The sequence below is a fragment of the Rhipicephalus microplus genome, chromosome 7 (assembly GCF_043290135.1).
Source record: "Rhipicephalus microplus isolate Deutch F79 chromosome 7, USDA_Rmic, whole genome shotgun sequence".
Taxonomy (NCBI): Eukaryota; Metazoa; Arthropoda; class Arachnida; order Ixodida; family Ixodidae; genus Rhipicephalus; species Rhipicephalus microplus.
Window position 1 is genome coordinate 139,841,870 of NC_134706.1, and position 59,288 is coordinate 139,901,157.

At 41.0% G+C, this 59,288-nt stretch overlaps 1 protein-coding gene, 1 long non-coding RNA gene and 1 other non-coding gene across 4 annotated transcripts in view; all 3 read left to right on the forward strand.

The window, feature by feature from the left end:
- Positions 1-7,434, forward strand: part of LOC119179004 (uncharacterized) — a 10,820-nt gene extending 3,386 nt beyond the window's left edge. Inside the window, exon 3 of one of the 2 annotated variants that reach the window (XR_012885071.1) lies at positions 5,832-7,434. This is a non-coding gene — a transcript (uncharacterized LOC119179004). The remainder of the gene's footprint in view (positions 1-5,831) is intronic. The other variant, XR_012885072.1, reaches the window with a different exon arrangement.
- Positions 7,435-20,061: 12,627 nt separating this feature from the next.
- Positions 20,062-25,333, forward strand: LOC142767649 (uncharacterized). The gene is made up of 2 exons (XR_012885073.1): positions 20,062-20,600; positions 22,045-25,333. It is a non-coding gene; the product is annotated as an uncharacterized LOC142767649 (long non-coding RNA).
- An 11,721-nt stretch (positions 25,334-37,054) lies between these two features.
- Positions 37,055-50,925, forward strand: LOC142767650 (uncharacterized). The gene is made up of 3 exons (XM_075869788.1): positions 37,055-38,496; positions 40,582-40,987; positions 46,307-50,925. Exons 1-2 carry the CDS (start codon positions 38,388-38,390, stop codon positions 40,977-40,979), a joined length of 507 nt encoding a protein of 168 aa, XP_075725903.1. The 5' UTR covers positions 37,055-38,387; the 3' UTR covers positions 40,980-40,987; positions 46,307-50,925.
- Positions 50,926-59,288: the final 8,363 nt, after the last annotated feature.

The following is a 59,288-nucleotide window of genomic DNA, read 5'->3' on the forward strand; positions in this document are numbered from 1 at the left end:
TAAATGTCTTTTTAGACAATTTTTCACACTCAGATTTGTACCACAATGTACAAAGTGTACGCACATATGCCGTGAGGTTAACAGATGTATGCAATGAAAAAAAAAATTCTCTGTAGAAAGGGATATAGAAAATGCATCTTAATACAAGTACACAATGTTTTGACCAACACAAATAGATACAGAAAGTGCCTTGAAACAGTTATATCACAGAAGGCATATTAATTTTTTTATGTGTCCTGCTCTGTTTTTATTTTATTTTTTTTTTTGTTCGAAATAAATTGGCTATTTGTAGCAGGTCCTAATAACAGTATGTGGATATGGGACACATACATGTCCCACATTGGCCCCACATTTTGTATGATTTTAACAAGTGTGGAAGAATCTGGGTGTTGATGACCGAAGGCATAGAAAGCATTGATTTGCAGAAGGTCCACAAGACAGTAAAAGGTATGATTTGCAAACCTCTTGTAAGAGCATTGTACTTTGTAACTATGTACATGTGATATTCTAACAATTTCATGTTGTTTGAAAATAGGTGCAGCATGCACTAGGAAGGAAGCATTTATATGCGCTGGTGTTGTGCAACAGCTTTTCCTAGTCCTCACCCCTCAGTGCACTGCTAAAATCTAGATTAATCTGTACCAACTTGCTGAAGTTTCGATTCTCTTGAAGCATTTGTAATTGCTCACTTTATTTTTCTGTAACAAGCTCAGTTATGAATAATAGTTGCTTTACTTTCATTCTATACCAGCATTTATACAGCCGGCCCAGGAATTGGTGCTGTCTGTGTGTTTCTCGTTACTACAGTGGTGCAGTCATCGAAAGGCTTTGGTGAACCCCAGCTCTGACAGTCTTCTTGAGGGCCGTTGTGCCACTTCCTCGCTGCCGGAGCCCACCAGCCAGCCATCCTGGCAAGTATCGATCCCACAAGCAGCGGTCAGCGACCAGGCCTTCGTTGTGCTGTCGCGAAACTTGTTCGGTGACACTATTTCACGCAAACCATGCACACGGGCTCTTCATGCCTACGGACAGTGAACATGCCTCCTCGATACTTGGCAACCTGTCGGCGCCTCAAGCACCATTCGTGAACGACGTCCAGGCCTCCTCCGCGGCTCAACACCGCTTCATTGACGCCACAGTGCCAGTTCACGACACATCACATGGGTTCCGCTTGTCTGGGAAGATTGTTGGCATTTCCAATGGTATGAATCTCATGTCCACGATTCTGACCAATGCTTCGTTTTCAAGGGATGTCATGCATGTGTACTTGGTCATTAATTCTACCACCATGAAGACCATAGTCGCTGTATCCTATGCAGATGCTGGCCCTGTCTCTCTAACCAGATCATGGGACAGCGCCGCAGAGCTGCAGCACACCATAGCTTATCTCTGCATCACGACTAATGCTTTAATAGCATCGAGTTCGAAACTGTCATTAGCTGCCTTGCCAATATTGTACGCACTCAGTGCCATGTTGGCTGCGTTCTTGAGGCCAGCCCACCCAAGAACTGCAGAAAGCTCTGGCGTTCTCTCACGGGGCTCTCAGACCAGCTTAGCTGCTTGCCGTCGACACACTCTGGGTTCTCGCCTGCATCTTCTTGATCGTCAACTGTCTGGGTAGTGCTGACGTTTGACAGCTTCCAGGAGGACGTCTTTGGTTGGATAGAATATGTCAACTTGCTCGGCATCCTCCACGCCTGGCCGGAGCATCGCAAATGGCTCATTGCCATCAATCACCTCCATGATGCTGCCAAAGCATGGCATGCCTACGAATGCATCACACAATGATCCTGCAAAGAATGGTGTGCAAAACCGACAAGTGTTTTTCGACCTCTTCTTAATGCTTGCAACCACTTTCTTGCCGTCCAAGTGTCTACCACTTACGAAAGCTGTGAGGCAGACAATTTTAATGGTGCAGCCCTTGAAGGCACCGATGTGCCCTCAAGCCCACGTGAATACTCTACAAGACAGCTCGCGGAAGCGCGGGCTGCACTTCGCTGCCAGTCTCCGCCTCTGCACCTTCCTCACGTAATCACATCACAAAGCAAAGTCAATGCCACTACTCATCCAGCGCAGTCGGAGGAGCAAGCTCCTGATTTGCCTTCGCAGGAACGCGTGCAGTTGCCGGCTCCAGTCGTGCATGGAAAGTCTCCAGTGCAGGCACCGGAAAAACCTATTGCTTCCATTGCCAAGCTCCTCGACCCGCTGGAGTGCATCATCTCCAATGTGCCACTGTTTAGCAAAAAGGTTCTCGGAGACCAGTGCACTAATATTGCGACAACGCTAATCGAGGGGTGTGTTGATGAGCCATCTTTTTCAAAAATGCCTAGTTGGGCCTCTCACTCAATGCACCCAGTGTGACCCAAGGAGTGCCTCCACATCTTTTGGACAACAATGAAGAAAAATACGATCTCTGTGATTAGCGTCAAGAATGTGCGTGAAAAAAAAATTTTTGTCAGTTTCCCTAGAGCCACAGAAGATTTTTTTCGATGAAAGACCTGACTGTCCTGATAGCAACAATGATCCGGATGCAAACAGCTTTCAGGAATACTTGGGACAGACACACCGAGAAAACATGCCAACCAAGTTGACTGTTCAGATGTGGATCCGGCACTTTCCTCTTGGCATGTTACTTAGCCGATGCCTGCAGCCTGATCAGTGGTCGACAGATGGTGTAATGTTGCTGAGTGGCCGAGATCGAGGGCTTTCACACAGCCAATATCCCGCCACAGAATGTCTGGCAGCTAGGCAAAGCGAGTCATGGCCTCCACTGGACCAACCATCGGGATACAGTAAGTTCGGCTCGCCAGAAACAACATTGGCGCCTCATCCAACCAAGTCGCTGCGCGACCGCGACAGACCGGCATATCAAAGTCAACACTACCCTTCAGAGGTGATTTTGCAGCTGGCCTTTTCATGTCACAGCGCGGCCAAGTGTAAGGAAGCAAAAGCGGCGCTCCAGCAGTTGCGCGAGTTTGGCTACCGAGAAGAGGAGAAATAGGACGTCAGATGAACAGCCGGCCGGCAGGAAAGCATTGTCTCTTTGTCTCATTTTTTTACTACAGTAGACTCTCTATAATTCAAACTCCGATAATTCATACTTCTAGTTCATTCAGACAAAAGTAAATTTTTTGGTTGGCACTTACTCTTTCAGTGTATTTAAAAGCTTCTTAGTTCAAACTCCTTCATTAAGTCAATTCATACTTTCTGCAGCTTCACACAAGAAAAAATCTGCTTTCCCACTAGTGTTTAAAAAAATTGTGTGCCTAAGTAATCCTAACAGTCTAAAAATGGCAGGTCGCGGGATCAAATTCCGGCTGCGGCGGCTGCATTTCTGATAGAGGCGGAAATGTTGAAGGCCCGTGTGCTCGGATTTGGGTGCGCATTGATGAACTCCAGGTGGTCGAAATTTCCGGAGCCCTCCACTACGGCGTGTCTCATAATCATATGATGGTTTTGGGACGTTAAACCCCACATATCAATCAATCAAATCTGTCTAAATTTGAAAAATAAGCACCTGAGGCCTTCAATGAAAAAGGCTTTGCAAGTAAACAAATGTTTGAAACGATGCACACACGTTGTAAACCGTGATGCTTATCAACTCGTATGGAGAGCTTTTGCTGAAGGCACATGCCTATAGCAGTGAAAGAGTTGGCAATTTACGATTTCTTTAAAAAGTCTGATCAGCAGATGGCCAATAAATTGTGGACTTTACACATTGCTTTCTGTTTACTGTATGCACTTAGAAACTTAGAACACTTAAGAATTTTTTAAATGTGATAAAATTATGCCTAGTGATAAAATCTGTGGTGTCACCTCACCCAGATTCTGATGGAGGCGGAAATGTTGTAGGCCCGCGTGTTCAGATTTGGGTGCACGTTAAAGAACCACAGGTGGTCGAAATTTCCGGAGCCCTCCACTACGGTGTCTCTCATAATCATATGGCAGTTTTAGGACGTTAAACCCCACATATCAATCAACCTCACCCAGAGTCATCTATCAGAGAAATTCCGATAATTCAAACTAAATTCAGAGGTCCCTTCATGTTTGAATTAAGTCGGCTATATATATACATACATACATAAATACATACATATGTGTGTGTGCATGCACGCACGTGTGTGTTGTCTGGTGTCTTCTCAGAAATAAGAGAAAAATATTACAATGCTGCCTTTATAATTGCTTTGCCTGTTGCAGCAGACGTCTTGAGCTGAGTAGAGGCACCACTCATCATAGGAATTCAGTTAACTACACGGGGCTAAACTCGGGGACAAGTTCCTGTGGCATGAAGGGAAATCTACGGGGGCGGAGCTGCTGCACATGTACTCCTCTGCGAAGTAGTCCGGCTAGACCCGCTTTCCCAATGACAGTCGTGTTCTAATACCACAGCGTAGAACTTGCTGCGTCTGGTAACACAGCCATTTCTGAATGGAATTCAACACAATCCCCTTGTGCGAGGCGTCGGAATAGCTGGAGAGAGTCGCGCACTCACCTAAAGACGAAGACACCGTTTTGACTATGAGGAGAGAGAAAGTTTTATTTTGATTTTGACTATGAGGCGCACGGAAAATGTACTACGTTTTCGGACTTGCAAAATGCGAAATTAAACTTTGTAATGCAAAAGAAATATTATCTCCTTGGTTATATCAGGGTCTCTTTATAAACAGCATCCTGTAGAAAAATAATGTTGTTCTTTATGTTTTTTGCATGCAAAACATAGACGCATTTGTGGAACTATATTCGTCAGCGGTGGCACACACCCACTTTGGTTCCGTAGCCTTCATTGCCACAAAAAGTTATCCGATTATAGGAAACATTGCAACTGTAATTTCTGTTAGACAGGCACCGCTGCCACAACTGATGTTAATCAACCGTACATGTAATACATTTATTTATGATTTGTATTGCATGGCTGCTGGCTAAGGCCCATTGCTTCACATTTTATAATGTTTGTCTGCTACATTAATATTGCCAGCTGTAACTAACGGTATGTCTTGCTATGGGTGAACCCAGGCAAAGTTTCTCATAAAGTTATGAAAATCTATTTCACTGTTGATGAATCGATGTAGACTGCGAATCATCTGTGGTGCATGCTCACACACCATGGGCTATGGTATGCAGATATGCATGACACATTACTGTGGGAATGTGTTTATGGCATACATTACAGCATTTCATGTTATTTGCAGTGATTCGAGGTTTTTCACCTGTTTGCAAAGTGCTTAGTTGGGTTTTCGACAAGTTGCTGCACATTATATTTGGTCAGGTAATTGAATAAACAAATATGCAATGCTCCTAGTCCTACAGTTAGAGATTCTGGCAATGCATGAAGTTCAAAGCTGCGATTCTGAGCATTCAATGCTGGACATACTTCATAACGCAGTTCAAGGTGCAGATCTATGACATGTCTGGCTGGTGGCACTTAGTGGGGCCAATTGGCAAAAAATAACGAATAAAATTAAAATTAACCTTTTCTGATTACTTCTGCCAAATTGTTCATATTCATGGCTGATAAGACATATGTAATGGAATTTTCGAGCTGTAATATTTCTTAGATCTGGTTTAAAACTTATGTGTTCCAAAATTTCGAATAGCTTCAGTGCTTTTCAGGTCAAGGCAAATATCAAACTATACGAATTCAATGTTTAAAGTATCGAATATTTGCTCGCCCCTAGTATTTACTTAAGAAATAATCACTAGGCTACTAAGAAATGTAGTTTATTACAGGTAAATTGTTTTGCGAGTCTGGTTGATACACAGGGGCAAAAGCTTTTGTGGGTGGGCTGTGTGCATTCGGGCCATCTTTAACAGCATTCTCTCTGCTTTTGCAGATGTGTATCCGTTCCTTCTATCCATTCCTTCTATGGAGCATCGTAGAAGTCGCATGCTTCCGAGATTTGCACAAGGCCGACACACCAGCCTCTTCACAAATATCGCACATTTGTTAACTGTTATGCAGCTCTTAGATCTGTTGTGTGCTTGAGATTGTGACAGTGATGTGATCATGTTTACTGGCTGCTGCCTTTGATGCCTCTGGTGTTAAGCTGAGAAAAATGTTTTGGGCACAGTACCGCGGCACTTTGTAAGGGTGAATAGCTATTAGCACTGCACCTTGCTTATTGCACTGCAATATAATGTATATTAATGGGTCATTTACAGTTTGCATATGTTAATGTGTAACTCACAGCAGGAAGATTGTGTTAGCTTTTTCTTGGTGCGTCTAGCTTTCGTTTGTTTTTTGTTCTTATGTCATGCTTTCAGATTAATGTGATCTGAAAAGAAACACCAGCCTACCTACTTGAATCTATTTTTCTTTCCTCTGTTGCTCTAACCAAGGAATATGATTGCTCCTATATGCAGCTGTATTCTCTACCACCATGAAACATTGGAGCATTTTCACATTGATGACCATTTTTTTGTGAGATCTTTTTTGTATGTTAGAATAATTTGGTTGTGTTCTTACATTTCAATATCAGTTGGTGCTTTTGGTATGCTTATCACAAGAATATTTATATACTTAATTTGCATGGATTTGTGCGTTTTCCAGTGGGAGAGATTGAATGAGCTTTGATTATTTAAAGGGGCCCTGCAACACTCTCTGAGCATAGTCAGAAAATGCTGCCGATGGGTGGTAGAGGTACCAAGAGGCAATTATTTTCGTGAGGCAATAAGTTATTTTAGTGAATTATCGATAATATAATCCATTCATTATCGATGCGCCATACCTCGATCTATATACGAGTTTCTCCATTGCTGCGCCACTACACAACTGGCATTCATCTAACGTCAATGTGCACTTAAACTTATGGCAATGCAAGGAAAAATGCTCACCTTCTGATCTCTTTTTTTAAATCACAGAGAGAGTACATGCACGCCGAAGTTCAGTGAATGCACAGTTGTGCCGGGACCAAAACGATGAAAGACATTTAATGATTGAGGCATGACATATTGACAATGGCGGTAGTGCATGTGTGAGTAAACCATCAATTGACTTGTACAGTAAACCCAGATTATATGGAACCTAAGAAGGACTAGTAAAATATGTTCCACTTAACAGGAGCCCCGTTTCGTATACTTAGAGACGAGCAGGGTTGTAAAATACAAGGGCGAAACCAATCACATTGGGGCAGTCATTTCATTTAAGCATCAGTTCCGTTTACCAGATTTTCATTTACTGAGAGTTCAGTGTATGAATCCAAAACTAAATGCCTTAACAGTTATATGTAACATAACCCCCCCCCCCCCCCCCCCAACATGTGCCAGAATAATAGGTTCGTCTATTCCCTAGACATGCACAGACAAGTCTTCATGCCTTCTTTTTCCGTCAATGTGCAACTTTGTAGTTGCTAGTTGATCTTCGTGGTGTCTTGCTTTCATTCTTACATACGTGCTTGCATGCCCTGTCTTCAAGAATAAATATTTGCCACTAGCTCAGCTCTTTTGTTATTCAGTGCTTGTTTTAAAGTATGCCGTTCTTGGATTGGCATCACAAAGCTCTAACCATTGGGAAATTGTGCCACTTTTCTCTACAATTAGCGAGAGACAATCAACAAACTTGTTCTTTTACAAATCACTGCGAATTATTTTGCATGAAAACATTCTGTAAGATTGTCTTGCTTCTTGTACACCAACACGTTCATCAAGCCAAATAAGCAGATCCTGCACGTTCCATTGCACCATAATGGCAATGTGTGATGTTGATTGCTGATGCAAGCTCCGAAAAGCATTGCAATGTTGTTTTGCATCAATTTTGGTGTCTTCATGACTGTTCTTCACTGCTCCAATTTCATGCCACCAATGACATCAAGCATGATCTTGACATAAGTGCACCAAAAACATCTGCACTGTCATCAGCATCAGTGAAGTTGTTTGCTATACTGCCATACCAGATTGCACTTGGGGTCACTGTTAATTAAAAATTCATTGAGGCACCACTGTCCCCAGTCATGATGCAGGCTAGATCGTCACCTGGCATCAAAGCTTGTTTCATGAAAATCATTCGTAATGTCGTTTGTGGAGGGGGCCTCCATGTCATTTGATGCACCAGTGTTTATCTCTGTTTATTTTCATTGGTCCGAGGAGGTTAGTTGTCAAATCAGTAGCTATGTGGGATGTGCTCAAGCTGATACTACTTAGTACTGCAAGAAAGACAAGTAAGCTATGGATAAACATCCTTTGGCCTTTTGGTGATCGCACTTGTGGCCTTATTGTAGACAATACTGCTTTTGTCCGGCAAGCAAAGGAAAGAATCTGTCACATGCAGCTAAAGAAAGCATGGCCTTGGAGGTCTGTCCTTGTTAACTGATATGCTGTTATGAGGCAGTAGATGTTGAAGGCTATGTATGGGGGCCTGAAAGTCATTGTGGCGGAACAACCATATGTGTGGGCTCATTGCCTTTCTTTTCAAGCAGTACTTATGTGCAAAGAGCTGGGAACATGTGCAAAACATTTGTTGGTGCAGGTGTGCTTGTTCCACTTGAGTAGGATATGGTTAGTGTAGGCTAAAGTCGTTGTAAAGTGCAGCAACATTTTTTGATTTTCTGGTGCTTCTATTCAGTTCCCCCTGAGTGTGCCACACTATTCCTATTGTTTTCTTGTTCTGCTTGTGTCATTGCAGGTTCCTTGCCTTTGGAGTCTTCTGAAATATACGATTCACTCGTTACCGTAAAAGATGGACTGCATTCTTGCCGCCTGTGCACCTTTACGAGCAGGATAAGACGAGTAATGAGAGTGCACCTTCGCAAACACACAGGCGAGCAACCCCCTTCTCACCCGTGCCACTTGTGTCCTGCTATATTCAGTCACGACTGCAACCTCAAGCGGCACTTGCGCTCTCACATAGGGGAACGTCCCTTTTCCTGTACGCACTGCACCTCTTCCTTTACACAGAGATGCCACCTGAAAGAGCACATGCGTATCCACACAGGAGAGCGTCCCTACTCCTGTGTCTACTGCCCTGCATCCTTCAAGTCCAAGTACAGCCTCACGACACATTCGCGCAGCCACACAGGAGAGCGTCCTTACTCGTGTGTGTATTGCCCTGCAACCTTCAAGTCAAGAAACTGCCTCACGATGCACTTGCGTATCCATACAGGAGAGCGTCCCCATTCCTGTGTCTACTGCCCTGCAACCTTCAAGTCGAAGTACAGCCTTACGATGCATTTGCGCAGCCACACAGGGGAGCGTCCCTTTTCCTGTGCGCAGTGTGGTTCAACCTTTAAAAAAAAACACAACCTGAAGAAACACATCCTTCGTTGTCCTGCAACGAAGAAATCCTAAAGATCAATGGTGCACAACTATATTTGCGGGGGGAAGAGAAGAATTGATTGATTACACTAATTATTATGGAAGGAGGCAACCTTCCATTACATAAAACTGTTTTTAAATGCCTTTGAAATATAGCTTCTCACAGTGTATTCATAGTTAATAAAGGTTTCTTGAGAAGGTCTTGAACCACCTGTCATATGTGAAAGCTCTTTGAAACGCTTATGACATCCCGCTAAGACACACACTTGAACAAATTTGTCAAAAAATGTAAGAACAAAATTATTGGGGCTACTACATTACTGCTTCCTATTCTTTTCTCTCAGCATGACTCTTTCCTACAAAAAAAGAAGGCTTTGAAAGGGCAGCACTCTTAGAGGCACCCTCCCACAGTGGTGTGTCACTCGGCTTTAATGTTGTGTTATTTTCTTTCTGTGCAACTTCACAGTATTGATTGGCTATGTTGGCAGCTCGCACTTCTGGTTGTCTTCCTCTCCCTGTGAGGGCAGTATGGCTGTTAGGCAGGCATTTTACTACCTTAGCTTCTGTTCCTATTCATTCATTGCATGGTTACAGTCTTGGAGACATGTACACTTATGTAACTAGACATGTGTGTCATGCTTCATGCATTCTTTTACGTTCTGTGTGAGGCTTACCTGTTCTCAGTCATGCACATGCATCAGCAGCAGAGTACTTCAATTCGGGGCATGGCCTGATAAGGGCGTTTCAACGCCCACAGTGACACAACACGAAGGTGTACGATAATGAAGGAATCAGATTTTATTATTACAGTTTAGAATCTGTTCAAGTTAAATCTGGGCCCTGCTACTGTTTCGAATGGTAACAGCATGCAGCGGATGCGAGGTGCTTCTGCTGTCTTTCTTGTTTTTTTTTCTTCTTGGATGTTAGATAGAAACACTGTAGTCAAGAAGGCATAATATTGAGGAGACTTGATGGAATGATAGAAAGACTTGGTGGGTTTTATCTCGTTAGCATTGTACCAATTAACCATGAGGCACCACTATATTCCCAATGGTCTGAATGCTGTAGTGTCAACCTTTTAAAGCCATAGTGTTAAAGAACTCATTCTCCAGGAATTCAGGGGTCATTATTGTCAGTTTAGGTCAGTGGTTTTCAAATGGGGGTCCGCGTAGCCATTTCTATTATAAACGAAACCCTCACCCGCATTTTTCTTTGACTGTGCTGCATATTGATGAACTGTCAAAAATAAAGTAATGTGGTCTTGTTTTGATGTTTTTGGTAGCAAGAAAAAGCACCTGTTTCACGCTCCAGTTGTGTTAATTTACCTACGTACCCCACTTCCTCCCCTTCACTGCAAAGGGTCCCCCATCGCTTTCACCAGTCCACAAGGTGTCCCCAACACATCCATGGCTGAGAACCATTGGTTTAGGTTGTGACTGCTGGATTGATCGGTTGTCAGCAAAAAAATCAGCGTTGTTCGCCAGCAAAACTTCAAAATAAATACAAATAAATAATGAAATTATCTTCAGTTTGAATGAGAATTAAACCCATCTGTGTGCCAAGCCAGCTTTTCACAAGGTTTTATGGTAAAATATGCCTGTCACAAATGTTGCCTGGGCTTCACATGTGCTGCACATAATGTTCTAAAGTATGCCATGAAAAGGGATTTTTCCAATGGCATCAAGGGCAAACGTGATATAATTTGTCTCAAAGAATGGTACGTCGATCATGAGCACACATACGTAACATACGAGCTGTAGGTATATGAACCACGGAATGGAGCACCCGCACTGCATGTCGGACCGTTATTGTGTATATTTTGAATGACTCGCCGTGAAGGTGACTGACAACAGAATTTACAGGACGTTGCATCCAGGCTGCGCCATGTGTCTGCAAGGCTGGTGCGCTTTGTGTGTGAGTTGCTTGTTTGCCAGTGAGGTTCACCAAAAGAAGTTTGAACCACAAAAGCAACCAGTGCATGCGTGACAATTTCAAGGATGCATAAAAACTACACTGGAAGTTGGGACCGGGGCCCAGCAAACCTTATAAAAAGCAGTCCGATCCCATACCTCCGACGGTCTGCTCAATTTCTGAGAAGAAATTGATGCTAAGAAACTCTTGGGAGATAGCACAGTGAATAACACGCCCAGAAAACCAAAATTCTTGTCTTCATGGAGCTGCCGTCGACCTGTCTCACCAACCTCAAGGGTCACCTATAAACGGCGCCGATGTTGAAGGGCTCGGCTGCGCCCGGTTACGTATGTAATTCGCTTTAACTTAGTAGAGCGCGAATGCTATTTATTTGTTCAGCTCTTGCTGTTTGACCATCCATCTGTTATTGAGCATTGTCTCTATGTACTATAACATTCATGCATGCTTCACTGGTATCGTGAAATTCAGGCTTTTATGAGTAGTGAATTTTAAGTTCAAAGCGAATAGACGTCAGACTCTGCCCAGGCGGCGCTGCGAAAATGTCGCCACCAGCGCCCCTGTCGCCGTGCCGGCCATAATTGGGTAGGGCACAGAGAGCGTCCGCAAGCAAACGTGCACAGGCCCTCCTCTTTCGTTGGTCATCAGGCGAGGTTTCCTGAAAATCAAGGACCTGTCAAGCTTCTTCCTTCAATCCAAGCTTGCTTCATAGAACTAGGAAGCTCATCAAAAGGAAATGCGGACAAAATGCTAAATATGTTTAATTTATTTCGGCATGCTGCACTTGGCAATTTAAGTGCGAGCGAGCATTCCATGACATCTAGTTCGAGGCAAGCACTAAATCACGACCTCCTCTATAACACTAAACTAAGTGCATACACGAAGAATCTATGCGATCAGTGTTAGGAAGCTCGCTTTATCCAGCACGAATGGCCCTGGTGATTTTCGCTTTGCAGTTGCATTCTTGTTTGCAATTGCATGCTGTGCATTAAAGTGTTTTATTAGGCATGTTCGAATACTCTGTTTACAGTTGTCTTCCGTGTGTGTATACTGCGAATGGGGATACACGCGTGTCCACTTCTCAGTGTATAACCAAAGGCAAAACCGATGCCTCCGAGATAGCTCCGGTAATGCCGGAGACCAATGGCAAAAAAAAAAAAAAAAAACTTTGTGGTCGCAATTATCTTGCGATTTACCTGTATGACCCACGTGTTCGCATTTCCTAGTTAAAGCTGGCACTTATAGCCTTCAAAGCCCTAGTGTACGTAATGCTGTGTGGTGGCGATAACTTCAGATTATCGGTGGTTGCAGAGTGTGCGATGTTTATCGCGGCCGGGCGTCACCTGTCTACTGTTGCACCTCGCACACCTCGGACAGAGGGTCTGTTATGCTTCATAATCAAGGTTAACACGATTCTCCGGCAAGACTACTCAAAACAATAACAGGAGACCTACACTATCACACTTACTCAAGCGAACGGCTGTGGAGAACGCGAGTATTCACATACCCAACACGTTCGCAACGGTCTGTATGTAGCGCTCTCGCCATTCTGCTTTGCGAAGGCTGCGGAAATCAGTAAAACAGCAGTCATCTACGTCCATGGCAATTCCCAACGCAACAGCAGCGCAGACTGGGGTCTTTTTTCGTAGAGCGCGGAGCTTACGTCTGCTCTTGTTTCACCATCATTCAGGCGAGTGAACCAGCAATCACTTCACGAGGTTCGGTGACGCGTCCAGCTAGCGGAGATAAATTCGTAGCTCTTTTTATGAGTGTTCAATGCGCAGATACATCTAATATTTAGCTCAATCGTTGTTTTGTACGCTGTAGTTGCACCTGGTTGCGCAGAAAACTGTGCAAGGGAGTCGAGCTTTGCACTACTCAAAACTGCGTCGACAGGTGGCGCGAGTATTCGCAAAACTCTAGGGAGCCTACATACGCCGCGCCTTCGTCATAACGACGAAGGCGCGGCGTATGTAGGCTCCCTACAAAACTCCAGAGTCTGACGTCTATATTTGGTCAATCGAATAAAATTTAAATAGTATTTATATCACGTATAGTAAAGAAAAAGGGGCATATTTGTCATGAGCAAACTGACCTACACAATATTTTTCAAAAATTGAAACAAGACTTGTGCAAATGCCTTTCTTTTTTCTTTAAAGGAAGTGGAATAGGTTTGAATAGTAGCGGGATTAGACTTTTGGTCGAATTCGAGTGATAGCCTGTAAAACATGTCAAGTTTTAAAATTTAATATACTCAGAGCGTATAAGTTGGTATAACAAGCTTTTATACTGAAAAAAATCAGTTGGTGTAGGGGCACTGTTGTAGAAGGCTTAGCACCCCTTCACTGTAGCGAACAGTGAAACAACCTTTACAGGGTGTTACATGCGGACTATTATGCACTTATTTATTTCTTTCAAATACGAAATTTTCTATTACTTAAATTCAATTTGAAGCGAATTCAAAAAGTGCATCATTCAGTTGATTATTCAAAGCATTCGAATATTTGTACAAGCCTAGTGAAATGTATAACTAGTTCACCTTTCTTTTGAAACTAATTGTTCTCTTTTTAGAAAAAAATCTCTTGCTGTTTAATCCTCCATCTATTATTGAGCGTTCTCTCTACATACCATAATTTTCCTGCATGCTTTACTGGTATTGTGAAATGTATAACTAGTTCACCTTTGTTTTAAAACTAACTGCAGTTCTCTTTATTGGAAACATTGTTTTATTTGTTGAAAATTATCTTTACCTTTGTTTAAACACATTATTGAATCTCTTGCTCTTTGTTTGGAAAACGATCTTGACTCCTTCATACCAGCAATTGGAGCAAGCCATACACCAAAGGGCCAACCCCGTGCATGACTTGGGAGGAGCTTGCGCTTCGGCCCAGAGTCATGACAGTGCCATGTAAATGTAATGTACCCGAAGGAGCCTTCGTAATGCATGTGGTATTGCATGGTACAATCTTAGAATTGCACCATGTGTTAGAACCTGTGAATTTTACAACAGGTGGGGGGTTTAAAGCTAGCCACCCATTAGAAAGTGTGCATCTGTGCATGTGTTTCATCACGAATAAGTAATGGTTAACTCGCTAATTCACAAAAAGAATTATGATGTAGCGGGCACTTCAAAACTTCACTTGCTGCAGGCATTGTAGGACAGTCTGAAGCAGCCAATGTTGCACACCCATATCTTCCTTTCCATACAGCACAATTGAAGGCGATATACACGGTGCCCGATCATGGTATTGCGTTCTACCCTCGAAGACGAAGCGTGAGCATCGTCCAAGTTTTTCTGCTGCTTTGTTTTTATACTGCTATGAACATTTTTTTGTTCATAGATGACTCTAAGCATAAGTTTTCTGAATGAATCGGCAAAGGTCTTCAAAAATTGAGAGAACGCAGTCAGACCCTGGGCACTTATGAATGGGGCACAGTGGTCAATTCATCTGGAGGGAGCTGCAGCACAGACAAAGTTCAGACCAGTATTAGAAATCAAGTGTTTGTGCAACTGTTTGTGCTGGATCACTGGGCTGCTGCAGATATGTCTATTTCTTCCGCAGAGCATCTGAGAATTCGCTTGCTACAGGCCTCTTCACTAGAATCATTCCTTTGTTTATCATTAGGATATTGTTACATTATGTGCATAAGATTGTGATGATGTGACCATGCTTTTGGGTTGTTGCCTTTGACTGATCATTTTGAAACATTGTAAATCATCTATTTTCTTGCTGTTGTGGTTGTGTTTTCCTGCTGTAATTTTGAAGAAAATTGATTCATTGTATTACAGTAAATGTTTTAAGTCCAACCATAATCATAACTTGTGCACATTTTTACTAAAAGCATTTGTTTAGTAAGCTATGTACTGTTCCTGCATTTTTTTTTATTTTTGTGGTCTGTAGTTGGCACACACTTTACAATGATGAAGTTCAGTATCTGCTCATGTGTGCTGGTGTGTCAGTAGCATTGTCTGATGAATGAGTTCTTTTCCATGCTTCTCTTGTTGCATTTTGCTCTCATGGAAGCAATATGAAACATATCAGGATATGTATAAACTGAGCTAAGAACTGCAACTAACCTTTGTGCGATGCATAAAATTGTGGGTGTAGTTTGCCCCTGAAAAGCGTAATGACATTGTAACCATTCCTATTGTTGCTCTTGGCTTGATATTTTCACATTTGCTTAATATCAAGCTTATTAACACACATTTTTTTCTGGGTGCTTCATGTCTTGCATTGCACTATATAAATACACATGTGGAAAAGGAATGGTGCAACAAATATTTTATGGTTTAACACTTCATGCAGTGTACATATACAAATAAATTGTTCAGTTGGATATCGAAATTGCATCTGGATCATGTTAGACATACTGGCAGCACGGATTTAAATGTAATATTGAGCATCATATTCATATACAGAGAGTTGGAAACTTGTGCGAGACATCTATTGGGTTAGTGCACTGTTACTGCATCGGTAACACATGGTTTGAGTGACTCGACGTTATCATATACACTAGTGACCATTCCTCATTATAAGGTACTCCGTTGCAGTCCTACATATTGTGTGACACTTGGTCTGCATTGCCTTCCTGTTCTCCCTATGGCTTTGCAGGTTCCTTGTCATTGGCATCGCTGTCTAAACAGTGCCATTCACTCGTGTTCGTAAAAGTCAACTGCAGTGCTGCCAACAGTGTGTGTATGTGATCACAAGTCACTAATGAAAATGTGCATTCGCGAACACATGGTCCAGTTCCCCTTCCAGTGTTAGTTCTATTTAGCTGTATTCACTGCAAGTGGAAACCTCAAACTGCACATGGACACACAGGAAAGCACTTGGCCCATTTTGTGTGTGTACAGTAAGGCATTCTTTCTCCTGAAGTCTTCTATTACTTGCCGATTGCAAACCCCTACATGAGACCTTCCATGGGACCTTGTACTGATCATATAAGAGACAGATGACAATAAAGCATTTCCTTATTATGGCCAGAGTCGTCATTTCTATTCATTCCTCGAAACATCATGTTAGAGGTGGTTCAATGAGGCTGTTGTTGTTGTTACAGATTCAATGAGGCTGTTGTGGATGCAGCACACAGCCAGTGCATACACTCATAGGTCAAGCTCATGTTGGCCAGTACACCCATACATAAGTGACGTCGACCACTTAAAAGGCTTCACCAGTTCAGGGGAGTTTCCAACGTGGATTGTGACATAAAAGCGTGATGCGTTAAACATAAGCAGTTTCAGATTTTCATGTTGGCCTGTTCGAGCACAAGAAGATTCATTGTACCCTCTGCTAGGTCACAAGTCCGGCTGCTGCTTTGCTCAGATGATTCGTGATCACTGGGCACCAAGTGCTGGGGATCATTGGTGTATTCATGTAGGAGCTAGTAGGGAAGTGCTGCAGCTGAGCGACCAGCCCTTGTACGGTGATAATGTGCATTACAGGCTTTGGCCACCGGCTTCGTTTAAAGGCGTAGAGTATTTTTTTTTTAAGTAAACTGAAATCTGAAGGCCTTCTGATCAATAGACGCAATGCACAAAAGCAAAGGTTGCTTTTTGTTTCAAAAGGCATTGTAGAGCTCTTGCTTTCAGAAATGCTACGGGTGATTTTTGACGGGCCACACATTTTATTATGCTGGGCTTTGAAGCACGACACAAATATAGAATCCCCAATCATCTACTGTTACTTTTTTACGTAGACAATGTGATGTAAGCCGTTGACAATGAAGTACATGCATGCGAGTGCTCAAATGTAAATGTATTGTAAAATAGCACAAAAAAACACTAGGACACAGGAAGAAGACAAAACGGGTGCTAACTTTTCTTAACTGGTGTTTATTTTTTGGAGAGAATACGTATGCATGAAAACAACTGATCATGAGCAACAACTCCTTCTAACAACAACAACAGCTATGTAAAGAAAATCGGCAATTTCACTTCGCCTTTTTCATAGCCATGACACCAAAAAATGTGGTTCCTTGTCAGGCAGGGATAAAGATGGTGACTTATGCATTAATCATCTAAACTTGCAATGACAAAAGCTTCGGCCATCTCTCTAGCTATCGGATGCCCGTTTTGAAATAGTATGGTAGCTTGACCAAAACACGGTGCACATTTGCATTCTGCACAGTGAAGGGACACGTAGATACTAGACCTGCCTTTTAGAGAAGAATGGTGTTCACGGAGTCTAACATTTACACACCGTCCCGACTGTCCGACATACATACGAACACATGACATTGGCGAATGATGTATATACAACACCTTTCTGGTTGCATTTTATAAATTTAATGGCATGGTGCACATCACATTTCCTAGCAAAGTTATCCTTTTCTTCACTGTACAAGCTAGAGGGTTTTAACAAATCTCGAGAAGCAACTAACTCTCTTTGTTTTTTATAAACACATTAGCATGCTTATGTTAACTGAATGCAGTAGTCTTTGTTCGATGGGCATTTCAGTAGTGTGAAAAGGTAGCAATGTTTCCCTGGTTTATTTTGTTTTCAAGTTTTAAAATCATATGCACCTCTGTAAAGGTAACCTAGCTGTCTCAATATCATTTTTTTTAACAGAATGATCACTTCATGACAATCATAAAATTTCATTTGTGCCAAACACACTTAAAAAATATTTGGCATATTTAAAGCAATTAGGCACGTCACATATTTATCAGTTTAAAATTTCAACTATAAAGGTTAGTATTCACTCATTTTATAAGGGACAGTAACGTCAGACGCCCCGCCGCGGTGGTCTAGTGGCTAAGGTACTCGGCTGCTGACCCGCAGGTCGCGGGTTCGAATCCCGGCTGCGGCGGCTGCATTTCCGATGGAGGCGGAAATGTTGTAGGCCCATGTGCTCAGATTTGGGTGCACGTTAAAGAACCCCAGGTGGTCGAAATTTCCGGAGCCCTCCACTACGGCGTCTCTCATAATCATATAGTGGTTTTGGGACGTTAAACACCACATATCAATCAAATCAATCAGTAACGTCAGATAACAATTTACGTGAGAGTGAAAGCTCAATGCATGACAATGTCTAAAACGACAATATTATCAACAGCAGTGCCTACTTACCGAGAAATAGAGGTAAATCCACGAGAACCCATGCACAGCAGTAGGGCATTCGCAAATTGATCCCGATGACGTGTGAGGTATACTGACTAAAATCAATCACTGGTAATCGAACTAGCAGCACTAAATGAAGAGCTTTCCGTGCTTGAAGAGACGTAATAAAATGCTACTTGTTCGTTTCTGTCTGGTTCACTGAAAAAGAAATGGCGCGAGTGATTCAAAAGCTCATTGGAGGAAGGAAAACTTTTTTCGTTTCTCCATGCAAAACACTGCGTGATGCAAAAGTTTAATTTTCGTCTGATTGAATGGATGGATTAATATAGCTGTACCCTTTAAATCGGGTGGCGGCTAGCGTTACCTAGCCGTAATGCTTAGTGAATCAACAACTAGATTTATCTCTTTTTTTTTCTTTAAATAGTGAAGCTAAGGACTAATACTTTGCAGTAAATGGTTTATTTTTCACTCGTGCCTTGACTTTAGCCACCAATCAAATAACCTCCTTTTAGTTGTTCCTACCCGCTCAAGGTCTGTTCGCCCTCGCTATTCCTAAACCCCCAAGCCCTTTACAGAACATTATCAAGTGTTTTGCAGTTTCTGCTGAACACCTGATTAAACTGGGCATGTCGTGCTATTTAATGGGGCCTAGTTGAACCAAACACTTCTGCCATCTCGGAGCCAATGGCAGGAAATTGTTCAAGGGCTGTTTCTGCTGCTGTGTGGCTCTCGCTGCTTTCATTCTGCTGCTACTATAGTGTCGGCGGCCGCGCAGTAAAGCCGGGCAATCATGTGCACGGCAACAGAGGCATTCTGCTTGAGGCGGGTAATTTGAAGTGCGCTAAACCGATGCGGACTATTAAAACGTGATTTCATTTCAAAAGCACTTCCTTAGCACAAGAGTAACAATGCGAGGTTTCTGGATCACTATTTCAACAGCCGATGTCGACTCAATTAAAATATAGTTGCCTTCAGTGTCCCTTTAACATTACGACTGTTTTCCGCCTGATCGATACACCGAGGACCAACCTTGGTGATTTATAGAATTACATAGTAAATTATGTCTTGAACTCGCCAAGTGACGGTCCAACCTAATTCTCAGAATCTTTTAAAAGTGGTATGTGTTGACGCAAATGTACTTTGGGACTTCCACCTTTTAATCGTTTTGTAAGTGAACTAGTAAAATGAACACTGCTTAAATCAACATTGGTATTACGATCATTGCAGCGCTTATGTACCTCTCGCGCACATGTACCCAACGAAACACGCTTGGCCAGGTGGCGGCAGATGTTTCAGCAGTGTCTTTTACGGTATTATAAATCATTGCAATTCCGTCATCTAGCTGCACAAGTTTATTTTGCACTGCATGGTTTTCAGCCCTGTTGTTATTCTTTTAAGCCTGTATTGAGCGATGCGTAACCACACGACATGAAACTGTGGATGGACAAAGCGGGTCCTTAAAATCTCGCTCACTTAAAACAAGAAAAAAGAGCTGCATGATTTAACATGCAATTCGCACTAAAGCACCGCTGCAGCAGGTCACAGATTTATATGCTTATTATTATTTTTTGAGCTGCCGTGGTTTTTTTTGGGGGGGGAGGGGGATGTCAGAGAAGCCTGATCAAAAGTAGAAAAAATGGCCCAGTTGTGTTTTACGCAATAATAAAACCCCCATATTATCCATGAAAAAACGTTCTACCTGCATTGTTAGAAAAATAGTCGAGTTGCGCCCGCAAATCGACTGTTTCGGACCCACACGAAAATTGGGGTTTTGGTTTCAGTTCTCAACTGCACCTGGTAGGTGTTCTGTGGCCAAGCGCCATTTGTTTTTTGTGTCAGCTGTGATGGCGGCTTCCTCTTTTTCGAATCTCCCGTGTGACAGCTTTCAAGATCGAAGCTTTTCTAGCTATGTTGTACATGACCTTGAGAGATATTTTAGTTTAGGTGTACATATATACGCCGGTTATCATTATATTTAACGCCTTACAGCAGGTCAGGCATCGACTTTTGATGGAGAGGCCAAAAACAGATGGTAGCCCACCAGACATCTGATAGATTGATTGAATGATATGTGGGGTTTAACGTCCCAAAACCGCCACACGATTATGAGAGACGCCGTAGTGAAGGGCTCCGGAATTTTTGACCACCTGGGGTTCTTTAACGTGCACCCAAATCTGAGAACACAGACCTCCAACATTTCCGCCTCTATCGGAAATGCAGCCGCCTCAGGCGGGATTCGAACCCGCGACCTGCGGGTTAGCAGCCGAGTACCTTAGCCACTAGACCGCCGCGGCGGGGCGAGATAGCCCACCACCAGACATGGATATGAATAGACATGGATAGCCCACCAGGTGTCTGAAGGTAATCAAAACGCCGCTGCATCCTGCATGAATTTTTGCGATCTGCGTAGGGAGACTAGTATTCTAGCCACCCTAGGGAGGCTATATGCGTTGCTTTTACGTACAGAGACCGCTGTCTTTGCATCCGAGAACAGTGAAAGTGAGGAGATTGAGCCGCACAAAAGCCGGCAAGAGAACCCAACAACGTCTTCTCCTCCTGTGTCCTGAGCCCTTGCGGTGCGGTCGCTGACACTGCGCATGCGTCGTAACGCGAGTCTGCGTTCGCGGCCCGCGCGCAGAAAATCTGAAATAGCGTGCGGCGATATAAATTTATGGTAAAGTTTGGACAACTACTGAATTAAGCATAGAAGTATCTATGCTTTCTATCTGTATGAAAATATTAAAACTGTTCTCTGCTTTCTCTTCTCGTGGTGAAATGCCAATTATCATCTGGTTGACCTCCGCAGTAGCCGCCGATGTTTTTGCTAACCATGCTGAACATCGTGCCACATGTACGATGCGCCATTTGTACGACTTCACCGTTCTGGCTAGAGTGTTTTTAGTGTGCATTGTTGTGTGTGCTGATTTAAGTGGCCCTTATGGCACAATCTGAGCAAGTCTTCTCATGGGTTCTTCTGGTGGTGTGGAATGTGCCGATATTGTTGCACAGGTGGCAACGCCAAGATCGAAGCTGTTATAGTTTTAATTCAAGAAATAAGCTACCCTGATTTCAAACTATGGCTACACACATCAGTTATATTTGTTACGAGAAGCAACATCATGTCACGTAACAGTGGCGAAACTGACAACTTACATACACCATTTGTTTTTGATTGGCTTGGCATGACAACTGGCATGAAACGTTCATATGGTGATAACCAGGCCATATGAATTAGTGGTAAAAACAGTTAAAACCATTATTTCTCGAGTGAAATGTTACATTATCTATTAGAGTTCAATCATCTCTATAATATTTAATAATAATAATATTTTGATTTTAATAGTAGTTTAATATTTTAATTTTAGAACATTTTAAAGTTTAACAAATAAAAACATGAATTGTGGAATGTCTGCATGAAAAACTTGATTTCTCTGCAATTATCAGCTTGAAAATTGTCATCAGCTTTTAACATCAGACAAATATAAAACCTCAAAATGAACAGCCCGGCCTGTATGCCACTGAATGGCACAGACGTATACGTTCAACTGCATAGGTATTGCAAAAAACAAGTGGTTATATTTACTGATTACCACATCAGTAATGTTTATTCTCAGTAATCCTCAGTATCCTCACTAATGTTTATTGGCTAAGTACAATTATCTTAAGAAAATTGATTGGTTGATCCTTCTACTATCAAGAAAGGTCATTGTTACCTATCAGTCTGGTTAGCACAAAGGTTATAAGTTGTGTGAGCCTACCATGTGTGTTTGTGCTGGGTTTAAAAGCATCCCTTATGCTGTTTCAGGTGTGTCCACTCCATTTGCAAAGCATCATAGAAGTGGCAAGGTTTGAACTGTGCCAGAAATACTTCGCACCAGCCTTTTGTAAATCAGTTGTTTCTTTACTGTTATGGGGATAGCTTTAAGTGTAAAAGGACAAGACCCAAGAAGAGAAGTCGACCACACGAGCTCTTGTGTCGTCTTGTCTTCAGCCCTCATACATATTCCAAAATGAACCTGCATGACCAAAAAAGCATTTTGTTATGTTTGCTATTATGCGACTGTTAACCTAATAATCTCACGGTGACATAATATTTTTATGCTGTTTTCTTTGAATGTCAAATGGTTATCCTAAATCAAGAGATGTTACATATTCTTTTTCCGTTCAGTCAGTCTACTGATTTTCTTAAATAAAAGAAAGGATTTCATTACAGTCCCATCGTCAGCATAAATTGTGCTGAAAATGAAGCATTCATTTAGGCTATGCAGCTGTGGCAATGCATACTCTTGCCTTTGGGAGTCTGTTTCACAATTCTAATGTTTCTCCAACTTTAGCTGAAAGAAAGATTTTTTGTAAAGTTAATGCATTGCTCTGCATTGGTGGATTGCCTTTGCATTGTAGAAAATTGTCAATAATAATGTTATAGCTTGACGAGTACAGTTTTCTTCTGTTATATTGTAATGCATTTTGTGCTGTAACCCTTTATGTTTGTATTCTTGTATTTTCAATTCAGTACAGTTGTGGAATTAATATGGACAGTCTATCTTCATTAATTTTTTTCTTACAGTGCCAGTGACTTGCAAACAATCATTTCCTGAATACTCTTATATATATATATGGCAGCATTTTCTATACAACGATCAAGTGTTCCACCATATCCAGTTTCATCAAGTTCTTTTTCTTATACTTTGCATGTTACATCACATTTGCTTTATTCATGTTCTTTGTTGCCTATTTGTTGGTGCTCTGGGTGGACTCGTGACATGAGTACTTTGTCTTGAATGCATTTAGTACTTTCCTAGGTTTATTAGCTCATTTTGTAGTCTAAGATATTCAGAGTACTTTGAAGATTTAGCCATAACTTTGTGACTTTCGAAATCTGGCTTTCATATTTAGCTATCACTTGAATGTAAGTTTATGTGTAATACTGTGATCGAGTGGAATGTCTATTTGTGCACAGTAGCGGCATGACTGAAACATTATCTGCTGAATAACTTAACTTTAGTGCATTAATATAGTGTTTGCCTCTCATTCAAGGAATATAAAACCTATAATTAAAAATATGTCGACTGCCTTAAAGGGTAACAGCCATCGTTTGTGTAACACACAAAAATGTGTGTGACTGAGTTGCTTTCCTCAAGGAACTGGGATGACATTCTAGTCATTGTAATTGTTGTTTTTATGTTCTGATATCATGCATCCGATTTCATATTCACTTGTTTAGCTCATATTTTTCTCCATGCTTCATATGTTGAAATATCAAGATGCTTTTGCTTTGTTACATCACATAGATGCACGCATGGAAAAAAAAGGTGTAACACATACGTTTTTGGTGCTTCAACTAGTAGCATATCTAGTTTGAACAAATATAGCAGTTTAGTTAGAATAAAAATTGCATTCAACTCACACTTGTATTTGCAGCAGGTGTTTTCACGTATAGATCACACTATTTATATTCAGAGTAGAGAAATTGTGTGAGTCACATATGAAGTTAGTCTGAGAGTTGAGAAATAGTGTGGTCCAACTATGTGTTGTCACTGTTAACTCTTCACTAACATATGCTTTGGGTAAGCCACTGTTATCACTAACTTGTAAGCGCAGCAACCTTTTTTTTATTTGTGAGGTGTTCTAGTGCAGTTGCGTGCAGTGTGCGAAGCACAGTTTGCATTGCCTTGCTGTCTGCTTGTGGCTTCGCAGGTTCCTCGTCTATGGTGTCTTCGAAAGAGTACCGCTCGCTGGTGCTGGTACAAGGCAAATGGCATCACTGCCGGAAGTGCTCTTATGCTACCAAGGAAATGGCGAAAATGATGGCGCACTTTCACACGCACACAGGCGAGCCCTTCCAGTGCCACTTGTGTCCTGCTGTATTAGCTCAGAAAGACGGTCTGAAGCAGCACCTACGCACCCACACCGGGGAGCGTTCCTTTTCCTGTGCCCACTGTAGTGCGTCCTTCTTACAGAGGAACGCCCTCAAGGAACACTTGTATGTTCACACTGGAGAGCGTCCATTTTCCTGTGTCCACTGCGATGCAGCCTTTTTGAGGAAAAGCAACCTCAACAGGCACATCATTTATTATCATAAAAACAAGGTTTAAATGTCTGTAACATAGTCACTGTTTTCCTTGAAAGGAAACAGAAGGGGTAAATAATTGAATTCATGTTTATGGAGTAAGGTGACTTCAAAGGTGTATCAAACGATTTCAAATGCCTCAGAAATATAGTTTCTTATAATATATGACTTAAAAACCTGTCATTGTTAATAATAAGTTTTTATGAATTGTTTATTCAGACTGTACAGCTACACCATGATGAAATCTTTGATGCCTGAATGATACATGCAGTTCTTTGTTCAGTGGAGTGTAGCTTCATAGTTTAGCCATATTATTGGTTCAGGGAAATCACTTATAGCAGTGATGGAAGTGCTGCTCCAATTGCTCCAAACTGCTCTAAAACAGAAATGCTGCTCCATGCTGCTCCAAAGTGCAATATTTACTAGTTACTGCTCCAAACCTACTCCGAAATGACACTTAGAGAGTGAGAATGACTAACTTTTACTGTTTAACTGACTCGTGTAAGTCCTCGAGAAACTAAAGAGAACTTGTGCACTATCATGCAAGTGTGCACCTAGTGCAGCATTATTGCCTCTGATTTGATTTGTGTGACAATGCATCTAAAGCATATAGCTGATTTGGCTGTTGTTTTTTTCTTCTCTCATGCTAGTGTGGTGAAATGTGAAGATGAGCAGGACTGCTTTTTACCGATTATCTACTGCTTATTTGACAACAGTTATACCGGACTGTGGTTTTTTCTAAAATGTGGCACTCAGCTTTTCTGGTTTGCTTTAATCTGCCACAAATTCTGGTATTTTAAATTGCAGGTCAATTGGCAACACATTTTTGTCCACCTGCCATTGTTTGCTTCATGAAATTTACATTGTTGTCTGTTACATATATTTCCTAATAAATATTTCATTTACAAGATGCTTCGACATTGCTCCGAACTACAATTAATGTATAGAAAATTTAATGTCAACTCCTAAAACACCAATAGCTGCTCTAAACTAGCATTGTTTTCTGCTCCGAAAACATTTATGGCTGCTCCAAGGTAGTACATTTCCTGCTGCAAGGTATGCTCCTATAAGTTAAAGGTCACTTCTATCACTGTTATAGTCATAAATTGTGATAGCGACTGATCTCAGTGATCGTTTGTGAGTTACATTTAGTGTGCCAGTGTGCCATAGTGTTGTCATAGCGATAAGGTGCGATAGCTACTCATATGAGTGGTTGTTTGAGTGTTACGTTTAGTGTTTCTTATGTTTTTTACAGGTTTTATATTTCCAGTCTGTTTCATTGTAAATTATTTCACTCATATTTTATTTCGTACGCAATATGTTGGAAGGCCAAGTGATGCCTTTGTTATCCTGCAGTGTGCAGATACTTCTGTATGGAAAAGTGCTACAGTAATTTATTGTCAGGACACATGCATAAAATTTTAGCTGGAGTGTAATCTCAGAAAAACATCATACTTCTGTGTGCTGACAGCCAGTGTTTGTACGTGTTAAGCATTTTATGCATTCATGTAGAGAGAGCTAGGAGCTTCTGTGAGACAAGTGTTGGGTCAGTGCTACCCCTGCCACTTTGGTAACATATGCTGTACAATGGTCCCACTGCTATGCCAAAGCGTGTAAAAATGGGTTCACTCCATCCTGATAAAGTGTGGGTACCTAAATTGCACCAAACTATGCCAGAATCTTGGGTTTCTCATTGGCTATCACCAGCAGTCGCACCGCCGAGACAACTAAGCATGTGCAGCTTGACCTTGACCCCGGTCACATTCATGGACCAAGTTTTATTTGGCAGATGAAGCTGCGCTCTCAAGTACATGCCGATTAAGCCTTAACACCATGCTCCCTGTTGACACCATAGAGTTTTCTAAATATACACTAGAAGGAACTCTGGCGCTAGTGTCTATGGGAGCTGGAACGCACGGTGCTACAGCGAGCATGGGAATGATGGGTAGTACGCGGATTTGTGTAATCTATGTACTTCTGGCTCCATGTGTGTTCGTGTGGCTCGGAGCTGTTTGCTCACGAAACAAAAATTAACAAATGTTCAGAGTTGCGCTTCACCACCTTATTAATTTAGGCTTACCACTCCAAATCAGATCACAATGTTCAACAGGATTTGTTCTTTTTTTCGAAACAAAACCAAAACACAGCAATAAACGAAGCCACAAGTGCAATTTGCAGCTCACAAGTACGAAGACAAGGAAAATTTGTGTACTACCCATCATTCCCATGGTCACTGGATATTCACAGCGCCAGAGTCCCCTCTAGTTAATTTCAGGAAACTCTATGGTTCACGCAGCTCCTGTAGTGCCTTGCTAAATTTCTAGAGTGTGTCGATCCCATGGGGTCTCAAAGCTTATATTGATCAAGGATCTGAGAGCCCCCTTTCTAGAATGTATGGTTGTGTGTTGGCAAAATGTACAGTGTCAATTTTTATAAAAGGAAACAGCCGAGTGTGTAGCCTATGCTCTGCTGTGGCGGCCTACAGCACCATTAGCCGACAGATAAAGAATGGGCGTTCGCTTCTGGTGGCATCGCCCATTGCGAGACGAGAGCGGGAGCACAATTGAACAGCGCTTGTTCAATGGTCATGACTTGTTTCGTTTGTTAACAGATGACACAAAAAGTGGATGTGCCTCCTCTGTCTGTCGGTTGATAGTGCTGTATGCATCCGCGACAGAGCACAGGCCTCGCGCTTTCTTGTTCTCTTTCATAAGAATTTACACTGTACAAGCTGCTATGTGTGTGCCACAGACCGATGTTGTAAGATCAGTTCACACCAAAAAGCACACACTGCATTTGCTTGCCTTTACTCGAAGTAGTGTGCGTCGTGCCCCACTTGACATCACTACTGACAATGGTGCGGAGATTACCTGTGGGGGCACCGTCTGAAAACTTTTCAGGCCCCTGCATGCGCATCCTCGCATTTGATTGATCTTTAACATAGGACTCTGTCACACCAGACTGTCGAGACTGTTCGGAAAACTTTTACCGTTAATGTCCCTATTATTATAATGAAACAACTATGCAAACACATAGAAAGTGCTGATGCTTGGTTTTACTCTGAGCTCTTCTATATCAGATACTGCCCAACACCATGGCAGAGCTTGGGGATTACTTATTTTAGATCCACATAATAAATTGTGCAAAAAAATGCCTTTAAATTTAGTTTGCTTGTTTATATAAAATGTTGCGTAAAACAAGCGAACTTTCATTTTTTACACGGAAGCTGTCTTAATCTGCCGTCATCATCATTGTCGTAGTAGCAGCTAGGTGTCATGCAAGTCGTGTGACCTGAGGGGCAAGAGTGAAGCTCAGAGGAAAGGGGCCGTGTCTAGTGGAGAGTGGCGAGAAAGGCTTATATAGAAGGGTTCTTGTGTGCTGGCTCAGATGAGGAGAGGCAATACGACGGCGCTTCACCCATTGTCCTTCTTGTCGTGGTGGGCATATCACGTACTACAGCATGCAGTGTTTGCATTGCGCGCCACCGCAGCCATGATAGCCATCCGCATTTTTGGGCAAGTGGGCAGGTTAAATTGCCCACGGCAGCACCCAAATGCTACTGTATCTTTCAAACACAGCTACTACTGAGCGTATTGTCACACTACATTTATGTGGCATAACCTGAAGAGCAATGAAATTCGTAGTAAAAATTTGCTTGAAACTTATGAACATGTACCTGACAGAGGGTCCTGTCTGCCCGCGGACCGAATCCTGGCTGTCGCGGCTGCATTTTCGATGAATGCAAAAATGATATAGGCCCATGTGCTCAGATTTTGGTGCACGTTAAAGAACGCCAGGTGGTCAAAATTTCCGGAGCCCTCCACTATAGCGTCTCTTATAACCATATGGTGGTTTTGGGACGTTAAACCCCACATATCAATCAATAAATCAAGAGGGACCTGTCCGATAGTGTTTATGGCATGGAACCGGGTGTAATTTCTTCCTGCCTCCTTCTTCACTTTTGCGCAATTAGCTAGGGAAAACACTTCAATGGACTTGAATGTGACCGACCACCAATTTTAATGGCACACGTTTTCCTTAGCATGACAGGAAGTATACCAGTCAGAGTGTCTAATCATGAAATGGTACCGTAGAAATTGGTGCGAAATATTTACAATTGAAATTTTTCAATCTGCAATGACTGTGAAGTTGTATACACACGACACATGTTGCAAACAGTGAGACGGGAGTGCTAGAACTGTTCTTATTTGTGGGTGGCCATTTGCTGTACATGCATGCGCTATGCGCGCGTGCTATGGCTCGACATATCTTACTAGTTGCCATAAAAGCAGTGCAACTTCTAAACAGGTGGCTCCTTGTACTTTGTAAATGGCCCAGAATAGAGTGTACTAAGTACACTAAAGTAAATGACTCACAAATTTAGCTTGAAGGCTCTCCCGCTGGGCTGCGAAGCATTTTGGCTTTTTGTGACTTTTAAATGTAATTTAAGATGATAAATACCGCTCATATCGCAGAAAGAATGCTTGTACCTGCTACTATAATTCACAGTCTTTTCATTCACATCAAGTTCTAATAAGACAGTCCGAGCTTTTTGCGGTCCCATCAAGCAGTGTTGTTGTATTAGTTAGATCAATAGCAAAACACCCTCTTCGCAGAGGCTGACCTCTGGGCCAATCAGTGGCAATGAATTGTGGTAGCGATTTGCCGTCTGACATAGTCCATTCCAGATATGCTGCTGGTAGCTCACGGAGAACTGTGCATAGCACGTATTTAAATTAATATTCTCTAATCAATCAAAACTATCAAAGGTTTTTTTTCAGTCATTGTTTTCTTGTATCAAATGAATGATCAAGCCCTCGAGAGCATAGAAAATGTACTGCTATACATAAGTGCATCCTGAGAAATTAATTACGGTTTATTTTTAAAGGACACTTAATGTTTCCACTGCGCCTTGATGTCACAACACGGCATGAATTTCTAGTCATGTGCTCATGCAAGATGTGACGTTTCTACGACTGTTCGACACCATGTCTCCATTGGTGATGCGCAAGGGGCCATTTTGGAAATTTTAGTACCTGATGCCGTCATAGCCAGCCAGACTGTTGTGCGAAGTTACCACGGTAACCGGACGTCAAGTTACTGTCAATGTCACTAAATGCCATGGAAAAATTGACTTGAATATCAAAATAAAATATTTTCTCGGTATATGCCGAGTTTCATACTTGTTTAAAGTCGTCTCTGTGCATAGGAGATATGTGTGGCTGAGCAAACTTCCCTTCGAAAAGTGGCATCTGTACACCTTTAATATAATGGAAGAAAAAGAAACTGAGTTTCGCTTTTGAGTAGTCAAGCTGAGAAAAATGCATTAGAATAGACTGCATGACTTTTTGGAATTCAGGCACTCTTGTACGTTGCTAAATTTGTCTGCTACTGGTGCTAATTTAAAGGCAACATTTTATTAACACCAGCAGTACAGATTTATGTTGGGAGCCCTGCAAATTGCTAACCACATAGTCATATTTAGAGTATTTTTTTGTAACATACAATCTTATTATTATAATATTGGGCTTACTTGGCAAAGAAAAAAGCCACAGAGGCTATTTTACAGCATTCAGAGGCATGACGCCTTTCCTCTTGCTTGATCGATTAGAATTATGAGTGCTTTGAAGAAATGTTTTTCGTTAGGTGATTCCACAAGCAGTCGAACACACTTTTGCTATGTCTAGATTTTTAATATGCTATTTGGGTGTATTAAAAGTGCATAGAACCAAAAATTTTATTTCTGCTAAGCATTTCCAGTGTGGCAAAAAAATTAATTGAAGATGGCTGTGGGGGCTTTCTGCTTTTGATTACAGCAGTATTTTTTATTTCCCAGCCAAATTAAATGTGCACAATAAACATTGTTTCAAAAATTCTTTTCTGCTGGTTTTATTACGCATCACTGTGAACTGGATCCATGCTTCCCTTACACCATCTATAAGAAAGAAAAATGTGAGAAAAGTAGCTAGTGTGACCTCTGAAAAAAAAGTTTTATAACTCTGATGCATCTTGACATGTTTTTTATTTCACACTGAAAAATAAAAAAAGTTTTACGTATAGAACCAAGTTCTTTATATATTTCTGCGAATTATTGTTCTTGTTGAGGCATAAACAAAGAAATAAAGTAGGTAAAGAAGAGAGTTTTCACTAAGCTCCTTTTCAAAAAATAAAGCAAAAATCTGTGATCCCAATTCAAACAAAAATTTTTCATGAATGACTGCTTGTGTCAGTGAAAACACTGCTTCAGAGAAAACCTAGTGGTATGCTTTCAAACTCGTTGCCTTCATTCAAGCTTTCATTTGTTGCCTGAAAGTGTATTGCCACTTAACCCCGCTAGTTAATCATAGAGATTCAATCATAACATGCGTGATGTGGCATGTGGACCAAAGAAGCGAGGCAACATATCTTAAAGAAGTGACATTGCAGTATGGATCCTTTTTTAATCAATCAATCAATCAGTTTATTATCATGTCATAAAAGGATGTTACAGGGAGTAAAATATACAGAAGAGGGTCCCAAAGTACAAGACTGCAACGGGATCCTCGTGGCATCTTGTGTGTTCATTTAATTTTCATTGTTCAATGGGAACAGGAAACGTACGGTCACTGCCGTGCTTTTTCTGCATTAAGATGGAATCGAACTGATGCCGTCAAGGGGTATAGCAGGATGCCTGTCTTACAAGTTGCTTTATAACATGATCGCCCAGTCACAGTAATAAGTGCGTGAATTATTTGGTTTTGCTATCCTAGTCTATTGTGAATAAATTACGCCACGAGCTGCAACAATGGCACTGACCGCCATTCTCTACATATTTACCTCAATGCAGCAAGTACATGGTGCTTATCCCGATTTATGACTGATTTATTCTCATTTATAACGTTTCTGAAACAAAACATAACTACTTCATTTGTCGTACATCTCGTATTCCAACCATATGCAGATATGTATATTCGTATTCCAACTATATACACAGATATTACATATCTGTAATGGCAATACTGTAGGACTGGTGACAACATATACAAGTACTTTGGCATGCAGTGAGCTCAGTTCATCAAAAAGGTCTCTTGCTGGGCTTGTTTCAGTAGTGGTCCATGATGCAGGACCTTCGAAGCTTTAAAAAAATTCCTGAAATATTGCATCAACCTGGAAGTGCACATTGTCTGATAAAATTGAGGCAACAGAGTTGGCGAATTGAGTGTTCTTATCATGTTTGTGCACTTCTGTAATTTCCTCAGCCTGTGGCAGCAATGATACATGCTTGGTGCCTGGACTACGTTCTCTATGCCATGCCACTCTATTATTTCTTAAGGAGCTTATGGTGCAAAAAAAAAAAAAACAAGAGAGAAGGAGAAGTGCGAACTATCAACTAAATTTATTCAAAAAAGCGCTCTCCTACATTTAGTTGATAGTTCGCGCTTGTCCTTCTCTCGTGTTTTTTTCGTGCCATAAGCTCGTTAAGAATGAACCAACTCGCCCAACAAGTCACTCTGCTCTATTATTTCTGTAGTGTTCATCCCACTTTAGTATTTGCTAGAGCAAGTGCTGAACTGGAATTGATGTTCTATAAATATATTCGCACTACACATGCTACACTTGAAACTCGATAGTTTTTAACTGATCTCGCATTGCAATTGCCTTCTTTCTAAATAAAATTGTTGGCATGTTTATGTTGAATGCACAGGTCTTTATTCGATGGGTGTATTTCAGCATTGATATTTTGTAATAGTATAATCCTAGAAGCAGTAGCAATCTTCCCATGGTTTCTTTTGTTTTCAGGGTTTAAAATGGCGTGCTCCTAGTGTACAAGTTCGCTGTTGCATCTTTATGTGTTACTAGCAAATAGAATAATCATTTTAGGAAAATTTTATAAACTTAGCTTGCAGCACAGAGCACTTTGTCTGTAAGGCGATAGTTTCACACTTCAGGCATTTGGTAGTTTAAAATGTCATCTCTTCAAGGTGCCGAGAAGAGCATTCAGCAATCTTTTTTGTTTAATTAGCAAAATAATTTGTCTTTAACTCACGTGTAGTAGCCCGTAGCGTTTTAATACTCAAAATTTCTTACCGGTGGAAAGGAGCTGGTAACTGAGACCATCACTTTGCTTTTGCGGCTACCATTGAATTAGCTTAAAAAATGAGGTTCGCGATATAGTTCACGAAATTCGCGTCGAAGCTTCACAACAAATCAATCTGAGGTCACAAATTTCGATTCTATCAGGGGGGCTCATGTGTGTGAAAAAAACAAAAGTGTTTTACACAATCATAAAGCCCCTGTATTGCCCGTGGAAAAACGCTCGATGTATTCGTTAGTTTAACGTGGCAGAATCGTAAGTTTTTGGTTGGCACTCGCAAAAAGACCTTTTGGACGCGCTCAAAAATTAAGATTTCGGTTTCGGTTCAGGATTGCGCCACGTGCTGCCTATTTCCTGTGTCGGCTGTCATGGCGGCTTCCTGTTGAACTTTATCAAGCTCCATGCGACAGTTATCAGCTTTCGAGCCTTCCTGGCGCTGTTGTACATGACCTTGAGAAACATACATTTGTATATATACGTTTATACGGAGGCCATTACTGTATTTAACACCGTACGGATGATAAAGCATCTGTATTTTTGGTGTGCGACGCCTGGGCGCCAGCTCTTCCCGATGTCTGAAGATCTCTAAACCAACGCCTTGTCTAAACAAAACGCCGCTGCATCTTACGGATTTCTGATCTGCGTGGTGAGGCGGAGATGTGCAGCTTTTACTGGGAGCGTTGGCTTTGCATCTGAGAAAGATAGAAGCAAGCGTGGCTACTTTCACAATGCGACCAAGACGCGAGTGTTTATCGTGGAAGAGGTGGGCAGACTCGGCAGCATTTTATCTGGCTAACTTGGCAGCCAGTGCGCTCGCTGGCTGCGTGGGCTGGTTGATTGCACCGGACCACTTTCCTTGATGGACACCTACCAGCTGGAGCAACTTTCTGTCGTTCTTTGTGCTTCGCCATGCGCTGGATATTGAAACTAGGTCACATTTGTCCGCCCGCATCGTCAAATAAGGAAGGAAGAGCCTGGAAACTGTGGCACACACCCACGCCGAGGGATTGACCGAGAACCGGGTAGTTCTTACGAAATACTGTTAATTTGTTAGCTCACGTCTTTTAAACTAATGGCAACGCCTTTTCCTCGTTCGCACCTCGTCATCGGAGGTGCACGTGGTGGCTTTTTTTTTAATCTAGTGTAGTTTGTGTGTCTTCTGTGGTGTGCAGTGACAATAGGCTTTTTCTCTTTTTTTTTCATATTCCGAGAATGAATGCGCAAATTCGACAATGCAGGCAGCAGCTGCAGCGGACGGGCGTGCTCATGGTGGTTTAGAAAGTACATCCGTGTAGCGCGTTCATTTTATTTCACATGCGCACGATTTGCTATGGCGTATGCACCACTAAAGAGACGCTGAATAGGATGGCATGCTTTGTGTGTTTGTCATACCGCTGCTTACAAATTGGATTGCTTGCACGAGTGTCTTTTCCACTAACCAAAGAAGGAGGAAAACACGAGCCCAGTTATTTTTTCTTAGTCTATTATTTTATATTAAAAAAAATGGTAACATCTGATCTGAATTGGGTTTCTCTGTTGGTTATCGAAATTCAGTCATTGAAAAGTTCAACAAAATAATATCAACTCTTGGCCAGTCCCCTTCAGCGGATATGAGCCATGTTAGAGGCTACAACAACAATAACACATTCATCAGGGATTGCAATGTATCAAGCTCAAAAAGCAACATGATTTAGGCAAGGTGTTATCTCTAGAAGCTACCCACGGTGTTACTGTTTTCGGAACTGTGAACCGTTCCAGAGTTTATTGCCTGCAGGTATTGGGCAGTGACTGGGGTACATACAATAGGTCACATGTGCAGGCTTGTCCATTCTTAGGTGGACACGACTCAGTGTGACAGCACAGTAGCGGTGCATCTGGCACAGTCAGGCATCGTCGTGAAGCGGCATAGGCACATTGGGTGCATTTCATCAGCTACAGTGCCTGATTGCGCCGCTTTTGCTTTGTTGTAAAATGCAGCATCAGCAGCACATCCCTGTGAGCATTCGCCGCTTCTGTTCAATGCACCGCCACACTGGATGCACTTGTGCTCTACTGATTACTGCCACGCTGTGCCGTGTTCACCCTAAAAGTGGACAAACCTGTTCCCACAAATGATATATACAATATCGCACCCTCATACAACAATTATTCAAAGTGTTTTAATGATGGCTGTCCTCCCTAGGAACATCAGCAGCTTTTTTGTGTCGCATTGCACTCAACCGCAGCTTCACCACAGGCCGAAGGGTCACCACAGCATGAAGCCTGGGTCATATTGCAACTGTAGTGCCCCTTTAGATTCTGTCGCCCTAGCTGTAACTGAGGCACTCACTGAGGATGTGTTTTAAATCTTCTTGAGAATCGCTTGTGAAACACATTGGAAAGCCTGACTGTCGAATTTTCTAGTTAAATTAGTTGATGTAAAGTATGGCTATCCTTATTTGATATTCCAATATGTGCTTTGCTTGCTTAATATTGATAATCTTCATCGTGTACAAAGGCTACAACACATTTATATATTGTGGTGTAGGTCCATAATTGTTGATTGTGCTGGAGATGAACTGACAAGGGTTGAAGCTTGGGCTTGTTGGAAATCCATTGGAGTAGACTTTCAGTGCGAAGATGCAACAGCAGGAAAGAAGACACGCTGCATTGTCTTACAAAATAATTTCTTGCTGAAGTCGTTTCATGTGCCTATACGGAAAAGAGCTCATGTCTAGAAGGATGGGAGAGTGAAAAAAAGATTTTAAAATGTAAGAAGATGCTTATACAGCACACTTGTCAAAAGACAAGAACCATCAAAACAGAAAAGTGGAACAAACTACACGAAACAGTCATCAGAAGTCGAGAAAGATTTTACCAGGAGTAAGAGCTACAGGAGGGGTGTTGACGCAAGCACGGCTAATTTTTTTTATGTGGTCTGCTTCAGTAATTTCGCACGTGAGTAATTTATTTCACGCTGGAACAGGAGCACTAGTTAAAACAGGTGTGCAGCCGTAAGCCTAAACATGCATACTCAAATGCTTTTGTTGATTATAGACATTTTTTAGTGTTCATTTAGGGGTTCATTAAGGCACCTACCTGTTTGCCCAACTTGGTTATCACTGGATAACAGCAGGATCTGACAGACCGCACCAGTGGCGCAGGACACAAAATCATCTCTGTGCTTTGTGGCTCAGGGACTTGATGCAGTGCCGATTCACTGAAGGACTGGCAAAACTTTGGCAGCTTCTATGGAGCTGGAAAATACCCCGATATCTATAACTTTAAGCGAAATTCAATTGATGTTGGATTCTTATGAATGGCTTTTGCCAACTTTTGTGTAACATTTTTTACGTTCAGCACACAATAGTTGAAGCAAGTTGTGCAGCTATATACTGTGGTTCCCAGTCTTCGAATCGATGCTAATGCCTTCTTTCAGCCGCATTTACAACTTGTCACACTTGTCAGTTTTTTTTCAAATTTCTCCATGTATCATGGTCAGAAATTTCGCACCCAATATCTGTCAGCTTTAGAAGCAAACTGTGCAGCTTCGTGCAGGCCACATTTCTTGTGGTTACCTGCAGCCTGCGCCATGTCTGTGTCGTTCCCAAATTTTCTTATATCTACACTTTTAGTTCGCATTTGTCTTTTGCATCCATTTGTTTCCTTCATTACAAGAAAACTTCTACCGAAATTGCATCTTCTTTCTTGGTATCTCTCCCTGATTCTGACAATTTCCTTCTTTTGTGATGAGCATTGCGTCTCTGTTGTCATTGAAGCTTACTGTTTATTTACTAGCTCTTGTCAGGGACTGCATAGCTTCCTGTGAAGTGCCCCCATTTGGGTAGTCATTTATCAAACATAACCAAGCCCAAAGATACAGTAACTTTCCTTTTAAAAGTTATCAGACATATTCATATATTTATTGACTGCTATTAACTGATTGTAGGCCTTAAATGATCATCTTGTGTGATATTGTACTAACTACCTTCTTAATATCTACCACAAGTACGCATTCATTACTCAATATTCTGGTTGGGTTCGTTAAGTCATTTTTCAAAAGGAGAATATCAACCTGGGCTGATAGATGTCGCTCAAAACTGAACATACTGAACAGTAGAAGATCCTTCCTCTTGAGATTGGTTGAGTGTTTTGAATATATTTTGTTTTCCCTTGTTTTGGTATTAAAATGGTGTTCAAGTCTTCTATTCCACTGTAAAATTTCTTGTGCCCACCCACACCTTTTTGTTAAAGAAATCCGCAATTAGTTGGACGGCTCTCACTCTGATTTCTAACCATTGCATTCATTATTCTGTCTCTTCTCGGGGCTGTATTCTTTTCGAAAGACTGGGAAACATAAACATTTTTGAAACATTTAGGACGGGTTTAGCTCTAGTTCTTTTTCTGCAAATCTGTAGTGCGCCACCTTGTCGGTGCCTTATCCAGCACATAACTTTTTGACTTCATGTATGAATACATCATCATCTTCAAATTCATTCTCCAGAGTACTTAAAGCTCTGCTCATGACTGTTCTTGTTGCGCATGGAGTATGATAAATCCGGTGGCAACCGGTATGATTTATCTAGATCCATTATTATTTATCATACTCCAGGATGTGCCATGTCCAGGAGCGGATTCAGCCACTCATATTATAAGGGAAAAGGGGGGGGGGGGGGGGGGTCACTTCACGTAACATCAGAAAGTAAATATGGTCCTGACTTCCTTGTTTTAAGTAGTACAAGAACTCCATTATAGCATAAATACTCTATATGACTGATCCCAGTGGTCCCCCTTATTTGTCCTAATTGGTCATAGAAGGGGGACGACAAGCACTGAAGAGAGGGGGTAGTGCTGACACGGGCATAGAGGGAGGGGAGGCAATATCCCCTACCGCTCCCTCTGTGGTTCCGGCACTGGCCATGTATCTTTGGTCTACAATGTTTCTGTGGGTCGTTAAATGGCCTCCAGTTACCGCTGTTTAGGTGATGCGCAAGATCAGGGGGAAATGACATGTCTAGATAACTCGGTGACACACACAAAAAAGCCACTCGAGAAAGAGACAAAGAAAACACAAGAGAGTGTGAAAGTCCCAGCATTATGCAAACGCTTGCTACATTTGTGAGATCCGAAGAGTAGCCACACAGAGAAATGCAGAGACAAATGAAATGATATATCATAAATTGATTAGGATAGCACAATTGACACACTAAGCTGTTGGCATAGGTAATGACGTGATGTATTTTTTGCCACTTGGTGTAACAAGCACAAGTGCGATGTACAGTGGTGTCGCAATGAAGTTCAGTGGGTGCTGATGAGTAAAAATGAGCTAGTGTTGTTGGGGCACTAAGTAATGTAGGGAGTGTGGAAGATGCATTAGCCTTTATAAGGCTCCAAAAAGAGGTGTCCTTGAGTAAATGTGTCGTGGGTCAGACGTGCGAAATTTTTGGCAGAACGTGGGAAATAAGAGCTGAGGCTGGAAAATTTTTGTTCATCTTTTGCAAAACGCCTCATGAAGAAATCTTTGATGACAAGGATTTTGTCAAGATCGGGTTGCAGACCTTGACCACTTACAATGTGGCCGAGCACATTAATTTCTCGTTGGCTCAGACAGCATCTTAAAGAATTAAGCTGAAAGCTTGCTGTTCTGAAAGCTTCAAGAACTACTGACAGGGGGTTAAGGTGGCTTTGAAATGTCGGGGAGGAATTGACATCATATACAGTACAAAAACTCATTCATCATTGGTATCCACCAAGGAGCAAACTCATTTTATGAAATGTAGCTGGGGTGTTACACAATTTTAAAGAGATCATTTTAAACCGGAAAAATCTGTTGGCTATAACAAATGGGGTTCTTGCGTCATCTAGATTTTCTACGAAAATCTGCCAGTAGACTCTCCTTAACACCCCATGGTGAAGTTAAATTATTTGATTAAAATATATAGGTTGATTGTGATACTAGAAATAAATGTCAGTTACCAGTGAGTCTGGTTGTCACCCAAGGTAAGAGTTGTCTGAGTGTACTACGATGGTTTGTGATGGCTTTAGAAGTGCTCTCTGTCCTGTTTCAGGTGTGTTCATTCCATCTACAGAGCGTCCTTGGTTTGGCCATGGCCAGAAATGCATCACTCCAGCCTGTTAGAAATCAATTATTTGTTGACTGTTATGTTGCTGTTTGCTTTGCTGTGAGCTGCCCTGCAACACATTTTCGATTCACTAAAGGAGTGTATTGCCTCACAAATTTACTGCTGTAAAAGCTTTTGGAAGGTGTCCAGTACCAGCCGAGTTACAAAAATTTGTCGCTTGCTGCAATCCCATTCTCTCTTCTCTCGTTCTCATGAAGGCACTCAAAGCTAAACAGGGAGGGATGGCACAAAGAATACACGTAACGTGAGCCTCGTGAGCTTAGGCGCTTTTTTTTTTTTATCTAATATGTGACTTTAACTGTGTGATCGGGCACAAGTGCACAAGTCACGGCATCCCGCGGCGATCCCTGTAACGACTAAGCGTGTCATCTTCAAATCAGCCAATGGCTGATAGAATGGCTGTGATGAGTGATTTTTAAGCTTCTTTCGCCATTTGTCGAGAGAAGAAGAATCAATTTTTAGCTGTCTTTGATAATTTATTGTGAACTATAGGCCGCGTTCTATGCTATAATATTTAGCTTGTGTGTTCTCGGCAGCATTTTCGGATCATGCTCAAAAAGTGTTGCAGGTCCCCTTTCAGAATCTGACCGCTATATAGCCAGTTTTCTGGCTGCTTCCTCTGTTTTCTGATTTGGTTGTTTTAAATCAAGAAGAGTCTGATATTCTCTTTCTGCCCTATCAGTGTACTGAACATCTTAAGCAAAAGAAACGAATTGGTTACAGTTCAAACATGAATGTAAATTGTGCAGAAAAAGAAGCATTTATTTGGTTATGTAGCTAGCAATGCACACTCTTGTCTTGAGGAGTCTGTTCAACTGCCTAAATGTTTCTGTAACTTTAGTTGAGAAAAACAGTTTTTGTTGGTAAGTTATAGCAATAATCTGCATTGGCACGTAGCTTTTACATTGCAGAAAATTAACAATGACCTTAAAATGAGTTTACTAGTACATTTGTGTTTTGTTACATCATTATGCATTTTATCATTTGACCTTTTATGTTTGTGCACTTGTGCTGTGCTTCTGAGTTGGTACAGTTACAAAATTAATGTGGACCATCTGTATTCTTTTATTTTCTTCTTATAGTGCCCCTGACTGAACAACAGTCACTTCCTGAATATTCTAAATATGACAGTATTTTCTGTGACCATCAAGTGCTCCACCATATTCAACTTCATCAAGTTTTTTTTTGTTATAAGTTGCATACTACAAGACATAAATTTCATTTATGTTTTTTCTTGTGTTTACCTGTCGGTGCACCGGGTGTGCTAATGACATTAACACTCCAATTTCTTAAATGTGTTCAGTACTTTCTGAGGTTGATTCGTGCGTTGTGCAGTGTAAGGTGTTCAGAGTACTTTGAAGATTTAGCCATGTCATTGTGACTTTCTAAATGAGGCTTTCGTGTGTAGATATTGTGTTTATTTGAGATAAATCATTATACCTTTGTTATAATGTGTTAAATCTTGCTCTAATTAAAAATTTCAAAGCTTATAATGGTAAATGTGTAAGCTTTGTTAAAAGGCAACAACCACTCTTTGTGTAGTACACGGAAGTATGGCTGCATTGTTTTCTACTGGAAACTGTGATGGCCTTTTGACCATTGTAATTGTTTTTCTGCTTTATTAATATTGTTTATCTTTTTTTCATCATAACTTAACTCAAATTTTTGACTTCATATATTTGATATCTGTTAGGATATCAAAATGCCTTCTCTCTTACATTGTATAGACATCTATTCAGAAAAAGAAAACCGCGTGAGTGTACCTTGTTTGGTTAGTGCTTTATGTAGTAGTACTAATGGCATGAATGAACACAGCTGTTTAGTCACACAATTAAAATGGTATTCAAATCACACTTCTATTAGTAGTAGGTGTTTGTGTGTCTTATGTACTGAGAGTTGGAAAATCGACCGAGACACGTTAGGTTATTGCAATGTTACAATATAAGTGCTTTGTCTGGGCCAATGTTATGACATACTTACGAGTGTAGCAATCATTTCTAATCGCAAGGCACTCCTGTGTGGTTCCACATAATGCTTGGTTTGTGTTGCTGTACGGTTCTCCCTATGGCTTTGCAGGTCTCTCGCCTTGGGAGTCTTCGAAGCGGTACAATCCACCCGTGTACGTACGAAGCGGACTGCATTCTTGCCCGCAGTGCACTTATGTGACCGAGGAAAGGACGAAAATGACAGCGCACCGTCACAAACACACAGGCGAGCCCTTCCAGTGCCACTTGTGTCCCGCTGCATTCTCTCAGAATGGCAACCTCAAGCGGCACATACGCACCCACACGGGGGAGCGCCCATTTTCCTGCATCCACTGCAGTGCGTCCTTTTCAGAGAAAAGAACCCTCACGGACCACCTGCGCATCCACACGGGAGAGCGTCCCTTTTCCTGTGGCCACTGCAATAAGTCTTTTTCGAGGAAATGCACCCTGAACGACCACGTTTACCGCCGCCATATCTTCAAGAAGTAGCCCTAAATGTCAGTAATGTGGTTACTGCCTTCCTTGTGAGGGAACAGAGAGGTTAATTATTTGAAATTATGTTGATGGGGGAGGTGACTTCTGTAGTGCATAAAATGTTTTGACTGCTCCAGAGATATAGCTGCTTGCAGTATATTTGTTTTGTTTATTTGTTTTTATATATATGTGTTTATCTGTTTTCCTTATACTTTCCGTAACTCGGAGTAATTTAGTCATTTTTCCAGTCCAGTGAAACCCGAATCAGTGAGCTTTTACTGAAGTTGCAAACTACACTGATGTAAAAATGCGTGGAACTCGACACAGGGGGTGAGTATGACACCATTCATTGTGCAAACATGTTTCTGGGAAGAAAAGGATGCAATGTGATAGCTTAAACACAATTGTTGGTTGTTGGTAATTTGATCAGTGGTAAGACGCAACATCATTTATACATGTAGCATAAAAAATTCCAGCCTGGCTGCATTAGTTCAAAAAGGAACTCATTTGTTTGCATTACATGCTCGAGCTTATCAGAACAACCTACAATAATCAGGAATGTTTGATATTCCAGCATAGCATGTGGAACACAGTGGTTGTATGTGTAATGGGCAGGTTGCGTGAAAATAAAAAGAGTGCATGGCAGTATCTGTGTCTTTCATTTATTAGGCATTGATTACTAAGATACTGGGACCTAACATGGTATTATGAGGGAGAAAGGCTCAGGTAGCTCATAGTGCAAAATTTCTCAAGATGTCTATGGCAAACCAGCTTTGAAAATTGAGGTTCGATTTCATCATCTCTGTCTTCTTCGAAATGAAGCATTTTATTATTGCTATATATTTATAAAAAGAAGCTTCTCCTAAAAATGGCAAAAATTGGAAAAGCTATCATTAATCGATATCCTAGTGTAGACTTCCGATGTAGCAGCTGTTATCAAGTCACAGCTGAGCCAGTCAAATTGTTGGCTGACATGATGCAATGAGATTAATACTGGTTACCCTGATTTAATTGTTTTAGTATTACATTCTCAAATATTTACTGACTCCATGGAACGAGCACACACAGTTTCATGTGGAGCTTCTGCCATTTACAAGTGGTTAGTATTGTGTCACCCTCTAGATGTTCAAAGTCTTTTATTATTCTTACACAATAAAGTGTTGCTACAGAAAAATATACAGTTGAGGGTCCCAAAGTCCAAGACTGCTGCAGGACCCTTGATTAATAATAGTTAACAACAAGTCTAAAAAGGAAAAAAAAACTGTGAGCAAGTTAACAGTAATAAAAAGATATTAAAAAAACAAGTAACATACAAAGTTAAACACTTAGATTGAAACATGGTGGCAAAGTACAATAGCTGAGGAGAAAAAGGCTAACAATATTATTTGTAACACAAGTGATGCATTGTGATGATCAAAAGGACTACTTATATAAGTATCAATATAATGAATTACATAAATTTGTATTTGCAAATAAAGAAGTTTGATTCTATATCTGAATTGATGAAAAAATTATCAAGTTTTGATAGCCAGGGATAAATCATTCCACAGTCTTATGGCAGTGAATGTTGAGGTCATTTTGCTGTAGTTAGTATGTACAATGGGCAAAAGAAAGAGTTGTGTGCAAACCTGGTATTATATTTTATTAGTTAGATAACAGGAATCAATAAACCTGTACGAGAGCTGTTTACTAAGCAGTTTATAAAACATAATAGTGAGATGATAACTAAAGCCTTATATATGTAATATGTTGTGGTCATAAAGTAATCAAGATGCATTGGTAAAGACATTACAGTTAATGACGATGCAAATGACTTGGTTTTGTAAGTGTTCAATAGATGATAAATGGCAATGATACATATTACTCCAGGGGACAATGCCGTAGAGGATGTGACTGTGAATGAAGGTAAAATACAGTGATAGTAATGCACCTTCAGAAAAATGTGATTTTGATCTAATTAAAGCTCTTATACCAAATCTACATTTATTTTTAAGGGAGCACTATGATCATAAAACTTAAAGTCACAATCTAGCTTAATGCCCAAGAAAGAAGTGCAGTTAGAGTCCGGGATGATATGACCATTTAAGATTAAATAAGGTCTATTTGGTAGTATTCTTTGAACAGTCCTAAAGATCACAATCGTCGTTTTGTTTCTTTAGAATTGATGATTAATTGATTTGAAAGACATGCTACAATTCATTGAAGTTCACTGTTAAGTTTAGATATTAAACTGGATAGAGATTTATTATATAATGAGATGGTAGTGTCATGTGCTTACAGCACATACTATGCAGAGCTAAGATGTGATGGTAAATCAAAGTGTGTTATCTCATTGATAATTATGACCAGGTACATGCTGTTAGTTACTGAAAAGGTCATTGCTCAATCTTGTGTATCAATAAATGTACTTGATTAAGAGGTATTTGTTCAGCTCTAGTCTTGTTGATGCCAAAAGTGAAAGTTGTGTGGGTATACTATAAGGTATGTTTTTGCTGGCTTTAGTGGTCATCTCTTTCCTATTTCAGCAGCGTCTTTTTCCTCTAATGCAGCATACAAGAGGTTAGATACTTCACACATTGCTATGAATTCACTACAATGGCCTTTCATAAAAATTACTAGTTCCACATTGTGTACCAGTTTGATTTGGTATAAACTTCAGATTGTGATGAGGATGTGATCATGTTCATTGACTGCTGCCTCAAATTAGCTGTATTAGGGTCACTGAAAATCGGATTTTAATTTTTCCCTTAAATGTTTACTGAAATTCCGAAGCAATGCAGTGGTGTTTTAATTTCACTCTGCGTAGAGAATTAGTCCCCTTATTTACAAAGCATCGACTCTGGTTAAGCGAGTGTTAATGTATGGTCTCATTTTACAAGTATGTCCGACTATGCAAGTGTTCACACTAGTCTAACTGAGAGAAAAATTTCCTTATAAGTCAACTTAACACTCATACTTAACACTTTGCCGCTTCTACGCAGTGTGTCAAGAATTATTTTTTAATGTGTTTACAATGGACATCTCGTGTTACACGTTGTACATTTACCTCTATCATCTTGTACAGTTCTCTTGTTGTGTTGTACTTTCAAACCAACTGTATATTTAAAGTAATGTCTACCAACTAATGGAATCTGTTTTCTTTTCTTGTGGCACTAATGAAGGAACCTAAATGCACTCACATCTGGCTTTCTTCTCTTCTGCCACCCAACATGGTGCCATTTTCATATTGATCCACTTTTTTGTTAGTTTTATTTTATATTTGTATGTTTATGCAAGAGTTTTTGCACTTTCTGTGCTAACAGGAAATCTTTCATGCCTGAATGGCGTGTAGTCCTATGCTAAGTAGATGTGTGCATTGTTCACTGTGAGACGTTGAAATAGCTTTAATCAATTATCTATGCCAAGATGACTATTGAAATGCAACTTCATTGTTGAGCCATTGTAATCATTTAAAAGAATCAGTTACATATAGCAATAAAATGTAATATCTACTCGTGTGGGTGACTGTTTGACTGAATAAGTTACACTTAGGGGACCGTTGTGTCCTCATGCTTTTGGTGAAGTGATGTCAGTACATTGATGGGCAGCATTTAAACTCTCCCAAAACGTATGCAGAGTAATGATTGCTTGTCTTATGCATAAGCAATCATTATTTTTTTACAGACAAAAATGGTGATGGTATTTGAATCCTCAATTTTTTTTCTTGTTTCATATTTTTTTCGAGTTTGTTTCATTGTAAAGGGAGAAACAGAGAGTGGACACCACTACGGCTGACTTTAAAGTAAATTTGCTAGAAAAGGAAGCAGAAGAGGTAAATCACATTAGATGATGCACATGATTGCACACCTGCGCAAATGGCTCAAAGAAGCCCTAAAAACACCCACAAAGTGACTCTCGTATGGCGCCAGCTTTTATGCAAAATATTAATTTCGATTTGCAGCAGATTGAGGGAACATTGACTGGCACACACCTCACCTTTCTTTTTGATTAGAAAGATTTCGAAGTGTATTGTTGTATTTGAAAAAAAAAGTTTCTTTAATCTGCAGCCTAGGGCAAGGAAATTTTCACTTTTACCATAGGTTTTTATGCTCATTTCAAATGTTTAATCAGTTCTATAGTAAGTCACATAGTGTGTTTCTTTTTGCCTCATAATCATATGGTGGTTTTGGGGATGTTAAACCCCACGCATCAAATTTTCATTTTGTACCATGACAATGTGTGAAATATAGCTCTCTTTCGAACCACCTTTCCTGCCACAAGACCTTTATGGCTATGAACCATTAGTGGCTCATAATACTTCACAATAACTCTAGAATGCAAATAACCGACTAGAAAGTGTGCACAAGGCATTTTAGTGAATAAAGAAATTGTAGTGTAAGAATTCTTAAATCGCAAAACAGGTACTAATTGCTCTCTTAAAGTGTAGAATAATTGTTTATGCAATATTTGATATTAAAGAAGATAATTGCACTCTTGCATGTTAACAATTGTCTTCTCAAAATGCCGTCCTGATGAGGCCTTCAGAAGTACCATAAGCATGACGTTCAAATTCAAAAAGTTGCCCATTATTGGGTCTTGAGAAAAATACAACTTTAACATAGAAATAAAGGCTAGACTATGTCACAAAGATGATTTCTTTCATCACGTGATTTGGGTCATCATGGGTATTTTGAGCATGTAGCTTTGGTGAACTTTTAGTCTGAAATGTAATGACAAGCTGTTTAGGGACAATATCCAGTGGACTCTAAACAGTGAGCTCTTTTTAGCTTTTAATGATTATCTTGTGCTCTTTGAAAGTGTTTTTAACCTACTTTGAGTTCATTCACAGCCTTGATTTTTCGTGATGAACTGGTGAGAGCAAGTTAGAACGAAAAAAATGTGCAATATTGAAAAAAAAAGTGGCATCTCAAATTGTTTGACTGATAGCTTCTTGCATATGCTGCACACGTTTAAAAGCCAAGTGATGCTTTTGCTGTCCTGCATTCTACACACACTTCTGTGTGAAGAAGCAGTGCAATAATAAGTTCTAATGGCACTTAAACATGCAAAAATTTCAACTGTTTCAAGTGTAATCAAAGAAAAATGTTATACTCATATGCATTAGCAACAGATGTTTGCATGTGTTAAGTGTATTTTAGTGAGAGAGGTGCAAAATTTTGTGTGACGAGTGTTAGGCCAGCGCACTCTCACCACTTCAGTGACCTGTGGTTAAAGCGAGCCAAGGCTGTTAAACATACTTGTTAATGCAGTAATTATTATTGCTTGCATAGGACTGGAGTCAAGTTCCAGGCAGTGCATGTCACACGGTTTGCATTGCCCGCCTGCTTCTCCTGTACTTGCAGGTTCCTTGCCCTGCGACTTTCCAGAGCAGTATCATTCGCTCGTTGTCATACGAGGTGGACTGCATTCTTGCAGGCAGTGCTCGTTTGTGACCAAGGAAATGACGAAAATGACAGTGCACCTTCACAAACACACGGGTGAGCCCTTCCTCTGCCACTTGTGTCCTGCTGCGTTCCCCAAGAAAGACGGGCTCAAGCGACACTTACAGACCCACACAGGAGAGCGTCCGTTCTCCTGCGTTCACTGCAGCGCATCTTTTGCGCAGAAAGGGCACCTTAATGGCCACTTGCGCACCCACACTGGAGAGCGTCCCTTTTCCTGTACCCACTGCAAGTCATCCTTTAAGTTGAAGGCCACGCTCAAGGATCATATGCACACCCACACGGGAGAGCGTCCATTTTTCTGTATGCATTGCGGCTATTCATTTACGCAAAAAGGTAGCCTCAACAGGCACTTCCTTCTTTGTAGTGCAAGAAAGAAGCCCTAAAGGTCAGTCGTGTATTACTTTCTTGTGGACACTCATTTAAGATTAGGTAGCCGACAGCGTGGAGTGCAACGACTATGGCGTCGATAAGACTGTTGAACGCCTCTTGTGTGACTGCCCAATATATGCAATTGAAAGGCTTCACCTCCGCATTGTTCTAAAGCAACTGGGCAGAAGGGATTTCACTGTCGAGAAGGTATTGGAAGTCTCACACTAAACATCCTAGGTCTGAAAGGCAACGGAAGCGCTGTGTCGGTTCCTCAAGGACACCGGTCTGATTTATAGTTTGTGATGTGAAGCGTGAAACTGTTACGCGTTGGTGAAGTCTGTGACTTCTCCTCTCCTCTATAACTTTTCCTCCTCCCCCCTTCCCCAGTGCAGGGTAGCCTTCCGGACTCAGGCCGGCCTTTCTTCTTAATCTCTCTCTCTCTTGTTGGACAACGGGAGAGTTGGTTGATTGAATTTTCATGGGAGCAACATGCCAACTACTCGTGTGCCAGGAGTAATTTTTAAATGCCTCGGAAATGGCTTCTTCATGGTATAATATTTAGAAAGAGATCTGTGATAGTTAAAGGTGTCCCACAACACGTTTGTGACAGCTTTATTAAGCACCAGAACACATGTAGTAATGAATGCTGAGACAATGCAAAAAGAATAATGCAAATTGATGCGCAGAAGGTGTTACGAGTCCTCATAGTTCAAAACTCGATATGCGTCTGATGGAGCAACCAAGAAGTTGTGTCATTCACATTTCTACTGATTCACTGCACCAGCCTCTTCGTAGACGTCATTTGTTTACCATTACGTGACAGTTTGGTTCTATTGAAAGTTCAGATTGTGTTGGGGATGTGACTGTGTTCGCTGACTGTTACCTCGAATTGGTCATGTCAGGAATCAGTGAATGTTGAAAATTAACACTCTTCTTTTTCTAGTTTATTCAAACCGGGAGGAAAGAGGTGATTTTAGCGTGGTGTTTAGGTTTCAGTCATCAGTGTAATGAAATTTTGCCTGTCTTTGCAAAGCAGTGCTTCAGGCTAGGTAGGCGGTGCTGCGTACCATACTCTTTTTTTCGACAAGCCTGTTGGACAACGGAAATCTTCATATAAGGGGAGCTGAGAGAAAGAAATTTCTAGTCTTGTTACTACAAGTTTGGCGTGGTATTTTAGTTTTGCATTACGGTCTGTTAACACTGATGTTGAAATATGTTTACAGTGAAAATCTGCTGGTACACATTGTGAATTTAGCCTATCATCGTCTATGTTTTTTTTCTTGGTGTTGTACTTTCAGACCAACTGTACATTAAAAGTAACATCAGCCAACTAACTGAATCGATTCTCTTTTTTTGTAGCATTAATCAAGGAAGCCAAGTGCATTCAAATGTGGCATCCTTATTTTCCACCATTGAACATGGTTCTATTTTCATTTTGATGCACTATTTTCTTTCTTTTTTTTATGCCTTTTCAGTTTGTCAGGTTCATTTTCTGTTTAATTTTGATATGAATTGGTACACTTGGTGTGGTAGAGATACTGAACCTTTGATGCTTAAATTGCATATGGCAACTTTGCTAAGCCGATGAGTGCATTGTTCATTTTAACATGCTAAAATCATCATTCTGGCATGCTGAGATGGCTTTTGAAATGCAGCTACTATGTTTAGTCTTATTGTTCATTCTAAACAATCAGCCACACACGCCAATGAAGTCTGATATCTGCCCATGTGACTGGTCGTGTATGTGGGTGAGTAAGTTGCATTTAGTGCGATGTTGTACCGTCATGCTTTCTTTGAATTGATGTAAGTTCTTTAATGGGCAAAGTGTAAATTCTGCCAATACGCATGTGGGGGCAGTGATTGCTTAGGTTAGGAACCAATGTTTGCTCGTATTTTACAGTGAAAGGTGTCATAAGATCACAACTCGGGTCACGCGCCACCGTAGTTTTCCGCTGTCGTCAACGCCGCCAGTGTCCGTAACCGCATCGCACAGAACTAGAAAAAAAAAGCCTAGCACTAATGACACAGTGGGGCTCAAACTCGGATCTGCTGGGTGCCAGCTCAGTATGCTACCACTCAGCCAGGCCGGTGCTTGAGACTTGCTGGCAAACTTGCATTAGGCAGGCTTGATGTCGGGAAAGCAATCGCATTAATGCGACTCATAGAGCGTTTTAAAACAGCGAAAGAAGAAGCAGTCATGACACAATGTGAATAGTGTAACAAGTGGGTCGTCCAATTATCCAACCCATTACAAAAGCTTGTTCTTGTTCACTTATTAACTGTGACACATACCCACTTCAGCTACAATTCCTCATCATCGTCAGCCACTTCATAAAGCAATTGGCATGAAATTCCTTGCAAGTGTTAGGCAGATACCATACTTCTAGGAAAAATGGCAAAAAGATGGCATAGCGAAAACCAGCCTAATACCAAATAAATTTATTAATAATGCCGTAGTAGGTATCAAGCAAGTGTGCTTGCAGTCGTGACCCAATGAGTGTTTAGAAGAGGCTCTGAAAGGCTGCTCTTCTAGCTTTCGCTGTGACTGTGCTGCACATTATGTGCAGGCTTGGCGTTTTCTTCACCACCAGAAAGAGTAATGCTGTTTTAACTTTTGAACATTTCTTTTTTTATATACTTTTCAATTCATTTCCTTTTAAGATCTTTCACTCATATTTTATATATATATATGCTTTGAATGTTGCAAAACCAAGTGATTCTTTTGCCATCCAGCATTGTATAGTTACTTCTGTGGGAAAATCAAACCTCTATGCATTGGTAGCAAATTGCATTTGTTAAGTGTATATGTAGAGACAGCACTGAGCTTGTATGAGAAGAGTGTTAGGCTAGTGCACAATTACCACATCAATAACATGTTGTCATGGACAAAAGTGAATGAAAAAAATGTTTCATAACTGTGATGCAGCTTGGCGTGTTTCTAGTTTCACACAAAACATCGACAAAAAAGGTAAAGTATAGAAACAAGTCATTACAATATTTCTGCAAATGATTGTCCTTCTACAGGTGGCATGAACAATGAAAAAAATGGAGAAGCAATTTTTTGATGAAGCTCCTTTAAAAAAAAACTAAGTGAAGATCTGCAGTTTCAACTTAATTGAAGTTTTTTTTTCGAAGACTAGTTATGTCGGTCAAAACACGGCTTCAAGGAAAACTGAGTGTTGTGCTTTCAAACTGTAGTCATTCGTAGTCGGAAAGAGTATCACCACTTTGCTTCAAAACTTTAAACTGTTTCCTGCAACGATGCAAAGTGATTGATAAAAAATGAATGAACCTTTACGGCTTTGACGCAGCTTTAGAAGGAATCGGTCGTGTCGTAGGACTGTCCGACATATGTGACTATTAAAGCCTACAGATGTGTTTTTCAATTGTAATGATAGGTATATGGAACTATTTTGCAATGCCCTTATTCGAATCTGATGCATCTGAGTTTTAATGTGTGTAAGTTTGGATGATAGTGTGCAAAACGTTGTCTGGAGAGTTGCACAAATTTTCTTGATGTAAACGAGCATGTGTTTTCGTACACCACCAAAAAAGGCTGTTCATAGCAGTATTTCATATCTGCTTGATACTGTACGCATGTGTAATGGGAGTTACACATCGATACGTGTCACCAGATGAGGACGTGTCTACATCTGTTTACATGATCCATTATCGAAATGTTCTTAGTAGGCGCTACCGAAACTGATCTAATCAGGAAATAAGCAACCTGCTTTGTACTGCTGTGCCTTTTAATACATCTGTACAGTGTTCGGCTCAGGATGTCGGCGACTAACATGTTTGGCGTTCAGTCACAGTTAGACTTCCTCCCTGTCTTTTAAAATTGCACATGGACTGCTGAAAAGGAAGTGGCGAATTTGTCGTCTACATGTTCATAGGTTCCGCATGCACCGGAGCTTAAGAAGTTGTAGAGCCATGTGGCTAGGCTAGGTTTATCTCACTTATAATTCATTTTATAGGAACAGCACCAAAAAGTGATCAGGCGACATGAGCGTGTTTTGATGGCTTTCGCAAGTGAAGCTTGTATTGAGTGACCTGTGCAGCTGGCCATAAAGGTGTTTCAAGAAACCCTCCTCATTGACAGCTGCCATGCATGTAAGAAATAATAAATAAAACAAAGATAAATGTTCCTTGCGGGGCTGAGGTTTCCAGACTCCCTGGTCTGAAAGCAAGTGCCTTGTACACTATAGTCCACGCACCTATTTATTCCATCTTTATCACAGTAAAGGGAACCATTGTACTTTGATTGACATTTCAATATTAGAAGGAATATTTACAAACACAAATCAAACACAGGAAACTAGTCTAGAGTATCACTAGAACGTTCATATATCCTGCATATTTGAATTACTTGTTCCAAGACGAAGTGTTTCATTGGTCACGTAGGCTTAACTTTTGTGTCTACAATTGTTCTTCAGAAATCATGCAGACTAGTAAGAAATGAAAAGTGATAGGGTAGTGTCCTATTCTTTGTTGCATCACGTTGCCTGGTAATGACAAGGTTCATTTTAGCCTTCTTTTTTTTAGTGTTCATTGCAGAACACAGCTAAAGAGCACTGTGTCACTGTGTCAGGCTTTTTGCACAACTGCGCTATGTACGTGCCAGAGAGCTCTGAATCACCTCCTTGTGCCCTACAAATGCTTTGCCCCTAGTGAACCGAACTGAAATATATGATTGCGTTTTGCCTGACGATGCATAAAGCATTTAGAAAGCACTACATTGAAAACCTTTATGTTAACAGACTATAAGCGATCTGCTGAACAACGTGTGAGTCTGATATCAGGAATTTCACTTTTTTAAAAAGGTTCTGACGTTGAGAAAGTTTCATTCTCCATGCGTGCTTTTATAAACCGTGTGATAGTCCTTTTTACGGACTGATAAATGATATATGGAAAGAACATGATTGATGCCATGCTTGTTCCGGCCAAAAACATGGTTCCGAGATCGGTGGCTACTTGTAAAGAAAAGCAGTACGTTTTGTCCGCACCAAGCTTTGTTTGCTCCCATTCCCCCAATTAGGGAAGATCTTTGAAATTTTCGTAGTGTTAGCTAGACTGGCCGAGCCAAAGTGGTTTCATGTGCATTGCTTCTCGCGTGTCATCACAGTTTCTCGCGCATGTGCAAGAAGCAGTCATGTCACACGGCACACATGTGGCGGGTAGGAGAAGGCCTAGAAGCACCTGGGGTATTGGTGTGTCGTTGGTGGGCTGGCGGGTGACCTCACTCATTAATCTGTCTGTCCACTCATTTGTTTGTCTGTGTAACTATCCATCTATAGCTCATGCAACATAAAGCTTGCATAGCCGAGCTAAGCCACTGCTGATTTTTTTAGGGGCGAACCTCCTCAAGGCGTGGGTCTTTAAGTCCTCCGTCGTTGTTGTACGTAGCCACCGGGATACGAAATGGTGATAGTTGGAGTGTTCACTAGATGGACGCATGGACGGACGGACAGACAGACTAGCAGACGGACGGACAGATGCGTTGTGACAGACGGTATGTGCCACAGGGGATGCGCGATGGCGTTACTTGGAGTGTTCACTAGATGGACGCACGGACTGACAGACAGATGGACCAACAGATGAATGGATGCGCGGGCGTACGGACGGATGGACGCATGGACAGATGGACAGATGCATGGATGGACACATGGATGGTCGCGCAAACGGACGGAAGTAAGAATGAACAGATCGACGGACGAAATCACAGACAGGCTGGCGGACGGTTCGCCTCACTTATCATTAACTTCGTGGATATGCTGTGATTTTTTTTAGCTTCCTTTTCATATGTCAGGCATCAGGTGCAATGCTGCGCAAAGGCAATCGAGATTTCTTGCAGTAGGTGTGTTTGCATCAAGAAATAGACCAAAGATTCCATGACCCATACTATGACTTCTTGTCTTTAGGCTGAGTAACAAAAGTCATGGCTTTGTGCCTCAGGTCTTAACAACATAAGGTTGTTAGTCATGTCCTCACTTTCTCGGTGTTTCAGTTGCAACTCACCAGGAAGCATCACACACAGGTTGCTGCTCGTCTCATATGTTTTATTAGCACGAGATATCACTTCGGCTTGTGTGCGTATGCACCACTTTCACGTGCATTCAAAGAAATCATTTTTAATGTGTGACTCACGGCAACATGTCTTTGATTTTCCAGAAGCTTCTATGTGCCACCAGGAGAAGTCGCAACGAACTTGAGTGCAAGTGCTGTCATGATAGCCACTTCAACCGTTAAGTATGGAAACATAGAGGAAAAGAATAGAACACATAAAAAAAACACAATCGCACTGTTTTAGTGCGATTATGTTTAAGAGCTCGTTTCACAGAAGTAGCCGCATTGGCACAGGCATCATTGGGTGTGAGCAAAAAATAATCGTCTTGTCCGTGACCAAGAAATCATGAAAGATGCATATAAAATAAACAACAAAAATTTACCGGTCCAAGTGTGGATCGAACTTGGGACGTTTGCGTGGCACACAGGAGTTTTATCACAGAGCCACAAGTCTGCTTGGAAGGAAAGTTAAAATAACTTCTTCTGCTTGAAAATGCAGCGACAATAATGTTCTTGTTTTAGAAATGCATCATGTATAAAGGCTCCACAAATAAACAGGTGATATTCCAGTAATGTTGCATGATACAAGCATACAATGCCATCAGGCGTCAGAACATGTGATTATCATATTGACTTCACTTGCTTAAAGCCGGCCATTCATTACAAAAAGCACACATATTTCTGCGCTTATTCTCTTAAGACCACGTAATGGGTGCATAGCCAGTTCGAAAAGATTTTACGGATGTAATTGCTCCTGTTTTAAAACCGTGCTATTCACTCAACAGAATGCAGCTATATGCGTAAGCTTCACCCACACAAGCCAATTTCACCTATTACATTGTAGTAATCCATAATTTAAACTTCTCAAGTAACATCATACAATAAAAAAAGTATGCACTATGTCGATGAAGTATGCACTAGAGACAGGTTATTACTATAGTGTTGAACTCTTATAGACGAAGCTTAGAAGTCCTCCAATTTTTCCTTCCTCCGTATATGCAAGTCGCAGTGGCATACATGTTAATTCTCTGATGGTTGTTTGATTTGTTTTCTCATGATTGCAAAGAAATGAGGCATGTTACATTTGTTGTCGTCAAAAGTGGTGTGCATGTCATTAGCTTCTCGTGCACAACATTTTTCCATTTCAGCTCTGAACCTGGGCAGATAATACTGAATATACAGCACATCATTGAAATACAGCAAAGTGCGTGATGAATGTATAATTTATGAAGCTCATTTGAAATATGATTTGGATACTTGGCTGCAACTCTAAAAAAGTACGCAGACAATGCAACGAGGGAGGCAGCCGTATAGTATGTGTGACTGTGTGCTTTTTCCAGCGCTGCAGCCAGTATCGCACTCATGAATGAGCGTTCCTGCAAGAATAGTTTCCAAACCAGCGTGTAGAGCATGCTTCGCTCTAAACTGCACATTTCGTGTGTCCACATTCTAGCCAAAATGCCTGAGCACCGTGAATGCTTTTTCAAAATCGCCACAGTAATATCGTGCCTTATAATGAGCTTGATGATGTACAGGAAGAAAGTGAGAGAGGAAAGGCAGGAACGAGTGTTGAATGGAAACAAATAGTGTGTCTTGCCAGTCTACCTGTGGTTGGAGGGGGGGCTGTATAGAAAATATGGCGTTGCATGGAAGGGGGCGGCGGTTGAAATCTTTTCTCTAAAATTTCCCAACTTATCTTGTGTATTAATACATGCACATATACAAATGCACGTACTAACATGCAAAAAGTATATTTGAACCCCTCCCCCCCCCACTCCCGACAAAAATTTCTGGCTATGCCCCTGGCAGCGCATGCTTACATATATTTTGCAGAATCTTCATTGCTACTCTTGTGGCAGGAATGATGCTCCATATGCCACAGATTTTTTTTCTTAAAATCTGTGATGACCCTAAAAAAAAGCATAAAATTTTCATTTATTGTCACCCTCACAATGGTCCATTATTAATTATTTCATTATTAAGCAATTTTTTGTTGCAGCTGCATTTCTACAGGACTTGTGTGTTTTTCATTTCTCATTCAACATTTGTGCTTTTAGGAGTTTCTTTGGATACTTTCTCCTTCAAAAATGAGTGCATGGGAAATAATCATATTAACTAATAAATTAGTATACTGAAATCTATGCACCTTTGTAATTGTTATCTTTAATGCCTCAAATGCAACTCCATTTAAAAACACCCTGAAATAGTTTTGACAAGCTTTTACCAACTTTTCGTGTACCATGCCGAGCTGTACGATGTTTGACGCATCACTTGTGTGCTTGAGCCGTGTTTGCAGGTAGTTTCATCGCAAGCTTCCATCTTCCCCTTTCCTGTTATTTAGTGGAGTGAAGGTGTGACTTCAGAATATATGGTACCCTGTAATCGCTTTGTACAAGGTGGACCTTTGTCCCAGAGCAGTAACACAAAGGATATGGGAAACCAAAGTAAACCACAAGCCTACAATTGTGCTTTTTTCATTGTTCCATCTTGCACTGCTTGCCAAGGTGCATGAGGCAGTTTCGATGCTGTTCTAGAGTCATTTGAGCAGCATGCATCTTTTTACGCATTGTCAGTTTCACAGCATGCAATGTTTTTAGGCTTGGTGTTTTGTCCCTGATCATAATTAAGCTTTGCTGCCCACGAGTTCCCTTCTTCAAGACATGGCTTTGCTGTAAAAACTGAAAAAATAGCGATCACTGCTTGATATCCTGGTGGGGATTTCCTATGTAGCCGTCACCGTCAAGCGATAGCTGCGCCAGTTTTAATGGTCGGCTAACGTGGTGCATTTAGACAAAATAAGAAAACGAGAGATGGGTATTCTAATGCCCTTGTCAATACCCTCGAATATAGTGTACTGCTCCATAGCATGAACTCACACATCCTCCTGTGCAGTTGCCGCTAAGAGTGCTCAAATTTGTGGCATCCACAAGAGCTTGTCTAATTGAATAATTCTAAATAGCTGTATAAATTTATTCAATGAAAAACTAATCCCAAAACTACAGAGCTGATCACAAGTGAGGCAAGGGTGATAGTTTGTGCAGATCTACTGTGTGCGTTTATGCTGACTTGAAAACAGTGATGTCTCTCCTATTGCATATGTGGCCTTTCCCCATGAGGAGCGTCCAAGAAAATGCAAGCTTCACACATTTTCAGGAATGCACCACACCAGTCTCTTTATAGAAACATTTTTCTTTATACAGCAGGTTCACTTATTATGTACAGTAAATGTCAAAAGTGTATGAAGCACTGGACTTGAAAGGGCCCTGCAACACTTTTTGAGCGTGGTCAGAATACGCTGCTGATTGGTAGTAGAGGCTCCCAACAACACGCAAGCCAAGTGTTATAGCGCAGCGCGCAGCCTGGAATTCACTATAAATTATTAGTCACCTAAAAATTGTTTTCTCTTCTCTCGAGAAACGATAGAAGACGCTCAAAAATCACATGTAGCAAGCTCATTCATCAGCCATTGGCTGATTTAAACATGGCGCGCTCAGTCGTTACAGAGATGGCCACGGATTGTCCACGCTTGTACATAGGATCACACTGAAGAAGTTGCATATTCAAAGAAAAAAAAAAGTAATCAAGGTCGCGAGGCGCGGGTTACGTAATTTTTTTGCCCCTGACATCTCTTTCTGCTTAGTTTCCAGTGCTTTCGTTGGGATGCGAGAAGAGAGAATGTGATTGCAGCGTGTGACAAATCTTTGTAACTCCACTCTCACTGGACGAAATCTTAAAATTTTTTGCGGCGTTGAGTTTGTGAGTCAATAAGCTCTTCCAGTGAATACATTTTATGGTTACTTGAAAAAGTGTTTTAAGGCCCCTTTAAGGAAAAAGCTGAATACCCCCACTTGTTTTGTAGGCAACCATAAATTTAGTTTCCTGGCTTGTTTTTAAAACATGTCAACAGCATGTACTGTGCAGTATGATTGAATGAAGTCCCAAATAGCTATTTTCTCGTATTTCAAACTCGGACTGAAATGCAGTATTTACTCAGTCTTAGTAATCTTTGACGTCAACTGTACGCAAGATTATAATGACGAAATGACTGTCCACTGACTTCTTTCTCTGATCGCTTACATTGGAAGAAGTGAAATTTAGAAGTTTGCATTTTGTAGCTTTAGTCATGATATTGGGAAGAAGAGGGGATTTTATTGCTGTGTTTATGTTTCAATCATCTGCATAATGAAACTGTTCCTGTATTCACAGAGTATTGGTTCAGGATAGGGAGGTGGTGATTCATATGCACTGTCACCCTGTATTACAAATAATCAGGAAAGTCCTACTGAATTAAAACAGTTTTAGGCAAGGTTTTAGAAAGTTTTTAGCAAGCTTTCCAGTGGAAATCTTACTGTGCTTCATTATGCAGTTAGCTCTGTCATTCTTTGTTTTGTGTTCAGATGTATTTTCAAATCAGCAGAATGCCACATTTAACCTCAGCCAACTAACTCTACTTTTTTTTCTACTATGGCACTAGCCAAAAAATGTGAATGCTCTTAAATTATTCTCGTGCTCTCTTCTCTGCCATAAAACCTGGCACCATTGTCATTCGTATGAAATTTTTTTGTGATACTTTCTATTTCCAGTTTGATTTGTTCATGCTATTATATTTAAACATCAGTTGGTGCATTCGGTGTGCACATTATCTGAGTATTTTTATGCTTGATTTGCACAGAGTATTCAAGGTAGATGTGTGCAGTGTGAAATATAAGACTTTAAAGTAGCTCAGAGCACTTAGGCATAGATGGCCTTTTTAATGTGATTTAATGTTTAGCCATAATATTTATTCAGAATAATTAATAACATCTAGCAATAAAGTGGAATATTGATTCATCTGTTTGGCCTTGTGAGTGAGTAATTAATTTACTCTTAGTGTTATGTTGTTTTAGTATACTTGGTGTTTTGCCCGATTCGTGCCTAGTGTTAAAAAAACTGGCATACGTGCTATGTATGTCCAGTTAACTAAATAATGTTCTGAAGTGTATGTGGCATGTTATCTTTTTCCTATACACAAAGCTGGTTAATTATATAACTACTTAAGTAATTTTTTTACTTAGTGAGTCTAGTGAAAGATTTTCAGTACAAAAATCGTGGCCTTGTTAAAAATGTCAGAATATTTCATGAATGCTAAAATTACTTCCCATTCGCCAAGCTGTTTAACATTAAAAAAATAAATTCTCTTGCAAAGCTTTTTCAATACAAGCATAATGCTTATTTAGCGACATCAGATTATTTCATTCATGGTGAGATAACTTCCCAGTTCAACTTTATTTCAGCTTTTCTTTAGAGTGCACAAAATTAAAAAAAAAATGCTTCAGTTATCTGAAGCACCCTGTATAAACCTTGTCTATATATATATATATATATATATATATATATATATATATATATATATATATATATATATATATATATGAATCAATAATTGTTTATGTTGTGCAGAAAAATGTGCCGATACCTTTTTTCCACTAGTGAAGGTGATGCTATTTTAACCCATGTAAATAATGTCCTTTTTTACTATTTTCATAAATCATAGTTTATGTCATATAACTTCTTTGACTCGCCCACTTTTCATATGGTACATGTGTTCAAGAATCAAGTGATGCTATTGATGGTCTACATTGCATATGATACCCTTATGCAGAAAAAGTGCCAATTCTCTGCAGTGCTCTAGTTGTGGCGCTTAATTGCAGACTTGGGTGGTGTGAGATCAAAACATGTAGGCGGTGACTGCATTTCGATAGATAAACCACAGGAAGCGTGTGTACTTAGATTCAGATGCACATTAGAAACCAGGTGCCCCTGGTGCTAGAAATTTTCAGGGCCCTTCACTACAGTATCTCTCATAATCATATTGGGGCTTAGAGAGTTGAAACTGCCACAATTATTACTTGAGAAAACAGTGAAATGATTATATTGTAGTGTGATATACACAAAAGCTTTTGGCTTTTGTGTATGCGCCAAGTGCAGTAACTTGCTGACGGATGCGTCAAGTGCAGCATTCATCAAGAAAGAGTTGGTAAGTAGTGTGGCCAGACACTGCGGCTCCCTGACCTCCCTTCTCGCCTGCTCCTTCCCACCTGTCACCTTCTCCGCTACCCACGCCTTCCGTCTCACACCGCTCGGGGCCGGGGCAAGGCTCCTTTACCCGCTGCTCGAGCTCGCTCCGCCCTTCCCGTTCTTTTCGAAGGTCACCCTTCATTTGCTCTAATTGGCTGGCAGTAGCCTCCTCCCGCTGACGCGACGCTCCGAGCTAATCTTAGAGTTCTATCCTCTGCTCCCGTTCCGCCCTATGCTCCCCCTGAAGCCCCTTGATGCTAGTCTCCATGCGCTGCACGGCCGCCTTCAGTGCCTTGCACAACCTGCGCACGAAGCTCGCGTTCTGCGCGTCGACCAAACTCGAGAATTCTGTCTCGTCCAAGTAGCACCAGCGCTTGCATTCTTCGCA

Coding starts and splice junctions, on each gene's coding strand:
- LOC142767650 (XM_075869788.1), top strand. CDS start 38,388: ATGGTTTGTGATGGCTTTAGAAGTGCTCTCTGTCCTGTTTCAGGTGTG. Junction 38,497..40,581: donor GAAATGCATCACTCCAGCCT/GTTAGAAATCAA, acceptor ATGGCTTTGCAG/GTCTCTCGCCTTGGGAGTCT.